Source organism: Lycium barbarum, chromosome 10, assembly GCF_019175385.1.
Source record: "Lycium barbarum isolate Lr01 chromosome 10, ASM1917538v2, whole genome shotgun sequence".
In the NCBI taxonomy this organism is placed as follows: Eukaryota; Viridiplantae; Streptophyta; class Magnoliopsida; order Solanales; family Solanaceae; genus Lycium; species Lycium barbarum.
The window spans coordinates 104,955,191-105,027,279 of record NC_083346.1 but is presented as its reverse complement, the minus strand read 5'-3'; the positions used below and the strand labels follow the sequence as shown (position 1 = coordinate 105,027,279).

Below are 72,089 nucleotides of genomic sequence, written 5' to 3'. Positions count from 1 at the left end.
CGAATATCATAATGCCTTGCTCAAGTCCTTATATCAACATCCATCCATACTAATAAAACAGGAAACATACCTTTGGAATGAACAACTTCAGTTCGAAGCAATTTCCTCGTAGCGACATAATCGACTGCTTATCCATGATCGAAGCTTTTGGTTAGAATCCGGGATGTCGTATCCTATGATTTAGCTCTATGGCACGATCTAAGATAAGAAGAAAGGTCAATGGTTTCTAAATGCCCTGCAGCCTCTTGTTTATAAGTGTAGCGCGCTTCACACCCATAAACAAGACTCTACTGGACACGACTTTGCAGACAACCCCTAGGACGAACTGCTCTGATACCAATTTGTCACACCCCAATCCTGATAGGGCGTGATGGGCACCCGACCCTTACTTAGAGCCAAGAGAACCCGCTGGTTCTCGATATACTCATAAATCTCACAGGACTCTTAAGTCATGAAATGAAATGCATAATGGAAGCTTTTCGAAAACATTCTTTTCGTCTTTCTCGAGCCAAATAAAATCAGTAATCATATGAATCTGTAAAGTAATGCATAATGATACATCAGCTTAAATAGCCGCTTACAAGAATGACATACTATATACGTGACTTTGTCTGCAAAGTCTCTAACATAAATCAATATACCGTAACATAGATACTCTGACTCGGCAACACTCTGGAAAGAAATGGAACTCGCCAATCCAGCTGGAACATCTTCTAGCAATATCCTCTACTCATCTGTATACACCTGCGTGGCATGAAACGCAGCGCCCACAAGAAGGGGCGTCAGTACGAATAATGTACTGAGTATGTAAGGCATGAGTAACAACATAACATAGATATGAAAAATAACAAGGAATGAGAAAGATAACCTGTACATCTGAATGCCTCGTAGGGCGGATGTCATGCATGCTTAAACTTTTTTAAAAAAATATTTCTATACATATACATAGTAACATGCCCAGCCATTAAGGCTCCGTGTCATATATAGAATATCATGCCCGGCCATTAAGGCTCGGTGTTATCATCATTAGCCCGCGTCCGGGCCTCCTGCGTCCGGGACAATATCATAACATGCCCACTGCAGTGGTGTGCACATCTACGTGTCTGCCTGGCCGACTATACCGCGGCGCGGTGTGAGAAAATACATACATAAATATATAAAGCATGCATGAGAGCCAAATAAAAGCTATGAGTACATCGAAGTGACGTAAGGTCGGTAACCTCTGATTATATTATGGAATAATCAACGTCGCTTTGTCTCACCTTGAAGGAAAAATTATTATAAGGTGAGACCAACAACAATGAATAAAATTAAGAAAGGTCAAAAGATAGCTCAATATTCTCATATCGTCATTGAAATCATAAACTTGGAACCTTTGAACATAAAATCGTTCTCATCATAGTCATCATAATAATGTAAAGCTCATGTACATGGAAATCTCTATGAATAAAATCATCTCATAAAAGCATTGATCTGATAACTTGAGACTTTTAGCCATAAAATCATCATCATCATAAAAAACATGCTCATCGCGGTTATCATAAGAGCTCACAGAATCATAAATCTCTGATTTGGAAAATACGGCATTTTGGGAAAAAAAAGAAAACAGCTATGAATTATTAGGAAAGGAATTATGCCTTGGAGTCGTAAACATTTAACTTTTGAAAACGAGAAAGATATGGAAACCTTTATGAAGCCGTAGTATCGGAATCATGTCTTTAGAAAGAAGGGGACTAGCCTTAACATACCCGAAGGATAATTTCTTGACTTCCAACTTACTTCTTTTCTTGCAATTCACTGAAGATTATTTGTAGCCTCGTAATCTACATATACAACCATTCATACTATTATTAGAATCATCATCAGACGCTCGACTCGAAACTTTAATTAAAATTCTTTTAGGTTCTGTCGAAATTCGGGCAGCATCTCCCCTGTTTATATGCCTAGCCCGAAATCATTATATCAACAATACCAACATCATCAATACCATTATCCATACCAATATACTTCCTAAAACATCCCACACGATGTCTTCTAAATTTCTCAACTACCCAACTTGTGATACGACTATTTAATAACTTTATTTCCGTAAAGAAGCTGAAATTAATACCAACGACATCAATAACAACATCCTAAACATCCTACATGATAAATATATATATTTTATCCAAAATTCTCTTCAACCCTCAATCCATAATTCAACAACATCAACACAACAAAATATAACCTTTATTCTTGCAATTACTCCTTAATCCATATTGATAAAGAAAGAAATTCAATGATTCATTCCTTGTATTTACCAAAGTAACAAGATCTTCAATTTTTACTTTTTCCCAAGCTCCTCCAACACCAAAACGGAATTATAATCGCGTTTACGCGTTGCCCGGGCCTCGATTGATATTCCGTAGCTTGAAATTTGCTCAAAATCTTCAATTCTATATGAGATTTAAGATCCCTTTGATGGCTGAACTTTCTGGAAATTTTCAGAGGTTTTTGATGAAGAAAAATGGGGGTTTGCCCCTTTTTATAAGAGCTGAGGCGGGGGCACTGTAGCTACAGTACTGTAGCAGTCCTGTTTCTGAGTCGACAGCTCAGTTTGTAACGTCTATAATTTTCTACTATGATGTCCTATCGACGAGCAGTTTGTTGCATTAGAAACTAGACTTGCCGAACTTCATTTTAGGATTTTGAAACACCTTAAAACTCCAAATATACATGGAGATATACCCCTCTGAAACTTATTTTCTCAAAATTTCGTCGAACTTATTTTCTTCAATTTGCTTGACCTCGAAACCTTCCGAAACTCTTCATACATGATATTTATCATTTATTATACATGATAATGGCCATATTATTGTGTTTCAAAATAGTTTTTCCCAATTACGACTTACGAGATCGTAATTCGTCCTTTACTTAAACAATATACTTAATAGTGCCTCGTTCCTCATACTCCAAAGTTATTTTACGTAGTCGTAACTCGACATAAGTACATTCAAATTTAACCAGTGCTTCTCTTCGAGGTACGGGGTGTAACATAACTGATAACTGAAGTGAACAAAGAAGTAAAGATAAGAATATCTCCTGTTCTAAATGGAGAATCACTTGTTTAACTAAGATCAAAATATGTGGCCTCAAGCCTAATATATGTGCACAAATCTATGGCCTCGGACATAAGTATACATATACATAACTATGGCCTTAGGCCCAAAACACAAGTGTTCAACATGAAACAATTTAGATAAAAGAACTGAGAATCATGCTGAAAAGTACAACACTGATATACTGAGCAATGACTCAGTGAGACATGTATTCATACTAAGATTCTGATATGGAGTACGAATTATTACTGTACTGAACTGAGGCATGGATTCATACTGAGATTCTGATATGAGTACTAACTATTACTGTACTGAACTGAGACATGGATTCATTTTAAAGTAGTAATTTTACATAAGCAGTTTTTGGTCTGTGATTAAGACTCATGGGTTGTCAAACATAAGATTATAATGATTACGTACTGAGTTCACAATATTCAAAATAATAGTCATGAACAACTACGAAACTATATTCTCAAAGGATAGAAGTTCTGAACTTTTCATAAACTAGGGCATAATCTCTATTTCTGATGTAATTCGTAGTAATCATGATGCATGAGGCGTGGGGAATATCAATAACATTCCCACACATAGAGAGTTAGCCTTACATACCTTAATCGCTCCAAAACTTGAAGAAAAGAATCTAAACTTTTGAAAAATAAACTCAAAAGTCTAATCTTGAATTCTTGATAAGGGTTTTCTTGAAAACCCTTTGATTGTACCGTAGAATCTTGTTAGAAATCCAGGTATAAGTGTTAGAATTACTTAGGAATACATAGAAGAGACTTAACTTGATGTGAGAAGATGAGGAGAGGAGAGAAATGTCGTGTTAGGGCTTGGGAAAATTGAAATATGAAATAAAAATTTAGAAAAACGCACTTTAAATGAACCTAGGGTGCATCTGCGTTGGCATCTGTGTCGTAGATAGCCTTATGCGGTCACAGATGCTAACGCATCTTCCAAATAGAAAGTAAAAAACTTTATGATTAAAAATTTGGCCCAATGCACTAGGAAATGTGTTGCAGATGGCCGTCTGCGTCGCATTTCGCATTTTACGTCACAAACACTTGTTTGGCGGACTACTCTATGACTCCTCAGTAAAATGGCCATAACGTTTTATACAGATGTTCATTTGACTCCATAATATACCGTTGGAAAGGTATTTGAAATATATTCAACTTTCATGAAGGAGGTTTTCCCGAATTCCTTATAGATTTTCCCGAATACAAGCTTGACATGAGACCCCGTGCAAACTCACTTGAAAACAGGCTCTATAGGGTAGCTTCCCACTTTACTTTGACCAAGGACTCTTCTTATGACTTTATGTTTCAAAACACTTCCTACATCTCCTATCTTGTTTCCATTATATCACCTTATTATGAGTCAAAACGTTGCTCAAAAGTACGAGATGTTACATTCGTGCTTAAAGTGTATAGGAGAATTGTTAGAGAAATTATTTTCTCTTAACTGGGCAGTTATCATACCATATTTTAGGTTCCATTGGTTGTTGATATTTCTTTATCAATCCTTCTCCATACATGTTCATTTATCTATGTGAGTACCCTTCCTATTGCTTTCATATTAGCCAGGTTCATAACCTCCATAGCCGGTTAGACGTCCCTTACTTCAACATCAATTACTGACTGTCCTCTTACCCTGTCTTCGTAACCCAAAAGTCTGTGGTTGTTTGGTAGATAGTCGAAATTATCCCGGGATTATAATCCCGGGACTAATTTATCCTAGTATAAGTGGGATAAGAAGGTATAAGCTGGGATATCCCAGCACTAATTTTTATACCATGTTTGGTACAAGGTATAAATTTATTCCGGGACTAATTTATACCTTCTACCAAACATGGTATAAAAATTAGTGCTGGGATATCCCAACTTATACCTTCTACCAAACGACCCCTAAAGAGACACTTTCTTTCCTCTATAGTATTCTTCCCATAAACTACAGAGATAAAGTATTTGAATTTTGATCTTCTGTGTTCAAGGTAGCAGAGGATGAATTAATCATGGGCATCTAGTATGTTAACATGTATTTCACTTGCTTTCCACAGGATCAAGGTTCTTCCATTCACTGCATGTATATAGTTGTTTTCCCAATCAAATAATTAATTCAAACGAGAAAATCATATCATCAAAGCTCATCACTTCAATAAAGGCATTGAAGTCAACAGGCCGACTCTAGAGTGATCAGAGGAAGCTTTAGGAAAATGCTCAACTCTAGTGGAAGCAAAAGGACTTTATATAGAAGCGGGCAGTCCCTATTCAAAATGATTCTGTCTAGTCCGGCCCATGACATTGTCATCACATGAAGTGATTATGTAGGGATCTCTTCCCTCAAGTCTTTCCTACATGCTAGGTTTCATTAGAAGGAGTTGGGTCAGCTGAAATACTTTTTGGGAGGAGAAGTAAATAGAAGCAAAAAGGGAATTCATTTGTCTCAGACAAAATATATTCTCGACCTACTTACAGAAATTGGAAAGTTGGCAGCCAAACCTTGTAGTACTCCAATGGTTCTCAATTTGCATCTCATGAATGATGATGGTAATCCTTTTGATTATCCAGAGAGGCACAAAAGATTAGTTGAGAAGTTAACTACCTTATTGTGACTCATCTTAATAATTCTTTTACAATATGTGTTGTTAGTCAGTTCATATCCGCGCATACGATCAAACATTGGGCAGCTTTGGAACAAATTCTATATTACTTGGGAGGAGCTTCTGGACTTCGCATATTGTATAGCAATCACGGCCATACTCATATTGAGTGTTTTACATATGTCAATTGGGCTAGATCCATAATTGATAGAAGATTTACTACAAGTTATTAAGTCTTTGTTGGTGGGAACCTAGTATGATGGAGGAGTAAGAAGTAAGGTGATATATCTCGATCCAGTGCAGAATCCTATGTCACAGTCTACGTGTGAGATTATGTGGATACATATTCTTTTAACTGAAATTAGGTTGAAACATCATATATCAGCAAAACATTAGGCGTCTCTTTCTATTACCTCAAATTGAGTGTATCAAGAAAAAACTAAACATATTGAGGTTGACTGTCATTTTAGTCGTGAGAAGTTTCAGGAAAGCCACATTTCGTTTGGCTACGTGAAAACAAGAGAGCAATTAGCTGATTTATTCATAAAAGCGTTGAATGGAGCTCAAGTTGATTACCTTAATAACTAGCTAGGCATGATTAACATCACAGAATGAATGTTGACACCTTTTAGTGGTAGTGTACGTAGCTTAGCATATGTGTAGGATACAATTGAATGTCTTCCGATTCTTTCTTCATCAAGCTTCATTGTATTTGTATATATACATCTTTTATAATGGAATACTATAAAAGTTATTCTCCATACCTTGTATCTATTATAGGCAAAATGGTGCAATTGGTTGAATGCTGAGTTATTACACGATAGTATAGGGGACCGACTCCCACATAATGCTTTTTTTCTCCTATGTTTATTGCTGCACACATATTCTAAAAATTCTAGATCCATATTTTTTGGAGCTACAGTCACAAGTAATACTTCTAGCACTACCTTACCACTCCATGCTTACCTTCTTAAAGATCTCCTAGTTCCTTTCTATCCACACAACATGTAAGAGCTCAGAAAACACCATTTTAAATACTTGAGCAGAGTGAGATTTTTAATTTATGTTCTGTACGCTCAGTTTCATATATCAATTTCAGCCGGTTATACAGCAGATGGCGGGAGGAGGAGTCACGATTTGAAGTTTATCGGTTTCTACGATGACTTCAAGTCAATTTATAATAATAACTGGGCTCATATCAAATATTTATAAGCATTTAGTAAATAATTTAATACGTATATAGAGTTTGATCAAAAGTTGGGTTTAGTGAACCCACATACAACATGCTAGATCGACCCCAGCATATGGCATCCCCTTCGTGAATCTCAGAATTTTGTTCCACAGTGTTTTTATTTCCTCACATTTCATAACAAAAATGATTTCTTGGATCAAGGTACATTTGATATAATGCACAAAGGATCTACATCCAATCCTCATTTAGAGAGTCTATCAAGTCCATGTTATATTTCTCTGTTTGCTTATTTCATTCAAAAGTGTATTCTACCTTTCTTTTTTTTTCTCAATAACTTTCTTGAAATAAAATTCTTATTAGCGTGAGTTCATTTCTCTGTTGTTTATTTTGTAAAAAAGTGTAACATAACTCTTTCATTTTTGTTGATTAAATTTCTTTCAACAAAATTCTTCTGCAGGGGGTGCTTAGAGGCTGTTCAAGCTTCCAGTGACGAGCTACTAGTTTCGTCCGCAGTAACCTAAAGATTTCTATCTATTTACTATACTGTTCTTCTCTTTCAAACAATATTTATGTATTTCATACATAGATGGTTTTTTTTGACAATTTTACCTTTATCTTTAGTTGCTCTTGAGGTGACATCGGTTCTTGGATTGTGATTTGGACTTTCGTTGTGTTTTTTTAACATTTATCTAAGTTAATGTTCTATTAGAACTTATTAACTCTTATTAGGTTCATATTTTATTCGATTATTGTGCTATGGTTCGCTTGAAGTGAAAATTAGGTGCCATTACAAATTAGAGAAATTGGACCGTGACAAACACCCTCTAAGTAGTAACAGAACCCTACAAACTTTTGGTGTACAATTGAGTTTTTTAATAATTATAGGGGTATATATGTATCATCCCCATGGAGGGACGAATCAACCTTAACGCTACTAGGTCCAAAAAAATAAGGCCTCAAATTTATTCACGCTATATATAATCTAAACTGTTATAAATATTATTTATTATTGTGGATTTCTATCTTTAGGAGAAATATTAGGGTTAGTGACTTTGGGATCAAGTCACTTTTCCCTTATATATATAGTGGTTCTCCTGCATTGTAAATCAATCCCTAACAAGAGAAATAAGAATTTCCCTCTCTTCTCTCTTTCTCTACAATACTCTTCTTGCTTGCTTTATTACTTTATAACACGTTATCAGCACGAGACTCAACCAAAATAAGTTACATTCCAACAATTGAATTGACGAGTTGTTTTTCTTGTTTCGGTACTCTGTAGTTCTCCACGAAAACCTTTTGCTGATAGAAGGTTACAACTTTGAAGTTGTTTATTTATTCACCTTAAAGGTACGTAAATTATGTCGGCCTAAATTATTTGCTATATGCCTCAAAATAGCTTTAGTAGATGCATTATTGCTTGTGTCAGTGAATTGCATAAAGGATACAACTGCTATATGTATCCATTCTTGTTAATCACGGAACGTTAATTAGTTCGCAAGGATTTACATATGCGATACTTAATTAACTTATCTTAATGCTTTTACGTGCAAAATATTTATTTATACATATAATCACCAGAAGGTAATATTTTCATTGATTTGTTGTGATTACAATTGAAGATGTATTAGATAAAAATAATCTGTGTTATATGGATTTGCTCTTGAAGTAGCAACATCTTAAAAGAGGTATGAAATTATCATAATTTGATATGCTCAGAACACGTAGAGATGATTCCGTTCAATTCCTGAAGAATGAGAACTTTTGATAAATGTTACAAATACAAAATCCATTCTCTGAAGTAAATGTGATGATATTTAGTAAAGATTATAAATACGGACGTGCGATTGGTTGTGAAGATATCACGACTCACCTCCAGAAGAGATAGAATAATTGAGAAAAAATATTCTGAATTTCCTTACTCGTAGTAAATCTGAATTTTACTCCCGAAGTAGTCAGACTCTAAAATTTACACTTGGAATAGTAAATCTGAAGTTTACTCCCGAAGTAGTAAGACTTTAAAATTTGCTCCTGAAGTAGTGAACTCTTAAATTTATCCCCGAAGTTGGTAGAACTTCTAACTTTACTCTCGAGTGGTTAAACTTTGCATTACTTCTTAAGAAGTAAAACTTTGAAATTTTCTCCTGAAGCAGAAAGAAGTTGTAAGAGATATGAGAAATAATTTGAAGCAATATCTTCTTGTGGTTGGAAAAAAGAAAAAAAAAAGCTATTGAAAATTCTGTATAAAGCACATCTAAGTGACCAGGTTCATTCCCCGAAGTGAATGAAGAAATACCACAACACCTCCTGAAGAGATAAAATAACAAAGAATATAAATGTTATTTTGTGGTATAAAGTCATTGTTGCACGTATTTGTCGTACGTAGAAATATCTTGATCAATTTTATTTTAAGGCAAAAGATGACAGATCTTGTTGAATGTTTTCTACTGTATGCTTTTAATTTTCCTGAAGGAAATAAGAATTTATATTCCCTCGAGGAAGTACACCAATATGTCATGTAGTGCATATTCTTAATAATATGTCAAAACCAAGTGCACAGCTATTATTTGTTTGTCGAATATTAAGATACGTGTAAACCACGAGTAGTACGTACTGTTGTTTTGGATTGAGCCTAAACCACATAGGCACTAGATACATTAATAAGAACCATAATAATTTCTGTGTTTTCATCCTTTGTTCTGGTATAAGGAGATATGGGTCACTACCCAATTTCATTAAATTAATATATTTATATTAAGTCTTCGATACATCATAAAAGAATTCTCTTTAAAAAGTAATATGTGTATGCAAACCTTTTAAAGTTAGAAAAGTGAGTTATTGTATCCTAGTAGGATTTATTAATTAGTCTTTTTTTTTATCATATTGATGAAAATTTATCAAGATGGATGTAATTCTATTTGATGAAAACAAGGACTTGAAACTTTAAGTATATGACGTGGAAGTGTCCATCACTTTGTTAATTAGACCATTACAAAACTATGGGAGGAAAGGTGTGAAGTATATCTTAAACCATTTCTTTATAAGTTTTATAGTGTCTGTGCATTTTTATTCTATGGCTATCACTATGTGTTTATGGTGTATATCCACAGCCAAAGAATGTTTTGCATATGTGCGTGTAAACTGTCCTATATTCATTAGTCCATTTGATATCACATGTTTGTATTGGTTCTCATCAGAATATAACCATTGGTTTGTTATATTACTTAGTTTTTACTTTGTACTTTCTAATAGTACTAATATTTAATGTGTATTTATTTTACTTTGCGTACGTCATTTCATTTGAAGATATGGATAACTCTCAAAGCAAGTTCAGATTAAAATTTATTATTTCTAAATGTCCACTCGCTTACCGTTTTCTTTCATGACATCGGAAATATCTAATCAAATTCTCTTTCTAGACACCTGCAGTGTCTAAGCAATAGTTGGTAGTACAAAAGTAATAATCAAGGTCCAGAAGAACCTAATTGTTTATATACAAGAATCATGACACCAGTAGTGTCCAAAATATCTGATTATGAAAAATAAATTGAAAGCTCCTGAAGAGTTTATTTATTATTATGGCATTCATCCTATCTCCAAAGTTGTTATGCTCGAAATACAAGTAGTAAACCCGAAGTTTACTAAAGTAAATGGTTATCATATTGAAGATTTAAATGATTGGAGGACTAAATATTTCAAAATGTCATAGTGGAAAAGAAATATGAATATGAAAGGTTACCCGATTTGTACTACAAATATAAGAATGATGAATTGCATGCCACAATAAACCAGAAGTTTATTGGTACAAAAATAATTCATGTCATAGTAAACCAGAAGTTTACTAAAACAAATAGCACATGGCATAGTAAACCTGAAGTTTACTAGTATAGATAATTTTATTAGTTGTCATGAGCGGTTTGGCTATCCCGATTCAAATATGATGTGCAAATTAAGTATTTGACATATATTGAAGAACTAGAAGATTCTTCAAGGAATTATTTTTGTTGCTTGTTCTCATGATAAGTTGATTATACTGGCTAATGTTGGGATTGAATTCCCTAAATTCTGGAAAAATATAAAAAGTGAATATGGGCCCGTTCACTTGTTATGTGATGTCTTAAATCGATGCATCAATAAGACGGTCACATGTGCGTTTATTGTCAACCCGTAGTTTGACATATGCAAAGTTACTCGCTCAAAATAATTGAGTTGAGAGCACAATTTTCAGATTATGTAATCAAGATAATTCATCTTGTTAATGTTGGTTTATATTCAAGATGGTTTGGCGTTGAATGCCTCCGATAAATAGCTAAATCATTGTTTATGAGAACAAAGCTTTATGTGCTGGTCTGAGATATGATATATGGTATACAACACTACTTGTATGCTTCAGACCAATAAATTATATTAAATTCTCCCCTCACAATTGGGTCAGGATTAGGAACCAGATATTACCATCTAACAGTTTTTATGTATGGTATGCGATTAATTAATCTATCATGATGTGCGAAGATGGATTCCCTCAAAGAATATGAGATATATGTTAGTTTTTCTAACATAAGGGGTGAGAGAATAAGCAGCTGAGGAATATGTTATGAACTATCATTAGTGTGATCCTCATTAAAAGGATAATTCAACTCAAATGCTAGAAGCATTTGCTGACCCAAAATTAATTTCTAATTTCAGCTGCAAAATGCTCCTATTATATTCATGTCCCTGAAGGACATAGTCTACAGCATGCATGAAGCGTGGTAGACTAATCGGTTCCAAACGCAATAATCATTGAAAAGAAAGAGGAGCAAATGATTAATGATCATTTTAAGGAGGCAATGTGCTCTTGAAGAGCTTACGACATAACACTTCATGAAACCTCATGAGAGATTTAGGTACCTAACAATAATGGAAGTGAAGAGATCTCAATAAGTTATGTCATATTGAGAACCGATACAAATGATATATCGTCGACGATATCTTTGGTACAATATAGCGCAATATTGTAAAAGATTGTGAGGATCTAAATTCTACGTCTATTAAAGCATGCTAACGTAGAAATTATTATCAGGTGAAATGACACATCTTGGTAAGCATAAAGCTTATTGGACCTGCTGTCCAGACATCAGAAGATGTCACATATTTAAATAGAAATAGATTTTGTCACAGCTTATATGAATTACTTGACAAAATTATATGAAAATTTCTGAAGAATTTTGAATGCCTGAAGCATATACAAGTTGTAGAAATTTGTTCATAATTCTCATATGAATTAAGTGAAGCAAGATGAACGCGATTTTATCACCTTAATGAATATTTATCCTTATGACTTTGTGAAAATCAAAATCTGTCATATTGTTGGTGCAAGTTGATTACTTGAATATTATTGAAACTCTTGAAAAGTTCTCAAAAGCAATTTATTATCTGTTGGAAGAAGTTGAAATGAGAAACTTGCAGAATATTTTGGTCCTGAAGTGCCATATCTTTATGCAATTGATGCATTTATATATTTTGCTATGACTATGAAGGATTATGGTCATACGATGTTGTTTTACATGACAGTCAAATCATATAAAGATAACATCTATTTATAAAGCAAGTCAAGAATGCACTTGGAGTGATTTCAACAATATTATATGCTGATGCAACTCTATGCAAAGACTGAAGATGCAACAACATACCTAGTCCAACTAAAGAGTGGATTCATAAACGGACAAAGCTCATTTCACCAAAGTTGTTCTTCACAAACGAGCTCCAAAAGAATGGTGATACCAAGGTGCAACAAATTGTTCGAGTGATAATATGACTGATGTATTCACCAAGTCTATACCAACTGCAACTCTCGATTGAAGATGTGAAGATTCAAGTTTTTAGATTGAAGTTCTCATCAGGGGGAGTTAATACGTGTTGTACTCTTTTTCCCTTTCAAGGTTTTTGTCCCACTGGGTTTTTCCTTGTAAGGTTTTTAATGAGGCAACCGTATTATTAGAAATGTGTACTCTTTTTCCTTCACTAGATTTTTTCCCACTGGGTTTTTCTAGTAAGGTTTTAACGAGGCACGTTATCTATCAAATAGACATCCAAGGGGGAGTGTTATAAATATTATTTATTATTGTGGATGTCTATCTTTAGGAGAAATATTAGGGTTAGTGACTTTGGGATCAAGTCACTTTTCTCCTATAAATATAGAGGTTCTCCTTCATTGTAAATCAATCCTTAACAAGAGAAATAAGAATTCCCCTCTCTCCTCTCTTTCTCTACAATACTCTTCTTGCTTGCTTTATTACTTTATAACATAAACAATGTTGTTGTTGTTGTTTAATGTTTTTTTTTTAAATAATTTGTACAATCTTATTTTTATCACTTATTACGCATATATTTTCAAAATCTATACTACTTATATTTTTGATGGATATACTTATAGTAAAAATTTGTAGGCAATTAAATTTGCAGTTACTGCCTACTTAATTTGTCCAATTCACATTAAGTTGATTCAATCTTGTTTATAACTCTGATGTTGTATGATTTTCTTCAATTCAAGCCTATGAGTGTCACAACTCAAATTCACGAGTCACGATGGCACCTACATTATCCCACCAAGTAGGCGAACCATCCCCGAAATAGCCATTCATTTAAAAAGTAAAGTAAAGAATTGACTACGTTTACAACATAGGTATATAAGCGCGGAATGTAACTCCGTCAAATACAAACCAAAACCTGGTCTAACTCGTACAGGAGCTTCTACTAGAATTTTACAAGTCTTTAAAGATACAAAAGAAAAAAATATCACAAAATAAAAGGACAAAATAACATAAGAGAGGAAATCCAAGGCTACGAACCCAACTGTAGCTCACCATGGAATCTGGAATATGACAGCTTCGAGATCAGCCATAAGGTATGGAACTGGAGCATGGGTTTGTATCTGCACCAGAAAATAGTGCATCAAGTGTAGATGAGTACAAACTACTAGTACTCGGTAGGTATCATAGGCCGACAACGAAGGAATAATGCATAAAGCATATAAATATTGAAAAAATACACACCAAGTGGAACCACACAACCAACATTTATATACCTCTCTTAACCAAGTCATGTTTCACCAAATACGACGGGAAATCAGATAATCATGTGAAAATGAATTGGATCAAATGAAAAAAAATATGAATGCAATGCATTCACCAAATCTCGTACCTGGTACAAACATGCTATAAGCCATGCCTTATAGTCATAGCACATGGGGGACTCGCAAGGTCGATATACCTCTCAACGCCATCTGGTATGTACCCTCGGACTGGATGAGAACCATATCCATCATATCACATTATCACATCCAGAACCATTTTCCTTCGGGCCTAAACACATCAATCTTACCTTTTTCCCCAGTCTCGACGGACAATCTCATATCTCATAAATGCCTCATCACAATGAGTATATATATATGTATGCATGCATGGATAAGTACAAAATTCATGGTAACAAGCGTCAGTAGAGTCATGATATAGGGAATGAATTTACATACACCACAGATCACATAATATCAACTCAAGGTCAAAGTTGATACCACTTTCATGATATAAACAGAATATGGTATGATGAATGCAAAATGAATCAAATCTCCCATGAATTAATCAAACATATCTATCATATCCCAAATAAGAAATAACTATACCAACCTAAGTGGATTTATCACCACAACCAATGCCATAGGCCTAACATGCTTTAGCCGTCACAACATCCTAACATGCAACAATTTCCTAAATGAATAAACTGGTACCCACCCAAGTGTTCATCCCAACCACTAAGGTGAGATCCTATTACCATGCCCAACACCTCTTCAACATTTATAAATTGTATACGTCCTCCAATCGGAGTCTAAAAGAGTAAACCGTAACCTACCTTGAAGCCGAACAGGAGTCACGAACCCTCAAGCCGGAGCCCTTCCCTTCTGAAGTATATCTGAATGATCAAAGTCTGGTAAATATAGAATCTACATTAAAATATGAATTCATAGATACCAATATTATTATATTATAGTTCCAGACCCAAAAAGTCACCCAAAAAGGCAATTCTGAGACCCTAAGGTCAAACTATAATTTCATTACAAAATCGGGTTAAATATAGTCAAAACAGTAGTAGATGAGTTTAAATGAGTCCAATGATACCCATATTTCTATACTTTGATTCGGAACCCAAAAATGAAGCCAAAAAGTTGACCCCGAGACCCCAAGGGCAAAACTAGAATTTTATTTCAATATTGGTTTACCCGTAGCTTAATTAGTCCAAACCTATAAAATCCATACAAAAAGCCATCATCTTGATCCTCAAGTCCATGATTTACCACTTTTCAACTTTTGGGTTCAAAATCCCAATTTTCCCCAACCAAACACGGATAAAAATGATAACCAACAAAAATAATCATAGGGAAACATCAAAATAAAGGTTAGATACTTTCCCCCTCATTGAGACGAGAACAACGCCGCAAAATTAGCTCAAACGGAGCTCTGGAACTCAAGATATGATGAAAATACCAAATAGGTGAAGTCTAAATGTTTTTTGTCACGACCCATTTTGCTTAGGCAGTACGGGCACTTACCTTCCCACCTCGGTAAACGAACCCTCAACCTAACAACGAATAAATACACTAAGAATGAATTTAAAACAGCGGAATAGAACAAATACGTAAGTCTCACGATGTATCTATATATAAGTAGTAGAAAGTGCGGAAGACAATAAACATCCCCAGGGTCCAGTCTGAAAAATACAAGAGCATCTAAGTGGAATAATACAATCTGGAATACTCATACATAATGTCTATGTCTCTGAAGTAAAAATAAGATATATGATAGAAAAGTCTTCAAGGTCAGCGGACACCATGCTCACCCTGGAAACTCGAGAGAAAGCTGAAGTATTGATCAGCCACGGGTCACATCCGACCTGGTACTCTACATGCATAAAAGAATGTAGCAAGTGCAGGTCAGTACAAACAATAGTACTGGTAGGCATTATCGGCCGACTAAGCATAGTCAACACAATTTAGATAAATAAGAAGATACACAATAAACCAACCAAGCATGAGACAATCGCAACTGAGTATCCATCATCACCTATGTAAAGCATCTAAACTCGAATATGTCAAGTCTGAGTATATCCTATCCAATCCAATCATCAAGCATCTCAATCAAGTCATGATGCAATGCCGTGTAATAATGGTATGAATGTGATTCCATGCCATGAAAATGAGGTGTACACATGTACTCTGGATGGAAATATTGACGTCTTGGTAGCACAACCCAGCGTGACTCGCGAAGTCTAAGTGCCACCCGTCCCGGATCTTTTCCCAACAGACAGACGGGACCCTGGCTAATTTCTCACAGGGGAAGTCTTACCGGCACCACGCTAGGGGAGCCGCGGAGTCCATGCACTAACAACGATTTAGAGATATCATCAGAATCGGCCATGAAACAATGATGCTGGAATAGATCATCGGACATCGGCCATCTCACAGTCACTTAAGTAAAAAAGTCTGTCAAATATCAATTTCATATAATCAACGATTCCGGAATTGAACCTTGGACATCGGCCTTCTCACAATCACTCAAGTAAAAGAATTTATCAAATATCAGTTTTATATAATTAACGATTCTAGAATTGAACCTCGGACATCGGCCTTCTCACAATCACTCAAGTAAAAGAGTTTATCAAATATCAGTTTCATATAATCAATGATTCCGGAATGGATCTTCGTACATCAGCCTTTTTACAATTACTTAAGTAAAAAGTTTATCAAAATATCAGTTTTGCTCGATCAACGATATTGGATCATCACCGGGTATCGGCCATGCATCATGAATATGAGAGAATGCGTGCAATGCATATGTAAATCGATCAAGTTCAATATCACAAGTACCACAATGGGCTACACCAACAACGTATCACGTCATAATACCAACAGTGGGTATGCCAGCATATATCAATAACTCAAGTACCAACAGTGGGTATGCCAACAATATATCCGAGTACAAATACCAACAAAGGTAGGTCAAATATATCCAAATCAAGATGACAAAACAGAATCCGACATCTACCAACTACATGTGGTATCAAGCCAACACAATGGAACAACAAGGCACATATAACAGGGTGGCTAGTCCCAACACACATCAGGGCCCAACCTAAGGCAATATCCATCCCGACTTCATACCCGAAGGTTCACATGCTGTCTCCGACATTATAATCTAAATATGTGATTTACTATACGAAGTCTCGCCAAAGGTAAGCCATAACCTACCTAGATGGCCGAGCCGCAACACCAACAACTCACTCCTTTGCCTTGTCCTTCCACTGAAGCTCAGAATCAAAGTAGTCTAAGCATAATCGAATTCTATATTAGAAATCACGAAGAAAGATACTAATATTGCTATGATTTCAATTAGGTCAATTCTAACCCTAGAATTTGAGGAAATGGGCCCACAAGGGCAAAACAGGAAATTCGGGGGCAAAATACCAAATTAAGTACTAGGTAATCATAACCTAACCACCAGTTGTTGATTTAGCTCAAGGATTAGCCTAATATTTTATTTCAAGCAAAACCCCTAAATTGGGTATAAACCCTAAGTCTTCAATTCCAAAATTCAATGTTAAAAGTGGAAGATCTATGATTAATTAGCCTAGATTAGTCAATATCTAACAAAAACATCACCAATTTATTCATTAATAATCCTAGGAACAATGTTCTCCCAACCCTCTTTCAACTCTTACCACCATGGGTTTATTAAGGGAAAAGGGGGAATCTAACATGATTATGGTTTAAAGGAAGAATAAAGAAATGAGTAGGAATTACCTCCAAGATTTTCCTCCAAATATCGTTAAGAGCAGTTTCTTCAAGCTCAAATATCAAAATAGGGTAAAATGAGGGTCTAGGGCTTTTTAACACTTCACTAATATTATTAACTTCCCGTCACCCGTTGAAGCGGTACTGGGACCGCCCCAGCGACCACCTGGACGCTTCAGCGGTCAAGCCTAAATCGCTCAGACTGCTTCAACGGCAGGGCTACCGCCCCAACAGTGCCGCCGTTGCGGTGCTGGTGCCGCCAAAACGGGAACCAGACACCAGACACTTAGCCCAAGTTCTCCTTTCGATCCAATTTTTCGACTAACTCCCGAGGCCATCTGCTCACATACCAGACACATACTCCCACATAAAAATGCGCTACGAATGCGCCTGTAGCCTCGGAATTCCCAATGGAAGCCTTGTTGACCGAGTAAATCCCCGGTGCCTTAATTTCAATTTCTCATCCCAACTCCCGAAATGCACCCAATTGCATTAGGAACCGAACCAAACACACACACAAGTTCTAAACGACTATCTGGACCACTTGGAATTGATGGAATTCCAAAAAAGGTCTGTTTTCCTAAAAGTCAACTTTAGGTCAACCCTTTTTCACTTTAAGCCTATGTTTTCACCAAAGTTGCACGAATCTAGTCTAGACACCTCGGGAAACGTGTCAACGGTCCCCTCGGGTCAAAAGTGAGCTAATAAATGCTCAAAAACTGGCAAAAACGTTGAAGAGACTATAACGACCAAACGGGTCATTACATTTATACACAGAGGTCTTCGCATTTGCTACCAACTTTTCGCATTTGCAACCAGCTTTCTTCGCATTTGTGACCAAAAGTTCGCATTTGCGAACTCACCAGAAATCAGTAGCTGTCTGTACTAAAACGACCATAAGTCCCTCATACGACGTTAGAATTCGATGATTCAAGTTTCTACGCTTCACAAATTTCAATATGCATCTATCCCAACAATCAAAACTCAATTCCAACATAAAATGTGTGTAATAGTACATCAAAACGTCAGAGGCGTTTGACTTATGCCAACGATTTAAACACCTAAACTTGATCAAACAAAGTCCAAATCCAATTCTGAAGGTTCCTAAGAGTCACAAATGATCATACAGAGCTAACGGAACTAATAAATTTTCAATCCAGGTCTTATTTCTTTCTGTGACCATCTTTACGCCACAAATAGGCATATTAAATACTAAAACCGACTTAATTGTTAAAAACCAATCAAACAAACTTTAAAGTAGTTTCGTCAAATTCTAAAAGTCATAAATAATATTCCAAATCTAATGAAATCATTAGGTCGCCAATCAAAGCACGTTTTCCCAAAATGAAAAATTAATCCAAATAATTAAATGTCGAGATTTCTAGAATGAAACCTTCACCCCAAGTGAACCAAATGATATCTGTTTGACTTCAAATTTTGCAAGCAAGTCAAAATAATTATTTTGGAACACTCGACATGAAAAATAGAACATCGGTTCTCAAAATGACTGACCGGGTCATTACAATGAGACTACTTTAATAAAGAAATTCTTCTTATTCTTATTCTTTCTTAGTCATTGATACGCTCAAATTACACCTATTAATGGTATAACGTGGACGCTGTCAAATATAGTAACCCAAAGAGGTTGGGGTCAAATCCCACAGAGAATATGGTGTGAAAAGTTTACTAAACAAGTATTATACTAATCTTGTGGTCCTGCTGTATTCCAGAAAAAAGGGTTTTATAGTTGTTTTGGTTTGTGGACTAATTTAAAGTGACTGAAAATTTAAAGTTGTAAATATATGGGTAAAAAGCACCAAGGTTATGTTCCCGTCAGATAAAGTGTATGATCATAGTTATCGATCTTGATATACTTCTAATGGACTATTTGTATGGATGCACTTAACCTCTATGTGATTCTGAACTATTTCCCAATAAGAAAAGATTAATTCTTTCTATGCTTTTTTCAAAGATAAGAAAGTATGCATGAAGAATGGTTAATTATGCCAAGTAAATTCTTCTTATTCCTAAGTGAATTTATTAAATAAGTTTTAAAGCCCTGAGTTCTTATTATTTGTTCTTACCTAAACCTAGCTATTTTCCCAAATAAACTAAAGTTTATGACGTTAGCTAATGTTTGCATCCACTAACTATATGATGAAAACGAAGAACAAATAAACCCTAACAATCCATTATGTGTATATCTTTCACGATCTCCAATCACAACACACCCATCCTTAGGTTCACAACCTTAGTAAAGGTGTTTAGCTACTCATGGCAACAAGAAAACAATAAAATATTGAAGATTTCATAATTGAATTTTTGTATTGAACTTACGAATAAAACTTGAAAGTAATGAATGTAATTGTCTGGAAAGTCTTCAAAAGCAATAACAACTCAAAAGTAATTACTACAAGTCTAAAACTCCAGATGTCTGAAAAATAAAACCTAAATAGGTATTTATACAAGTTAAACTCGGAATAATCAATCCCAGTCTAGTTCCAGCTCAGCTTGCACTTCGATGGGTCATCGTTGCACTTCGACGGTCGTCGACATGTTCGACGACCATAATGACGATCTGAGTATTCTTTTTTCACTCTGCAGGAACTCCACCGTTGAAGCACTTCAACGGACCGTCGATCATGTCGACGGTACAAGTCGACGGTCCGATGATGATCTAATGATTTGTTACTTCGCAGGAACTTATCGACGAGGCAATTTAACGGACCGTCAAGCATGTTGCTTACTTTTCAAAACAGATTGCTTACTTTTCTCGTTTTTTTCGCTTTTCGAGCATTCTAACTTCGAAATACCTGCACAACACACAAAACACATCAAACTAACACAAAGTTGCTCGAAAACAAGTAAAACTTAGAGTTAAAAAACATTGGATGTACCACAATTCCCGGCACATCAACACCCCTAACTTAAAGTCTTTGCTTGTCCTTCAGCAAGTCAGCTAACAGAGTCAATCTACAACTGTCTCGATATCACAAAGTAAAGCTGTCTACAGTGGTTGTAGAAATTAACTTCCGGCATATCATGTGTATTATAATGACTCTTCCCTCAATAAAGAAAAAACCAATCAAGGACTCATTGCAACTAATAATGAGGCTTCAATTTATGACATCTAGTTATCAAAGAAACCATAGCGCACGTGAATCAAGACTCGCGGGAAACCAGTCACTTAACCAATTCTAATTCCCTCACAAAGACTTTCCCAACATACATGTACACATAGAATGGGACAAAAGGCAAAGGAGAGGGAAACACTCACACTCATAAAGAAATTCTCTAGCTATGCATGTAAATACCATAAGTTTTCCCTTATTTTCAGTGCTCTCGACTTTGGATAGTTCGGCGGTGACCACACTAGGACTTTTTCGGGTTGTAACATAGGCTTGGCGATGGGTAGGATAGATATTTGGATACTTATAACTCACCCATGTTGAACACTACATCTTATTCGTTTCTTTTACCCTTTCGCCTTTTCTTTTCTTCCCTTCTTTCATTTTTGTTACACCTAAGAAATTTCTAATTTGTTGCCTTGTGGATAGGCTAATGTGAGATTAAGGTGATTATGAAATCCTTACGAGATTAAGAAAGGTATTAGATAGCTTAGAGTGCATACCATAAGATTTTGAAGTTGTACGAATATGTGAAATCTGGTTTGGTTGAAGGAAGTGAAATGTAAGTTGTGTTCGAAAAGGTTTTCGCTATAATAGAGCTAATGTCTATTTAGAATATCTTGAGGGATTGCTATAGGGCCTATTTTATGGTTAATGAAGTATTATGTAAGTGCCAAGAAGGTTCCTCGAGGATTGAAAGTCAAACGAATCAACGAGCGAAAGTTTCGCATAATCGGGAGTTATACGGCCACTTATACGGTCCGTATAACTTTATACGGTCTGTATAAGGAGGGTCCGTCTTACATGGACTTCACAGAAAGGGTCTTTTTCATGGTGGTGTTATACAACCACTTATACGGTCCGTATAACATTATACGGTCCGTATAAGAGGGTCTGTATAACATTATACGGTTCGTATAAGAGGGTCCGTATAACTTGACCTATATCAGGATGGGAATTTCCCATGGTGGTGTTATATGGTCCACTTATACGGACCGTATAAGTGGTCCGTATAAGTCCGTCGGGCTGAATTTTTATGTTTTGTATAAATAGATGGCCTTTATTTATTTATTTCATATTTCATCTTCCACAAGTCGTGAGAGCTCAAAACCCTTCTCCAAGCATATTCCACCCCAATCCAAGAGAAAACAAAGATCAAGAGGCAAGAATCAAAGTGTTCATGTGTTAGAAGGCTTCCTAAGGTTAGTAGACTACAAGAGATTCTAGGGTATTGAAGCTACGGTTTTCACATAAGTTGATAGATGCTTCAAAGCTCACTCCCGTGAGATAAAAGGTTAGTTTTCATGCTTATTTAATTTCATCTTGACTGCTTGGTTGTTGAAGAACTTGGGTTGAAGAAGAAAGTAGAAAATGAGGGCTAAATGAAACTTTTATGATGTTTTTGAGTAGTAAGCTAACTTGAGTCATGATTCTTAGTATAATACGGATATAATCTTGTTATGGATGGTAGTAAGGGTGATGAGGAAGTATTGTATGAAAATGTGCTAAAATGGGTGTGAAGTTGTTGGTATATGTTGAACATAAGGATGAATTTTGAAGTCTTAGTGGAATGTGATTATGTGATTACGATATTGTGGGCGTATTATGGATGTTTGGGAGTTATTTTGTAAAATGGTGGAAGTTGACGAAATAGGGGAAATGCTGCTCAATTTTCATTAGATCATGACTTATTTTAGCTTGAATTTAAGAGTATCATTAAGGCTTAACTATGGTAAAATTCCTTCTAATGTACATTGTACAAGATCCGACGGTGAATGTTAAGTAGTTAAGAAGACAAAGAGGTATGTAAGGCTATCCCTTCTTTCCTTAAGGCATGGTTCCCTTGCTATATATATACACAAATCCTTTCATGAGTTCCATAATGTTTTCCAAATGACTCTACCTCTAAGATTACCGAAGCCTATGATTCCTGATACTTTCACGATACTAGTGCTTCCTTTATATGATAGTTGATTATGTAAGGATAGATGTAACGAAAACGATGATGGAAATGATATAGATGATACTTATGGACTTTTATGTACACGTGTCTAAGTATGTATGACTATTATGTAACACCGAGCTTATATGGCCAGGTATGATATCTATCGCCCGCACACCACTGCTGTTGGGTACGGATAACACTGAGCCTTAGTAGGGCCAGGTATGTATAACCACCGAGCCTCGTCATGGTCGGGTATGTGATTCACCGAACCTTTGTGGTCTGGCATGGTATAAATACGAATACGAATATGCATATGTACGTATATATATGCATGAGTAAGCATTGGAAATGGAAGGCCCCTATGAAAGACAAGTAAGTAAATATGATGATGGCCACTAGAGGTACAAATGGCCCGATTACCTCATGATTCTCCTACCTTATGCTATTTCTTATGCTATTCCTTATGCTGTCTCTTATGCTCCTACTATGATGTTGATTATGCTTTACATACTCAGTACATTATTCGTACTTACGGTCTTTTGTTTGTGGACACTGCTTGATCCATATATTTCTTATTCAAGGACTGCATAGAAGAGCTCCATTTCATCCGGAGCTACAGCTTTTGGGTATTATTCTTTTGTGTATATACATATGGGCATGGCGGGGTCCTGTCCCGCCTATATGATGTTATCTACTCTTCTTAGAGGCTCGTAGACAGTTGTGTATGGGTAGATGTCTCGTAGCCTTATCGGCTCATATTTTGTATATCATTTTGATAGCCTCGTCGGCTTGTGTATATGGATATGGGCATTGTTGTTGATGATGACATAAATGTATTGTTTCCCAATGAGATTAGTACTATTAATGTATGGAAATTATGAGTAGGCCATGTGGTCCACCTAGATGTGAATGTGAACGTACGATAAGAGGTGCCCGCTTAGGTTAGCACTGGTGCCCGTCATGGCCCTCCGTTTGGGTCGTGACAAAAGTGGTATCAGAGTAGTTCTGTCCTAGGGTGTGCCTACGAGCCATGTCCATTTGAGTCTTGTTTATGGGTATGTTGCGCGCCACACTTATAAACAGAGGCTGCAGGCATTTTAGGAATGAATGACCTTCTTTCTTTATAAGATCGTACGATAGAGACATGATATAAGGATTTCTCTCTCCTTAAATGTGTATTATGTATTTCAGAAATACTTGTAAAGAGAAAGGATACGGCAGCCCAAAAGGGCAAGGCAGTGGCAGAAAAGCGGGCCGAAAGAGCACCGCCAACGGATATAGAGGAAGGTGAGTTCCAGAATGCGGCTCAATCTCAATCCTCCAACTCAGTGCCTATTTCTGAGGAGCATGAGGGAGCCTCAGCCCCAGCTCAGGCACCTCCAGCTCTTCCACCAGATGCTTCAGGCCAAGATGTGAAATAGGCCATCATTTACTTACTCAGTTGGTTGCCGCTCAGACGCAGCGGCAAGGTACAAGGCAAGGTGATCGGGCTGTTAGTGCAAGGGCCCATGATTTTATTAGCTTGAACCCTCCGGAATTCTTTGGGTCAAAGCCGGATGAGGACTCTCAGAATTTTATTGATGGTATATTGAGGACACTTCAGTTAATGCATGCTTCAGACATTGAATCGGTGGAGTTAGCGTCCTATAGATTGCGGGATGTCGCGGTTCATTGGTACACGGTTTAGATGGTGTCACCGGGAGTTAATGCACCTCCCCCGATATGGAAAGAATTTTTGGATGCCTTCCTCCGACATTATTTGCCTCCAGAGGTTCGGCGGGCTAGAGCCGATAAGTTTTTGAATCTTAGGCAAGGAAGTATGAGTGCCTTAGAGTATAGTCACCACTTTAATTATTTGGTTAGGTACGATCCGGCTATAGTAGCAGATATGGGTAACCGAGTGCACCGATTTCTCAGAGGCCTAGGGCCAGATTTGATGGATAGGTGTTTGACTGTGTCCCTTCAGGAGAACATGGATATTTCACGCATTCAAGCCCATGCCCAGAATTTGGAGGAAAGCCAACAATAGCAAAGAAGTGAGCATGAGCACGACAGAGGGCATTCAGGTCCTTCTATGACTAGTGCGCCTTTACGGTTTACAGGCTAGAGATTTGATAGATCCACATATTCCGGGCCGAGTCAGAGTTTCAGGGCTTTAGGTTCTCAGTTCTGGGGCGATTCAGGTCAGGTAAGACCACCCATGCCATGATGTTCCCAGTGCGGGAAGTTACATTGGGGCCAGTGTCGACTAGGCTCAGAGGTTTGCTATGTATGCGGTCGGCCAGGCCATATCATATGCGATTGCCCCTCGGTTGGTAGCAGGGGTAGGGCCCAGCCTTCAGGGTTGGCAGCTGGGTCTTTATCATCTATACGCCCTCTGGGGCTAGGTTCACATGTGCCAGTCAGCCATGGTAGAGGCAGAGGGAGAGCCTCAGTTCTAGTGGTCCCCATCACCGTATTTATGTATTGGCGGAGCGACAGGATCTTGAGTCTTCCCCCGATGTCATCACAGGTATGTTAGCGGTATTCTCTCATGATGTATATACTTTAATAGATCCGGGCTCCACATTATCGTATGTTACTCCATATATTGCGGGTCGGTTTGGGGTCAAACCGGAGTCGATCAAACACTTTGAGGTATTTACACCCGTTGGTGAACCGGTAATAGCTAGTCGAGTACATAGAAATTATGTAGTTGTGATTTGTGACCATCGTACTATGGTTTATTTACATGAGTTAAAAATGGTAGGCTTTGATGTTATCATGGGCATGGATTAGTTGGCTTCTTGTTATGTCAATGTTGATTGTAGAATGAAAATGGTTCACTTTCAGTTTTCGGGAGAACCAGTTTTATAATAGAAAGGAAATACCACATCCCCGAAAGGTAGGTTTATTTCTTATCTAAAGGCAAGGAAAATGATCACAAAATGTTGTAGTTACTATCTAGTTCAGGTTCAAGATGTAGAAGCTGAACCGCCAACTCTCTAGTCTGTCCTTGTGATGAATGAGTTCCCGGATGTATTCTCGGAAGAGGTTCTAGGCCTCCCTCCAGAGCGGGAGATTGATTTCGCTATAGATGTGCTATCGGATACAAAACCCATATCTATTCCTCCCTATAGGATGTCTTTCGTAGAGTTGAGAGAGTTGAAGGGGCAATTGAAGGATTTGCTTGAGAAAGGTTTTATTAGGCCTAGTTCTTCCCCATGGGGAGCACTCGTGTTGTTTGTGCGGAATAAAGATGGCTCCTTGCGAATGTGCATTGACTACCGGCAACTGAATAAAGTGACGATCAAGAATGGATATCCCCTTCTAAGGATTGATGACTTATTTGATCAATTACAAGGCGCCAAATGGTTTTCAAAAATAGATTTGAGATCCGGGTATCATCAAGTGAGAGTTAGGGAGAAAGATATTCCTAAGACAACCTTCAAAACTAGATACAGCCATTTTGAGTTCGGGGTAATGTCGTTTGGGCTAACTAATGCACCAGCAGTATTTATGGATTTGATGAACAAAGTGTTTAGGCCCTTCCTAGATTTATTTATGATTGTGTTCATCGACGATATCTTGATATATTCTGGGTCTGAGGCAGAACATGCGGATCATTTGCGTACTGTTCTTAGAGTTCTTCAAACTCGAGAGTTATTTGCCAAATTTTCTAAGTGTGAGTTTTGGTTGAACTCAGTGACCTTTTTGGGGCATATTATTTTAGCCGATGGTATTCGGGTAGATACCCAAAAGATTGAGGCCGTGAAGACTTGGCCAAGACCTATAATACCTACGAAAGTTCATAGTTTTTTGGGCTTAGCAGGTTATTGCAGGAGATTTGTAGAAGGCTTTTCTTCTATTTCTGCACCGCTCATGAAGCTGACCCAGAAGACAGCTAAGTTTCAATGGACAGATGCTTGTGAACGTGATTTCCAAGAGCTAAAGGATAGATTAACTTCTGCCCCAGTCTCGACACTTCCAGAGGGATTGGAAGGTTATGTTGTCTATTGTGATGCTTCAGGCGTTGGGCTAGGCTGTGTGTTGATGCAACATGGTAAGGGGATTGTCTATGCTTCAAGGCAGTTGCAGAAACATGAGAAAAATTATCCGACCCATGATCTAGAATTGGATGCAGTAATTCATGCATTGAAGATCTGTAGACATTATTTGTATGGCATCCACGTGGATATTTATACAGATCATAAGAGCCTTCAGTATATCTTCAAGCAGAAAGAATTGAATTCACAGCAACGGCGGTGGTTGGAATTGTTGAAAGACTATGATGTTGACATCCTGTATCATCCTGAGAAATCAAATATCGTGGCTGATGCTCTTAGCCGTAGATCCATGAGAAGTTTATGCAATGTTCAACCAAAGAAAAGAGAGATAGCTCATGAGCTCCAGCAGTTAGCTAGCCTAGGAGTTCGAGTAGTGGACTCAGGTAGTATGGGAGCTGTCATCCAAAATTCAGCGGTCTCGTCGCTAGTAGTGGAAGTGAAAGAGCGACAATACGAAGATCCCATGCTAATTCATTATAGAAATACACTCCCTCAGAAGGATAAGTCATCATTCGATATTTCTGGAGATGGAGTTCTCCGATGCCGAGACAGGTTATGTGTACCTGATATTGCAGGACTACGCCACCAAATATTGAGAGAAGCCCATTGTTCTCGTTATTCCGTTCACCCCGGAGCGACGAAGATGTATCATGATCTTAAATCTATATATTAATGGAATGGGATGAAGAAAGATATAACAGAATTCGTAGCTCAATGTCCTAACTGTCAGCAAGTGAAAATTGAGCACCAAAAGCTGGGCAGATTGTTGCAAGCTATAGAAATTCCAACTTGGAAATGGGAAGTAATTAACATGGACTTCATTACAAGCTTACCCCATTCTCGACGTAAGTATGATTCTATATGGGTGATTGTGGATAGACTCACGAAGTCAGCTCATTTCTTACCGGTCAGAACTACATATGTAGCAGAAGATTATGCAAAGCTTTATGTTAAAGAGATAGTGCGACTTCACGGTGTTCCAGTATCTATTATCTCCGATAGAAGGACTCAGTTTACAACCAATTTTTGGAATCTTTCCAAGAAGGTTTGGGGACTCAGGTGAGTCTTAGCACGACATTTCACCCGCAGACTGATGGACAAGCTGAACGTATCATTCAGACCCTTGAGGATATGCTGTGGGCATGTGTATTGGTTTTTAGAGGTAATTGGGATAATCATTTACCACTTATTGAATTTTCTTATAACAACAATTATCATTCTAGCATCCAGATGACCCCATATGAGGCCTTATATGGGCGAAAGTGCAGATCCCCAATTGGGTGGTTCGAAGTAGGAGAGACCAAATTGATAGGACCGGACTTGTTCCAACAAGATATAGAGAAAGTCAAGCTTATACAGGATATATTATTAACAGCCCAGAGTCATCAAAAATCCTATGCGGATAATCGTCGAAAGGACTTAGAGTTCCAAGTGAAAGATTGGTTATTTTTTAAGATGTCGCCATTGAAGGGCGTCATGAGATTTGGAAATAAGGGCAAGCTTAGCCCCCAGTACATCGGACCTTATGAGATTATACGCAAGGTAGGCCAGGTGGCTTACGAATTAGATCTACTTTCTGACTTGCAGTCAGTTCACCCAGTTTTCTATGTATCGATGCTCCGTAAGTGCATTGGATATCCTTCTAGAATTGTACCAATAGATGATGTCCAAGTTACCAAACAATTGTCTTATGAAGAAGTCCCCATTGCCATTTTAGATAGGTAAGTACGTAAGCTCAGAACCAAAGAGGTAGTTGTAGTAAAAGTTTTATGGAGAAATAATAATAGAGAGGAAATGACTTCGGAAGCCGAAGAAGACATGAATTTCAGGTGCCCGCATTTATTTTCACCCCCAGAGGAGACTCAGGCAAAGACGTCATTATCCTAAGGTATGTAGTGTTTTCCTTGATGTTTTCCTGGTCGTGTGTGGCCACGGTTATTGATGTTATTGTTGTAGCCCTGTGAGGCGATGTATTTTGGGTTGCTGTTGTAGAATGGTCATGCCATATTATAGGGGAAACACTGGCGAAATTTTTATAGAATCCCCAAGAACCTAACATTCGAGGACGAATCTTCCTAAGGGGGGAAGAATGTTACACCTCGAAAATTTTGGATTTGTCGCCTTGTGGATAGGCTAATGTGAGCTTAAGGTGATTATGAAATCATTACGAGATTAATGAAGGTAATAGATAGCTTAGAGTGCATACCATAAGTTTTTGAAGTTGTACGAATATGTGAAATCTGGTTTGGTTAAAGGAAGTGAAATGTAAGTTGTGTTCGGAAAGGTTTTCGCTATAATAGAGCTAATGTCTATTTAGAATATCTTGAGGGGATGCTATAGGGCCTATTGTATGGTTAATGAAGTATTATGTAAGTGCCAAGAAGGTTCCACGAGGATTGGAAGTCAAACGAATCAACAAGTGAAAGTTTCGCATAATCGAGAGTTGTACGGCCAATTATACGGTCCGTATAACATGGCCTTCACAGAAAGGGTCATTTTCATGGTGGTGTTATACGACCACTTATATGGTCCGTATAACATTATACGGTCCGTATAACTTGACCTCTATCAGGATGGGACTTTCCCATCGTGGTGTTATACGGTCCACTTATACGGATTGTATAATATTATACAGACCGTATAAATGGTCCGTATAAGTCCGCCGGGCTGAATTTTTAGGTTTTGTATAAATAGATGGCCTTTGTTTATTTATTTCATATTTAATCTTCCACAAGTCTTGAGAGCTCAAAACCCTTCTCCAAGCATATTCCACCCTAATCCAAGAGAAAACAAAGATCAAGAGGCAAGAATCAAAGTGTTCATGTGTTAGAAGACTTCCTTGGGTTAGTAGACTATGAGAGATTCTTGGGTATTGAAGCTAGGGTTTTCACATAAGTTGATAGATGCTCCAAAGCTCACTCCCATGAGATAAAAGGTTAGTTTTCATGCTTATTTCATGTCATCTTGACTGCTTGGTTGTTAAAGAATTTGGGTTGAAGAAGAAAGTAGAAAATGAGGGCTAAATGTAACTTTTATGATGTTTTTGAGTAGTAAGCTAACTTGAGTCATGATTTTTATTATAATATAGATATAATCTTGTTATGGAAGGTAGTAAGGGTGATGAGGAAGTATTGTATGAAAATGTGCTAAAATGGGTGTGAAGTTGTTGGTATAAGTTGAACATAAGAATGAATTTTAAAGGCTTAGTGGAATGAGATTATGTGATTATGATATTGTGGGCGTATTATGGATGTTTGGGAGTTGTTTTGTAAAATGGTGGAAGTTGACGAAATAGGGGAAATGCTGCCCAATTTTCATTAGATCATGAATTATTTTAGTTTGAATTTAAGAGTATCATTAAGGCTTAACCATGGTATGAATCCTTCTAATGTACATTGCACAAGATCTGACGGTGAATGTTAAGTAGTTAAGAAGACAAAGAGGTATGTAAGGCTAACCCTTCGTTCCTTAAGGCATGGTTCCCTTGCTATATATATACACATATCCTTTCATGAGTTCCATAATGTTTTCCAAATGACTCTACCTCTAAGATTACCGAAGCCCATGATTCCTGATACTTTCACGATACTAGTGCTTCCTTTATATGATAGTTGATTATGTAAGGATAGATGTAACGAAAACGATAATGGCAATGATGTAGTTGATATTTATGGACTTTTATGTATACGTGTCTAAGTATGTATGACTATTATGTAACACCGAGCTTATATGGCCGGGTATGATATCTATCGCGCGCACACCACTGCTGTTGGGTACGGATAACACTGAGCCTTGGTGGGGCCAGGTATGTATCACCATCGAGCCTCGTCATGGCCGGGTATGTGAATCACCGAACCTTTGTGGTTGGGTATGGTATAAATAGGAATACGAATATGTATATGTACGTATATATATGCATGAGTAAGCATTGGAAATAGAAGGCCCCTATGAAAGACAAGTAAATATGATGATGGCCACAAGAGGTACAAATGGCCCAATTACCTCCTGATTCCCCCATCTTATGCTATTTCTTATGCTCCTACTATGACGTTTATTATGCTTTACATACTCAGTACATTATTCATACTGATGTTATTTTATTTGTGGACGCTGCGTCATGCCCGCAGGTGGCTAGGGAGACAGGCTTGATCTATAGATTTCTTATTCAAGGACTGCATAGAGGAGCTCCATATCATCCGGAGCTACGACTTTTTGGTATTATTCTTTTGTGTACATACATATGGGCATGGCAGGGTCCTGTCCTGCCTATATAATGTTATCTACTCTTCTTAGAGGCTCGTAGACAGTTGTGTTTGGGTAGATGTCTTGCAGCCTTGTCGGTTCATATTTTGTATATCATTTTGATATCTTCGTCGGCTTGTGTATATAGATATGGGCATTGTTGTTGATGATGATATAAATGTGTTGTTGCCCAATGAGATTAGTAGTATTGATGTATGGAAATTATGAGTAGGTCATGTGTCCCACCTAGATGTGAAAGTGAACGTACGATAAGAGGTGCTCGGGAGGGTTAGCATCGGGTGCTCGTCATGGCCCTCCGGTTGGGTCGTGACAAAAGTTGTATCAGAACAGTCCTGTCCTAAGGTGTGTCTACGAGCCATGTCCAGTAGAGTCTTATTTATGAGTATGTTGCACGTCACACTTATAAACAGGAGGTTGCGGGCATTTTAGGAATGAATGGCCTTCTTTCTTCATAAAATCGTGCGATAGAGCCATGATATAAGGATTTCTCTTTCCTTAACCGTGTATTATATATTTCGAAAATGCCTATAAAGAGAAAGGCTACGGTTGCCCAAAAGGCCAAGGCAGTGGTAGAAAAGCGGGCCGAAAGAGCACCGCCAATGGATATAGTGAAAGGTGAGTCCTAGAATGTGGCTCAATCTCAATCCTCCAACTCAGTGCCTATTTCTGAGGAGCATGAGGGAGCCTCAGCCCTAGCTCCGGCACCTCTAGCTCCTCCACCAAATGCTTCAGGCCAAGATGTGAAAGAGGCCATTCATTTACTTACTCAGTTAGTTGCCGCTCAGACGCAGCGGCAAGGTACAGGGCAAGGTGATAGGGCTGTTAGTGCAAGGGCCAGTGATTTTATTAGCTTGAACCCTCCAGAATTCTTCGGGTCAAAGCCGGATGAGGACCCTTTGAATTTTATTGATGGGATGTTGAGGACACTTTGGTTAATCCATGCTTCAGACATTGAATCGGTGGAGTTAGCGTCCTATAGATTGTGAGATGCCACGGTTCATTGATACACGGTTTAGATGGCGTCATGGGGAGTTAATGAACCTCCTCTGGTATGGCAAGGATTTGTGGATACCTTCCTTCAACATTATTTGCCTCCAGAGGTTCGGCGGGCTAGAGCTGATAAGTTCTTGAATCTTAGGCAAGGAAGTATGAGTGACTTAGAGTATACTCTCCGCTTCAATTCTTTGGCTAGGTACGCCCTAGCCATGGTAGCGGATATAGGTGACCGAGTGCACCGATTTATAAGAGGCCTAGGGCCACATTTAATGGATAGGTGTTTGACTGCGTTCCTTCAGGACTACATGGATATTTCACGCATTCAAGCCTATGCCCAGAATTTGGAGGAAAGCCAACAACAGCAAATAAGTGAGCGTGAACGTGACAGAGGTTATAGTAATAGGGCTAGATCTTCGAGTCCGACAAGTGAGTTTATAGGCGGGCAAAGACAACAGTTTTCCCGGCATTCAGGTCCTTCTATAACTATTGCGCCTCTACGGTTTACAGGCCAGAGATTTGATAGATCCACTTATTCCGGGCAAAGTCAGAGTTTCAGGGATTCTCAATTCAGGGGCGATTCAGGTCAGGCAAGACCACTCATGCCACGATGTTCCCAGTGCGGGAAGTTACATTAGGGCCAGTGTCAAATAGGCTCAGAGGTTTGCTATGCATGCGGTCGGCCAGGCCATATCATGCACGGTTGCCCCACAGTTGGTAGCAAGGGTAGGGCCCAGCTTTCGGGGTCAGCAGGTGGGTCTTTATCATCTATACGCCCTATGGGGCCAGCTTCACATGTGCCAGTGAGCCATGGTAGAGGCAGAGGGAGAGCCCCAGTTCTAGTGGTCCCCATCACCGTATTTATGCATTGGCGGGGCGACAGTATCTTGAGTCTTCCCCAGATGTCGTCACAGGTATATTATCAGTATTCTCTCATGATGTATTTGCTTTGATAGATTCGAGCTCCACATTGTCATATGTTACTCCATATATTGCGGGTCGATTTTGGGTGAAACCGGAATCGATCAAGCCCTGTTGAAGTAGAAAGGTTGAGATTAACAGAGTATACTCTGTTAATGGCCTGGGCAGATATATCAACACTCACCCCTCTGATCTCAACCTCTCTAAGCGACTCTAACTCTCGCAATTTCTAGCGCCTCCTCCTGACTTTCCTGATCAAGGCCCCATATGCGGCATATATCTCACGTACCAAGATCGAACAATAATCCCCAGGAAGCTCTTGCATAAACTCTAGCTGATAATGGCAAATGAGCACTCGGGCCCTGGGTAAGATCTCTAGCCCCTAAAAATTGATCTGGTGCTCTTCATTTATGGTGCGGTTCTCATGCTGAGTGTCGTCACCTTTCAATTCAATGCCATACTCATATAGCTGTCTGGCACCCTCAACAGTAAAACGATCCTCAAGCCTCTTACTTCTACATTCCCAAGCCCTAGCCGCCTTAGCATCAGTATCAGTATCAGCCTCATCATCACCACGCTGTGAGCTCTGACGGGTCTGGGATCTAGAAGGTACCCGAGAGGACTGAGAAGCATCCTCAGTAGACTGTGCTCGTGCAGCAGGTGAGGCATCTCTAGATGCAGCCTCTGATCCCTCCTCTTCGGATCCATCACCGGACCCAAATGTAGATGATTCCTCCTCGTCAGACTGGGAGAAACTGGGAGGTGTAAGAGCCGGTACTGTGACCTGCTATTCCACGGGAGAGGAGCAACCCTATTCTTCCTTATGGGCATAAACTCAGGCTCATCATCCTCGTCTCTACTTGTGGGTTGGCTACTGGGCCTCGTTCGACTCGTTGTTCTTTGAGTTTTCCTCGAGGCACCCCTTTGAGTGGTTGTTAACTTGGATGGCATCATACTGGTAATCATTAAAAATCACAATCTAGTCAATCTGTACGAGTGAAATCAAACAAATTGAGAGAAAAAAAAACTCTCAGTTCAGTTCTCTGATGTTTTCTCTCTGCATACCATCGATGCGATTTGACGAACCGTCGAACCGGCGAACCTGTCGCCGGCACCGTCGATCAGCTCGACGGGGCTGTCTCTATGAAAAGACAGTCTGGCGACTTGTCGACGGTGCCGTCGACACGTTTACGGCCCTTCAGTAGCAACCAACAGTTAACAGACATCAAATTTTATTTCGGCTTTGCGTTTTCCACTCCAATCCATCAGAGAACCCATATTCAACTATTTTGTACATTTTCGATTTTGGGGCTTCGGGTTGCTCAGAATTCACTCTTATTTTTTACCGTTTCAACCCTTGGTAATTATTCGGGTTTTGTTTGGTGGGTATAACGATATCAAACTGAGATTTTTAATCGAGATACCTCCAACCCGTTAGAGTTACTCAGACTTCACTCCTCAAGCATCATGTTTCAACATAATTTCTCTTTTTTGGACCATTGGCGGGCATAATGAACCAACAAGTTGATCAAAATGCTCGCCGACTTAATAGGGGCACGATATTCTCATCCCTACGAGTCCCCCTAACAGCAATCATACAAAATTCCCCTCCCCCAACCTATAATTTCACAATTATACAAATTTAAGCATGGATTTCATTCAACAAGTACAAACCCTAAGTCATAATTTCTACCCTCAGCATTTACATCACAGGTATCGCTTATGTATCCCAGTTAAAAACACACCCAACTTATTTCAATACCATCAACTATAGCCTAGGTCCTATAATCCAATTTTTAATTAATTTAGGAACCCTAGGCATCTTCTTTAGCAATTTTCGAACAAATACCAACATTAAAACCAAGAAAAGGCCGAAATTCATGCACATACCTGATATAGAAAGAAACTTTGAAGAAAACTTGACTAAGATTTTGAGATAAAAAACTGAGCCAATTCGTAACCCTAGGGCAGAGGGTTGTGTTTTTCAGTGTTGGTGAGAGTGAAGGGTTGTGGGAGTATTAATGGGTGAATGAATGTGGAGGAATTAATGGGGATTTATGGATTTGAAGAGGTTGAGTGGGAGTATTATATGGCTGTTGCATGGGAAAAACAATTACTCTGCCCGTTATCTCTCTTTAAAAACGCGACTGTTCAGCTCTTTATTTTATTTTTTTGAAGTTTTTGGATGAGAGCTTTAATACGACCCAAAAAAAGCAAAACAATTGCTGACCTGTTGACGAGCACTTCGACGGTCCGTCGACATGCTCGTTGACTTACTTACCTGTAGATTAGCAGTTGCTAATTCTCAGAAATTCAGCTCTGTATACCGTCATTGTACATTGACGGTCCGTCGACATGTCGACGTCCCGTCTTTGTGCTTTGGTGTAACTTTGCTGGTTTTTCGAGTTTCAGTTCTTGAGCACTCAACACCTGTAAAAAAAAACTAAAACCTACATACAAAATTTTAAACTTGGGTTGCCTCCCAAGAAGTGCTTGATTTAATGTCGCAGCACGACAATGTTATCAATTTACTCTTGGTCGGGACTCGCCGAGTCAGCATTCGTTCCAAGGTGCTTCAACTGATATCAGTCAATAATTCTATCTCCCGAAATCATACCATGGTAGTGCGTCACCCTCTGCCCGTTCACCTTAAATGTCTGAGTTCCATGTTCGGACTTCAATTCAATAGCTCCACGGGGTGAGACACTTACCACTTCAAAGAGACCTGACCACCGTGATTTCAATTTTCCTGGCAGGAGTTTCAATCTAGAATTAAACAGTAGGACGAGATCACCCTTGTAGAATTCCCGCTTCAGGATCTTCTTGTTATAGTACTGCTTCATCCTCTCTTTGTATAATGCTGCACTTTCATAGGCCTGATAGCGAAACTCATCCATCTCATTGAGTTGAAACAACTTGAGTTTGGTCGCTTCTTCCCAATTCATGTTCAATTTCTTCAAGGCCCACATGGTCTTATGTTCAAGTTCAATTGGTAGGTGGCATGCTTTCCCGAAAACTAGCTTGAAAGGAGAAGTCCCAATCGGAGTCTTGAAGGTAGTCCCGTAAGCCCATAGAGCATTATTGAGCTTGCGAGCCCAATCTGTTCTGTTTGCATTCACTGTTTTTGCTAAAATACTCTTTATTTCCCGATTGAAGACTTTAACTTGCCCACTTGTCTGAGGATGATAAGGGGTTGCAACCTTATGCTTGACTTCATATTTCTCCACTAATCCCTCAAAGGCTCTATTGCAAAAGTGAGAGCCACCATCACTGATTATTGCCCTTGGAGTACTAAAACGAGTAAATATGTTCTTTTTTAAGAACCCCATGACACTCTTGGCTTCATTATTAGGTAAATCCACTGCTTTTACCCATTTAAAAACATAATCAACAGCCACCAAGATATATTTCATGCCACAAGAGCTTACAAAGGGACCCATAAAATCAATTCCCCAAACATCAAACACTTCGACCTCCATTACAAAGTTCATAGGCATCTCTTGCCTCCTACCAATATTCCCCTACTTTTGGCACTGATCACAAGAACACACCATCAGATTAGCATCATGAAAGATAATAAGTCAATAATAACCACATTCGAGAACCTTTGTAGCAGTCCTCGTACCACTATGATGTCCCTCAACTGGAGAGTCATGGAAAGCCTTCAAAATCTCTAATACCTCACTCTCTGGGACACAACGCCAAATAATGTTATCAGCACAAGTTCTGAATAAGTATGGTTCATCCCAATAGTACTGATGAACATCCCGCAAAAACTTCTTTTTCTGATACGATTTTATCTCGTCGGTAATGATATCAGTCACAAAGTAGTTAGCAAAATCGGCAAACCAAAGTGGCACCTGCATAGACACCACCAACACTTGTCTATCCGGAAACGCATCTTCAATATCAAGTTCTTCTGCTGGTACCCCAGTTTCTTCAAGCCTAGAGAGATGATCTGCGACCTGATTTTCGGATCCCTTTTGATCTTTTAACTCAAAATCAAACTCTTGTAACAAAAGGACCCAATGAATCAGTCGCGGCTTAGCTTCCTTCTTTGCTATCAAATACCTTAACGCAGCATGGTCAGTGTACACCACAACCTTGGACCCCAGTAAATAGGACCGAAACTTCTCCAATGCATATACTATCACCAGCAGCTCTTGCTCTTGCTCAGTCTAGTTGTTCAGCAGCTCTTGCTCTTGCTCAGTCACCTTGTAGTTCATCTGCGCTGCATTAAGTTTCCTAATAGCATAGAAGATCAGGTGTATGATTTTATTGTGCCTCTGGCCAAGCACCACACCAATCGCGAAATCACTAGCATCACAAATCAACTCAAAAGGCAAGGACCAATCAAGAGTAACTATAACAGGACCAGTAGTGAGGCGCTCCTTTAATTCATCAAACGCCTCTCGGAACTTGTCATCAAACACAAATTTATCCTTTTTTTCATGAGTCTTGCACATCGGGTTAGCAATCTTGGATAAATTGTTGATGAAGCGCCTGTAGAATCCAGCATGTCCTAAGAAACTTCGGACACCTTTGACTGAGATGGGTGGAGGAAGTTTTGCAATCACATCTATCTTCGCTTGATCGACCTCAATTCCTTTTTCAGAGATTTTATGACCGAGGACGATTCCTTCCTTCACCATAAAGTGGCACTTCTCCCAATTTAGCACGAGATTTGTCTCCTCACATCTTTTCAGTACTTGACCCAGATGGCCAAGACAATCATCAAATGAATCGCCTACAATAGAGAAATCATCTATAAATACCTCCAAGAATTCCTCTACCATATCATAAAAGATCGACATTATGCACCTCTGAAAAGTGGTTGGTGCATTACACAACCCAAAAGGCATTCGGCTGAACGCAAACGTCCGATAGGGACAAGTAAAAGTCATCTTATCTTGGTATTCTAGGGCAATGTTGATCTGATTATAGCCAGAGTATCCATCTAGGAAGCAATAGTAAGACCTCCCAGCTAGCCTATCCAGCAACTGATCAATGAAAGGCATGGGAAAAGGGACTTTATAAGTGGCAGTATTCAGTTTTCTATAGTCCATGCAAACACACCATCCAGTAATTGTACGAGTGGGAATCAGCTCATTCTTTGCATTAGGCACCACAGTGATACCTTCTTTCTTTGGTACACAATGAACAGGACTTACCCACTTGCTGTCTGCAATCTCCACTGATGTTCAATAATCGGCTTGCTGTCCTTCTAGCTGAATTTTATGCTCACCAATACCAGAAGGAATACCTCGAATGTCTATTATGGTCCAACCAATAGCACGTCTGTACTCGCGTAAAAGCTCCACTAAACGCTCAATCTGTTCCTCGGTCAGTAATGCTGAAATGATCACTGGCAATGTCTTGTTCGGACCAAGGAACTCATACCTCAAGTGTGCTGGGAGCTGCTTAAGCTCAAGCTTTAGTGACTCAACAATCGAAGGCTTAGCTGGTGGAGTAGTTCTATTTGCAAGATCAAGATCAAGCTTTCTTGGGTGGTAAGTGTAGGAACCTAGACCCTCAAGCGCATTTATAGTTTCCACGTAGCCCTCTATATCACAAGCATCAAAGTTCATCAGAACCGCAGCGAGAGCTTCTCCCAGACTTTCTTCTTCTATTTTATGTTCGACAGCATCATCAATCCCATCAAACGAATCAATAACCGAGATACTCTCATAAGAGCTGGACAACTTCATCCCCTTGCTTGCTTGGAAAGTTACTTCTGCATCATTCACTCGGAACTTAATTTTATTCTTTTCAGAGTCCATAAATGCTCTTCCCGTAGTAGGGAACGGTCTTTCCAAGATAAGAGGAATATCTCTATCCACTTCACAATCCATAATCACGAAATCAGCGGGCAATATGAACTTACACACTTGCACCAACACATCATCTATAACCCCAACTGGCTTTTTGATAGATCTGTCTGCCATCTGTATTCGCATAGAAGTCGGTCTAGGAGTCCCCAATCCAGATTATTTGAAAATAGCAAGGGGCATCAAGTTGATACTCGCCTCATTATCACACATAGCACGGGTGAATCCATGAAGCCCAATATTGCACGGAATGGTAAACGCCCTTGGATCTTCCTTCTTCTGAACTGTAGTGGAAGCAATAATTGAACTCATACGACGAGTTAAATTCATTGTCTCATGTAGAACAAACCTTTTCTTTGTAAGTAGGTCTTTCACAAACTTAGCAAATCCGGGCATCTCTTTGACAACATCTAAGATTGGAAAATTCACTGTTAACTGCTTCAACTGATCATAGAACTTTCGACACTTAGCATCATCATTCCTCTTTGCCAACCTCTAAGGAAAGGGAGGCTTTGCTCTGTACATCCGAGTCAAAGGGCGAAGAGCCCTTTTTATCGTGTGTTTTCCTGTATCAGCAGCAACTTCAGGTATATCAGCAACTTTTTCTTCACCACGAACTTCCTCATCAAAAATAGGCACTTCAGAATGCACCTCTTCTTCCTCAATAATAGGATCTAGATCAAACACCTTCTTGTCAGCACCTTGAAGTATTTTACCACTCCTTGTGCTAATAGCAAAAGTACGTTCCACTCCTCAACCATTCTTCGAGTTTATAGTAGTATCACTAGGAAGCCCTCATTTTCTAGTAGGATGTTATTCTCTAGAAAGATCACGCATCTGTTGTTCAAGATTCTGAATAGCTGCTGATTGAGAGACCACCGTCTCTGATAGCCTAGATAATGTCTTTTCAGTGTTTGTCTAACTTTCCACCACTTTCTCAAGCATTAACTCCAACCTTGAACTACCTTGATCATTAGACTGCCCTTTTGGTGGAATGTAAAGGTTGGAACTTCTATTCCCAAAATTATCGTTGTTGTTGTTATATCTCCCTTGGTTCGCTCCACCATAGTTGTTATTGTAGTTCCCTTGGTTGTTGTTGTTGTAGTTCCCTTGATTGTATGACCCCTGCCCTTGTTGGGGTTTCCAGTATCTCTGAATTGGCCCAGGAATATCCCCTTTTGCTATGTAATCTGCATATTGTACATTCTCAATTTGCAGAGGGGGGCCCTCTTGATGTGGACCCTCTGGGACATGGTACATTCCAAGCGGCATGCCTGAGATATCTTCACAAACGTTCACCTTCTGTGCTTCTCTCATCAAGCCTCTTTGTCAGTAAAGAGAGACTAGTGGCTAATTGTGGCAATGTATGTTGTGTTTCCTGGCTATCTTTCACAATAGTTTGAATCAATGGTGTTCCAAGTGATAGCCCATCAGAATTACTTGAATGTCATGCTTGGCTGTGTGTAGTCAATCGATCAAGTATATCAATAATAGTAGAATATCAGTAATAGTAGCATAGGACTTATTCATGAAACACTTGTTGGCAGTATTATTGGCTATTGCTTGGGTCATAGGATCCAAACCTCTGTAAAACTTCTCCTTCAAAATTTGTTCTGGAAAACCATGGTTTGGACTCCTATCCAAATATTCTTTGTACCTCTCCCAAGCTTCAAAAAGTTGTTCCCCATTACGTTATTTGAACTCGTAAATCTGTTCACGAATTTCAGCTCTTTTACTCGGGGGATACCACTTCCTGAGAAACACTTTGACCATCTCATCCCATGTAGCAATAGAGTTTCGGGGTAGCTTTATGAACCATTTTCTCGCTTCTCCGGCTAACGAATATTTGAAGAGTTTCAGCCGAACCTCTTCTTGAGTCACACCCCGCTGGATATGCTGAGAGCACACATCAAGAAAGTTTGTTATATGTTGGTGAGGGTTACCATCGAATGCATTTCAAAGTATCTCTCTTGTTTGAGCATATGATAGAGGGAATTATCAAACTTGATAGTAGTAGCAATCACCCTCGGATGAATGATTGCAGATGCAAACTCTTCATTTGCTTCTAGTTCATTAGCAAAAACATTCTGGACTGGAAGTTCGTTGTTGGCCATGATCACCTGGTTTACAAGGTAGCAAAAAAGGTGTGTTGGAATATGACAAAGACTTTAAGAATAGTAAACACTATTTAGTAATTTCAAAATCGTATTCCCTGGCAATGGCGCCAAAATTTTATACGCTTATATTACACCTATTAAAGGTATAACGCGGACGTTGTCAAATATAGTAACCCAACGAGGTTGGGGTCTGTCACGACCAAACTAGGGGCCATGACGGGTACCCGAAGCTACCCTACCGAGCATCACCCAACATACTTGTCATCAAACCCTTCCTGAATATACATTACTCTCAGCACGAGACTTGTCATAATACAATCATTATCATTTCCAAAATACATCTACCTTTATGCATATAAGCCTGCTAGGCCATCAAAATGATATACGAATATACACTGAAGTAATCATGAGACATCTACTACCCATACATAAGTATCTACGAGCCTCTACAAGAATACTGAGACATAAGAACGGGACGGGACAGGACCCCGCCATACCCAATATATGTACACAAAAGGATATACCCAAATCTGCAACAGTGGAGTGCTCCTGTATATATATATGCTGAATAGGCTCCTAGGAATCCGGTCTGTCTCCTTGTCTACCTGTGCGCATGAACACAACGTCCAAAAAGAAGAAGGACGTCAGTACGAACAATGTACTGAGTATGTAAGGCATGAGTAATACTAACATAATAAAGAAATAATGAAGCATGAGGCAAAGATATAACCTGAACGTCGAGTGCCTCTTAATATGAATATTATGCCTGCTTAACTTTTTAAAGAAAACACATTTCATGCATATCAAATGCACCATCATCGTTAACCCGCGTCCGGATAATATCGCACGCCTAGTGGTATCATGTCGGGCCAATTAGGCACAGTATTATCATAAGCCGCCCGCCTTGACGGTGTCATGTCCAGCCATCTAGGCACAGTGTAATCATAAGTCGGCCTTCGCGGTGTCATGCCCGGCCATCTAGGCACAGTGTAATCTCATCATGAAGCATGCATAAGAGTTCAAGTAAAAGCGGTGACTCTATCGGAGTGACGTAAGGTCGGCAACCTCCAATTATCTTATGAAACAATCATAATCAGCACGCCTCACCGTGAAGGAATTAGCATCATAAGGTGAAACTAGCAACAATGAGCGACATCAAAGAATTCATACCACAAGACCATTATCCTCACAATAACATCATTCCATAAGCTTAAGAATCTCTAGACATAGATTCATCATCATCATTATCATATTCATAACATATCTCTTATCTTTATCTCATGAGTAGTTCTTCACAGTCATAGACTTATAATTTCCTGAATATGAGAAAGTCCTGGAAAGATAAAGGAGGTCATATTATAGGAATCATGCCTTAGAAAAAAATGGGACTAGCCTTACATACTTTTATGTCTCCTTAACACTAAGCGCTCTTCTTCCAAGCTTACGATTCTACATTCAAGAGAGTTCGTACTATAATTAGATAATCGAAAACATACTTAAGCTTAAGCTAATGCGACTAAGAGATAATGAAAATTGGGCAGCAGTTCTTTGTTTTTACAACTTTCTCCATATAAAATAACAACTCCTAAAAAACATTAACAACACCTAAGACATCAAAATCAATTAACTTCTTCAAGTTACACATTATCCGATTTTTAAAATGCCCTTCCAATGTCATCCATAACCATAACTATGGTGTACTACCATAGTCGTTGACATATAATACTTCTTCAACATTCTTAATATCATTCACCACAAGATCAAACTCATAGCACATCAAGAACTATTGTTACATCCCGTACTTTTGTACATTGGACTTGTCGTAAGTTAATCGACATAAGTTCAAGGACAAGGTTAATTATTAAGGTTATAAGTATTTATACGATGCTTAACAAGTGATAAGTAGGTGTCGTGAAGGTTGGAGGTTACACAAATCGAATAGTATAAGTTTCATCAGTATTATACTCGTACTTGAGAGCTATGGTTCGAACCGCTGGCACCGGAGAATTTTGGTCTTATACAAGTATGCAAATAAAGAGATCGGTGAATAAAAGGATGAGGTCCTAAAACGATTTAAGATTTAAAATTGTGGTTACGGTGATTGGAAATAATATTTTATGTGTGCCAAAAGAGGCTACGGAGTAGTACCATATTTTGTGATCATGATAATGAGTATATGAAGTGTGTTGAAAGTAATTATTATTTAAGTGAAATGAGATCAAGGGACTAATTATGTGTGCAATGGATTAAAAAAAAAGACTATAGTGGGATATTTTTAATAATTATTTTGGGATAAGTAGTAGGGGGTTTCCCCACGTGTAATGTGACAAAGCATTAGTAGTGACTAATGTGCATAATGGATTGAGTGGAATTTTGATGATATGTATTAATTGATGTGGAGCCCACGGCTCCTATGATATATCGATTCTTGAAAATAATCCTCAGAATTGGGAATTCTCTTAAGGATAGATATGTGCAGCAAGTTTTCAATATTATTAGGTAACTTCTTAAAGAGGAAAATGGGCAGAAACATTATTCTTGAAAACCAAACAACAACGTGACATTCTGTCCTAGGCATCAATGTGGCTTTCTTCTTAAAGAAGTAAAGTGCGATTCTTCCCGAGAACAATATTAGAGTTTTGGTCACTACTTCGATCTCGTTGTTCCGTTCTATTGTGTTGTTGAATCCTGGCTTTCTTCAAAGTGCAATAAGGTGGAATAAGAGTGGTTCTTGGCATATAAGGTAAGAATATGACTCATCTTCATGTATTCAAGTTTGTATGAGTCCTAGCTAGTTACTTGGTGAAGAAACTGTGAAAGGAAAGGTTTGAATTTATTTTAAGAAATTGGTAGAGCTATTTATGGCTAGAATTGTTGGAACAGACTTTATGATATTGTTGTTGTAGTTTTGATTGATGTTTGACATGTTTATGAAGAAGGAGAAGTTATACGACATAATGGTATATTGTGTATATAGGGTCTGTTTTGATCATGTTCTTGAGTTGTTGATGATGGGGATCCTTAAGAAATGGCTTAATTATATGGTTGTTGGCATTGTTATTGATGATTTGGCCGAGTTGAATTCTCTCGGTTTGTTGAATTTATAAAGGAAATGCTGTCCGAATTTCTATAAATGATGTGCTAGCTTAGGGTTGGATTCCTAAGTACCTATAGCTAATGTTTGGTATCTACTGACGTTGTTGTAAATCTTGGGAAGCCCGAGACTTAAGTTTGTATTAGCTTAAGAAGCGGATAAGGTATGTTAAGGCTATTCCTTTTTCTTTTTTTGGCATGGTCTATATGGAACAAACGGACGACGAACGTATAAACTCCAAAGAAGCTTCTATTCTTAAATACTAGATGGCTAATGTTCTTGATTTCCAGAAGCTATTTAATTATGTCCTGATACGTGCCTATAATTCTTGAAGTCCTATTTTGACATTATAATCCATAGTGACATTCGAGGGTATTATGCTTCCAGGTTATTCAAAGAGTTTCAGAAATAATCTTATGAGTCCCACTTGCATTCATTTGTTTCTATATATATGTAAAGCTATCCCTTCTTTCTTTTTGACATGAAATACATAAAATGAGCGGACGATGAACGTACATAATTCCCATGAATTCTAGTTCTCAGTGGTACTTGACATGATAGTTGTCTTTGATTCTCAAGTGGCGGTTCATTCTAATCATTTTATTAAGTCACAGGTGATGATATAGTTTGCATATGGTTTCTCATGGTATTCTACTTGTGCATGCTGTTAATATATCATTCACCGAGTCCCGGGCCGGGTATGTATTCATGCACAGTTTCATTGTATTATTCACCGAGTCCCTCACTAGAGGGCCGGGTACGGTATATATATGATTACTTCACCGAGTCCCTCACTAGAGGGTCGGGTACAGTATATATTTATATTTCACCGAGTCCCTTACTAAAGGGTCGGGTATGGTATATATTTACATTTTTAGTCATTTCCTTTGGGGCTACTTACATGGTTATTCTCTTCCTTCGGGGCTATTCATATTACAGGTGGTTTCTCATACTTTCACTATGGCTTATATCTCATTCTTTATGATTACTGCTGCCTTACATACTCGGTACATTGTTCGTACTGAAGTCCCTTTGCCTGGGGGCGCTTTGTTCAGTCCACACAGTCCCAGATTGTTTTGCAGGTAAAAGTATTCAGCTAGGATGGTTGGCTATCCGCTGGGATTGGCAAACTCCATTTTCTTCCTGGAGAAGTGCCGAGTCATTATGGTTATCATATGTGTGTATGGGTACGTCGGGTCCCTGTCCCGACTCATATGATTCAGGTGTTTATTCTTAGAGACTTTGCAGACAGTTTCCTGGGGTTAGTATGTTAAGATGTCATGCGTTGAGTAAAGAGACCATGTAGGCCGATATGTCAGCTTGACTAAATCGGTTTTTGATTAATTGAGTATCGTTCGCAAATTTCTATGGTTTGACGGAAAGTACTTTATTATATTTCCGAATGTTTTTGTTTATATGTCCAGTTTCATTATATGTATGCCAGAGGGTTCGCTCAGCTCTAAGTAAGGGTTGGGTGCCCATCATGCCTTGATGAGATCGGGGTGTGACAAAGTGGTATCAAGCAGTTTGTCCTAGGGGTTGTCTGCAAAGTTGTGTCTAGTAGAGTCTTGTTTATGGTGTGTTGCCCGCCACATTTATAAACAGGATGCTACAGGGCATTTAGGATGGTAACTCTTCTTTCATATCTAAGATCGTGCGATAGAGCCAAGCTATAGGAAATGAGATTCCTTATACTAACCCTTGATTTCAACAGAAGGACAGTATCGATAGAAGATAGTGAGTGATGATATTGGAAGTTATAGAGGTAAGTCATTTCGTTGAGGCTACGTTATCAGAATATGTGTTTATATGATAATGGATTGGTTGTCATAGAGGTAAGTCAGTGTAAGTACAACAAAGGAGTTGATTAAATGTATCTCTTGATGATAAGTTCAGTTATAAATTTGTGGACTGAACAAATTGAATGAATCGGTGCAAAGGTAAGCAATGGCACGAAAGATGTATGTTGGCTAAGGCAAGAATATTGAGGCATGTTTGAAATGGAAAGCTGAAGAACGAAAGGGAAAGTAAATAGGAAGGTAAAACAGGGCAAATCGCTAAAGGATCAGGTACATCTCGAGGTGTGATATATGAGGTAAGTTTTGACATCTTTTTACTTTTACTTGAAATTGGGAGCCCTGTGTGGCTGCGATATGTCGTATATATATATATATATATATATATATATATTAGCCCTGTGAGGCATTGTTGGTATTTGTTGCGTGCAGGTTTTGGATAGTAAAACATATAGAGGAAACACTGCCAAAATTTTCCTAGAATTTAAAGGAGATAAAAATATAAGCTTGTAATATGTCCTAACGGAAAAGGATGTTGTGTAAAAAGTAATGGCAGGATAGGATTAAGTTAGTAGTATCATTGACAATTACAAGAGATGAGTTAAATGTTGTTGAATTGATAGTAACGGTAATTATAAGATCGACATTGATATGGTAAAGAGAAATACTAGAGTAAATTAGGGAGACTGGTAGTACTAAAACATGACATAAAAGAGAAAGGATAACTCCAATAGAGTGTGATATTAAAGTATTGATATGATGGATAAGCACAAGTAAAATACGACATGTCTATTAGAAAAATAAAGTAACAGCATGATTGAGACAGGGGTACGAAATACGAAAGGTTATAACGAATGTGAATACATTGGTAAGACAACTTATGTGGTAAGTGTAATAGGGCTGATCAGAAGGAGTAACAGGTTAAGTATGCTTACTTCATGAAGTCTATTATATCTTATAAGCAGGCTTGTGAATGAGATCAAGAAGTGGCACTCTATAAAGTTGATTATGATCAGGATATAATGAGAACGTAGCAAGAACTGTGATACCAAGAAAGTAAAGTATACCGAGGAAACGACTAAAGATGTGACATGCTTTATATGAATAAAGAGTGAATGCAAGTGCGAAACCAGTAAGCGAGCCATGGGGCAGTAGATAAGCAAGCTTATAAGACTTTGTTAGAGGAAAGTCCAGCATAAAGGTTTCGCCATGACAGAAATGATAGCAAGCAAAAGGAAAATGAAAGTCAACTTGAAAAATAAATCAGAGAAAACTGATATGGCAAGGTAGTAACGGTTTATGATTTGTATAATCGAGATCACGAGTGATATCTTTGGTTGGATGTAAAAGACCAAGACTACAGAGAGATGAATAATGAAATAGAATGTTTGTCTGGAAAAAGATCAGCATAATAAGTCAGAGTGAACAGAATAAGTTTTGGAAGCGAAGAATGGATTGTGTAGAAGTAATCTGTTCTAAAGGACAAAGCGGTACTGAGTTAAGAATAGGGTTCCTTGTGCGAGGAATAAAGGATTGATTATAAAACGGGAGGTCATAAGATAAACTGAGGAGGAAAGAATGTAAAGGAATGAGTATGGGTATAGAAAGAAAAGGAAATATACGAGGTACGCGCGCTTAAGAAGTAGTAGTATTTTGAGAAAAGAAAGAGGCATCTCCTACGAATATCCTATACCAAGACAGAACGAATAAAGTATATAAATGAATAAGTTGGGAAGAAAAATATGGCCATGAGTTGTGAGTTTACTGTACGACGATAAAGCGATAAAGCAAGGCTATCATCAGTGAAAAAAACAATATGGTTATGATTGGTTTTGAAATCAATGTCGAGTACAACACAAGAGTAAAAGAGAATGAGGCATAAGGGGTATTAGTTGTGCATGAGACTTAGATCCTTGAAACCAAAGATAGCGGGTTTAAAGGAAAATGCATTTACGGTTGCTATAAGTTGATTACGAGAAAGATAGGAATAACTTGAGATGGGAAGAAAAGGGAAAGATGACGCTTTAAGTGAACTCTAAGTATTGAAGAATGGGATAAGCGACATTACATGGATGGTACGGATAGCTAGAGATACTACTATTTTGAGTAGCCCTATGGGACAGAAGTTGTTAATTGGAGCGGATGTAGACATTGACTCATAACTAACGGTTGAGCTAAGTAAAATACATCCTTGTTTAGATTGCTATGTTGGCTGTATTACTTTGGTTGAAAAACTGCAAGATGAGTATGTTAAGACTTCACACATGAATTACCGTAGCTATAAATTATGGGAAATGGCATGAATATGATTCAGTATAATAAGGGAATTGAGGAAAGGGATACATGAATTCAAGATTGAAAGTGAGGAAACGGATTTTTGAATGGTATAAGTATGACCCTTAAAGGGGGGAAGCGAGGAAGGAAAATACAAGTGCAGAGATTGAAACGATGAATCCTAAGATGTGACAGATATAGACTCTAACACAAAAAGTGAGAGCTATGCAGAAATAAATCTTATAGCTAGTAAATAAATGAACAAGAATCGAGCAGGTATATGAGATTGTACTGAAAATCATTCGTGAATTCCTTGAATAACGTGACATTGGGAGTAAATAGCTCAAGGAATATTGTAAAGGATAGCAATGCTATACTAGAATAGAGGCAAAGGAATTGACTGTAGAGTCATTTTTAATGATATTGCGATTTATATGTGACAAATAGGAAGGGACATAAAGTTTTCTATAGTAGGATATAAGATGTGATGATCAGGGGACAACTAAAGGAAACAAAAGAGTATGACGAGATAAGTTACAACAGATAGACAAAAGAGTTTTGGAATGTATGAGATACGTAAAATAGAACGAACCAAAGGAAGGAAAAATGTATGTATAAGATTAGATGTTCATAAACGAATCACACAAGAACGGTTATGTAACCTGCAAGTATTTACATGTTCAGAATGAAACCAATTGGGTACTTAAGAAGAGGAGTAATACGTAAGTAAGAATAGTGTGTTTGTGATACTCAGGTCCAGTTGGGGGAAAATATATGGTAAATTGAGTCGAAATGCTGAGTTGGAATTATCATTAAGGAAAAATTGGACAATTATTCTGAATATGATATAAGTTTCCTACGATAGCCCTCGGGTGTGTTAGATTACTTACCAATTTGATGGGATCATCAAATAAAGGGGGTTTTACTAGAAGAGTATTACGCCTTGGAACTTTCATTTTTATATCATTGTGGTTATAGAAAATTTCCAACAGATTACCAGAGGATTATGAAATTCTCGAAAACTACGAAGCCTTTAATGAGTCAATGAGGGATACCTACGACAGGACATCTCGGATTTAATTTATCTAGACTCTACAGATGTGAATCAATATCATTATTACGGTCATATGGAAGAAAGGAAGTGGGAGAGATATGCAAACCCTGTGAGACTTAATACCATTATTGAGCAAGAAAAAGGATCGACGAGTCCGAGTATCAGGAAGGATCATATCAGAAAAGTGACTCACTTATATCTTTTGAAAGGATATTCCTGAAGAATCGAGGGAGCATTGCAACCGAGAGTCATTACTAAGAAGAAAACTCGTTTTCAACTATTCAAAGGGAATGTGATAGATAGTTCATGTCGAAGGATTAAAATGATGACTCCAAGAAGGAGGTACGCTGTGGACTATATGACCTAAATAAATAGTGGAAGTAGACCTATAAGAATTAGAAGAGAGGATAAGAGGAACCAATATGTGATGGTAAACCTACCCAAAGGAAAGACAACTCCTATTCTACAGTGTTACTGGAAAGATGACTCCAAAACAAGAAAAACTCGACCTAAGCCTCAAACGTAGATGGATATAGTAAGTTGCAGTCAATTACGGAAGTAACTAAATTATGACCATCTTCTTTGGAAATTCAATATTAACTGGTGTCAAGTGTAGAATGGTATTAAGTTAAGCAAAAAGAGGCACAGCATGATAGATGAGTTCTAGTTTATACAGGACTAGTTTACATTCGAGGACGAATGTTCTAAAGGGGGGAAGGATGTTACATCCCGTACTTTTGTACATTGGACTTGTCGTAAGTTAATCGACATAAGTTCGAGGACAAGGTTAATTTTTGATATTATAAGTATTTATGTGATGCTTAACAAGTGATAAGTAGGTGTCGTGAAGGTTGGAGGTTACACAAATCGAATAGTATAAGTTTCATCAGTATTATACTCGTACTTTCGAGCTATGGTTCGAACCGCTGGCACCGGAGAATTTTGGTCTTATACAAGTATGCAAATAAAGAGATCGGTGAATAAAAGGATGAGGTCCTAAAATGATTTAAGATTTAAAATTGTGGTTACGGTGATTGGAAATAATTCTTATGTGTGCCAAAAGAGGCTACGGAGTAGTACCATATTTTGTGATCGTAATAATGAGTATATGAAGTGTGTTGAAAATAATTATTATTTAAGTGAAATGAGATCAAGGGACTAATTATGCGTGCAATGGATTAAAAAAAAGACTATAGTGGGAAATTTTTAGTAATTATTTTGGGATAAGTAGTAGGGGTTTTCCCCACGTGTCATGTGACAACGCATTAGTAGTGACTAATGGGCATAATGGATTGAGTGGAATTTTGGTGATATGTATTAATTGATGTGGAGCCCACGGCTCCTATGATATATTGATTCTTGAAAATAATCCTCAGAATTGGGAATTCTCTTAAGGATAGATATGTGCAGCAAGTTTTCAATATTATTAGGTAACTTCTTAAAGAGGAAAATGGGCAGAAACATTATTCTTGAAAACCAAACAACAACGTGACATTCTGTCCTAGGCATCAACGTGGCTTTCTTCTTAAAGAAGCAAAGTGTGATTCTTCACGAGAACAATATTAGAGTTTTGGTCACTACTTCGATCTCGTTGTTCCGTTCTATTGTGTTGTTGAATCCGGGCTTTCTTCAAAGTGAAATAAGGTGGAAGAAGAGTGGTTCTTGGCATATAAGGTAAGATTATGATTCATCTTCATGTATTCAAGTTTGTATGAGTCCTAGCTAGTTACTTGGTGAAGAAACTGTGAAAGGAAAGGTTTGAATTTATTTTAAGAAATTGGTAGAGCTATTTATGGCTATAATTATTGGAACATACTTTATAATATTGTTGTTGTAGTTTTGAATGATGTTTTACATGTTTATGAAGAAGGAGAAGTTATACGACATAATGGTATATTGTGTATATAGGGTCTGTTTTCATCATGTTCTTGAGTTGTTGATGATGGGGATCCTTAAGAAATGGCTTAATTATATGGTTGTTGGCGTTGTTGTTGATGATTTGGCTGAGTTGAATTCTTGGGGTTTGTTGAATTTATAAAGGAAATGTTGTCCGAATTTCTATAAATGACGTGCTAGCTTAGGGTTGGATTCCTAAGTACCTATAGCTAATGTTTGGTATCTACTGACGTTGTTGTAGATCTTGGGAAGCCCGAGACTTAAGTTTGTATTAGCTTAAGAAGCTAACAAGGTATGTTAAGGCTATTCCCTTTTCTTTTTTTGGCGTGGTCTATATGGAACAAACAGACGACGAACGTATAAACGCCAAAGAAGCTTCTATTCTTAAATACTAGAATGGCTAATGTTCTTGATTTCCAGAAGCTATTTCATTATGTCCTGATTCATGCCTATAATTCCTGAAGTCCTATTTTCATATTATAATCCATAGTGACATTCGAGGGTATTATACTTCCAGTTTATTCAAAGAGATTCAAAAATAATCTTATGAGTCTCACTAGCATTCATTTGTTTCTATATATATGTAAAGCTATCCTTTCTTTCTTTTTGACATGAATTACATAAAACGAGCGAACGATGAACGTACATAATTCCCATGAATTCTAGTTCTCAGTGATACTTGACATGATAGTTGTCTTTGATTCTCAAGTGGCGGTTTATTCTAATCATTCTATTAAGTCCCAGATGATGATATAGTTTGCATATGGTTGCTCATGATATTTTACTCGTGCATGCTCTTAATATATCATTCACCGAGTCCCGGGCCGGGTATGTATTCGTACACAGTTTCATTGCATTATTCACCGAGTCCCTCACTAGAGGACCGGGTACGGTATATATATGATTACTTCACCGAGTCCCTCACTAGAGGGCCAGGTACGGTATATATTTATAATTCACCGAGTCCCTTACTATAGGGCCGGGTATGGTATATATTACATTTCTAGTCATTGCCTTTGGGGCTACTTACATGGTTATTCTCTGCCTTCGGGGCTATTCATATTACAGGTGGTTTGTCATACTTTCACTATGGCTTATATCCCATTCTTTATGATTACTGCTGCCTTACATTCTCGGTACATTGTTCGTACTGACGTCTCTTTGCCTGGGGGTGCTGTGTTCATGCCACACAGTCCCAGATTGTTTTGCAGGTAAAAGTATTCAGCTAGGATGGTTGGCTATCGGCTAGGATTGGCAAACTCCATTTTCTTCATGGAGCAGTGCCGAGTCATTATGGTTATCATATGTGTGTATGGGTACATCGGGGCCTTGTCCCGACTCATATGATTCGGCTGTTTACTCTTAGAGACTTTGCAGACAGTGTCCTGGGGTTAGTATGTTAAGATGTCATGTGTTGAGTAAAGCGACCATGTAGGCCGATATGTCAGCTTGACATAATCGATTTTTGATTAATTGAGTATCGTTCGCAAATTTCTATGGTTTGACAGAAAGTACTTTATTATATTTCCGAAATTTTTTGTTTATATGTCCAGTTTCATTATGTGAATGCCAGAGGGTTCGCTCAGCTCTAAGTAAGGGTTGGGTGCCCATCATGCTCTGATGAGATCGGGGTGTGACAACTATGATTAATGTCAAGTCGTTATCCAAGAATACCATTAATTCCACCTTCGAGCTTCATATTCTACTCCTTTCCTTTATTCAAGTTATTCTACAACTAAATACTCTTATTAACATGGATTAAATGTGAAACTCACCTTTGATCACATAGGAATGGTCCTTGGATGAAAATACTCCATTTGAGAAAAGCCCCAACATCAATTCCAAAGGGCTTCTTCGCTTCTAGCAACCCTAGAGAGCTTCCCTGCACTTAATTTCCTTGGATTAATGATGTTTGATCTTTGATTTGCCTTTGATTTATGTTAGTCGGGTGTATAGAATATTCTAGAGCTCTCAAGAAGTGTGGAGGAAACGAGAGAAATAAAAAATAAGAACTTGGGTCTAATATATATATATATATATATATATATATATACACTTGCAAATATCTGACCCGACATGATTTTATACGGACATTTATACGGTCCGTATAATTTTGTATTGTCCGTATAAGTGACCTTATATGTCCATCAGAGACTGGTCCATTCTGAAACTGTTATACGGACCATTATCCGGACAGTATAAAATTATATGGACCGTATAAATGGTCGTATAGCTCACTTTTCTCCCGAACTTTTTCTCGTCGATTCGTTTGATCTCCAATCCTTATGGAACCTTCTTAGCACTTGTTTAACACTTCATTAAAAATCTAAACATCCTTATAACTCATTCACAAGACCTTACTAAATAATATTTAAGTTGATACTTATGAAACCTTTTCCCCAAACGCGACTTATACCTCACTTTCCTTCGATGAACTTTCTTCCTCCGATTCATACAACTTCAAAATCTTATCACATACTCTTTAAAACTACCAAATGCCCTCCTTAATGTCATAAGAACTCCATGTTCACCTGAAGCTGACGTTAGTCTACGTACGACACAACGACATGAAATTCCGGGGTGTAACATGGTCGAATTCCACAGAGAATATGGTGTGAAAAGTTTACTAAACAAGTATTATACTAATCTTGCAGATGTCTGAAAAATAAAACCTAAACACTTATTTATACAAGTTAAACTCGGAATAATCAATTCCAGTCCTGTTCCAGCTTGGCTTGCACTTCGACAGGTCGTCGTTGCACTTCGACAGTCATTGACATGTTCGATGACCATAATGACGATCTGAGTATTCTTTTTTCACTCTGTACGAACTCCATCGTCGAAGCACTTCGATGGACCATCGATCATGTCGATGGTGCAAGTTGAGGATCTGATGATGATTTCATGATTTATCACTTCGCAGGAACTTATCGACGAGGCAATTCGACGAACCGTCTAGCATGTTGACGGTCCGTCCTTATGCTTATCAGAACAAATTGCTTACTTTCCTCATTTTTCGCTTTTTGAGCATTCTAACTTCGAAATACCTGCACAACACATAAAACACATCAAACTAATACAAACTTGCTCGAAAACAAGTAAAACTTAGAGTTAAAAAGCATTGGATGTGCCATAATTCCCGGCACATCAGTAATAGTTCCTATATTTGTTTTGCTTATCAATGACCAAACCACTCTGTATTAGTCCTTACATCACCCACCTTGTCTCTTAAAGGGAAAGTCAGAGATTGGGAACTACTGGAAATCTTTGCCTTCTGCTCCATAATAAAAACACTGGTCATAAAGGGACATCATGACTATCCTTTTAGGTAATACCGAGATGCCTTCTATCAGAGGATGTGGCATCACACATTAAAAATGCTATTGAAGTTTCTTAAAAGAAAGTCAGATCATCACATCAAAGAAATATTACGTTTATCACACTTATTCTGAAGCAGGAAGTTAGTGTTTCCTTCGATCTTTGCCGGTCTCTAGTTGACTTCAAAGAATTCTCTCTCATGGATTTGGCTTGGGCCCTAATACATATTCATGCGGCGTCTGCAATTACTAATGAGTCCAACTTCATATTCCCGAGTTGCAAAGAACATACGAGTTGGGAGATCCTGAACTAAGGCATGATTCTATTTTCCTTTGATGATAAAGAAAGGTATAGTAGCTTATTCCATTTGAAAGCTTTTTTATTTACGATATTTGAATGTATTTTTTATATTTCAAGCTCAAGCTAATTAGATTTGAAAAGATATTGTCTAACTTTGAATGTGTTTTAAAGCATAATAATCACTAGTGATATTAATGATTTTAGTTTATTTCAGAATTAAAAGTGATAGGACAAACTGTACAAGTAGAATAATAATCTAATTGACATACTCAATCAGGTGAAGTTTGATTATATTTTAAAATGCGTCTACTGAATATTAAATTATATTAATAGTTTGTAGCAATTCCTCAATTGAAAAAAGTTTAAAAATTAATATCGATAAGAATTTATCTAACAAGAACGATGTCACACGAAAGATTACACGAACAGAAAAAAGAAAATCGGTTATCAAGATATATTAACTACGTACCACATTTGAAGAAGCTATAATATAACATTGAATAATATATATATATATATATATATATATATATATATATATATATTAAAGTTTGACTTTAGGCCACCTATTCATTAGGAAAACCCCTCTCCCTATGGACAAAAGGTAATAATGTAGTCAGTTTATGTACATGTATATAAAATTTTAGCAAACGAATAAGTAAAATTTCGATGACAACACACTTCATAAGTTGAAGAGTATTCCGATGGCTTGCATGTTTGTAGAGAACTACATGCACCAGTGCAGCACGATCATCCTGAGGAAACGCCAAACATCCGCTTTTTCACGCAATGACATTATTATTTTGATCTCATCCTTCTAACTGTTCTTGATATCCACATTTATGTCATTAAGATTAACAAGACACTCTGCTCATTCACAATCAGGTCTAGTTCAAGGGAAAACAGAGACTGGTAGATTAAAACCATCGACTATGTAAAGAGTAAAAATCCTTTTCACCTGACCAGCTTGCTATTGTGAACTATACAAGGGTTGCTGGTAGAATACCACCAGCACCACTGCATTCTATTTGACCAGTATTACAAACTCCGCTAAAACAAGTAAAGTATTTGCCTTATTGAGAGCAATCATATCTTGCCAATATTCTTCCTGACCATGCATTTGGTATATTCAAAGTTTGTGATGCTTTTGATATTAATTTAAATTCCATAAGAATTGACACTGCTTGACTAGTTTGTGTAGCTGGCAAAATTTTGTGAGGACACTTATTCTTTATTATTAATTTAGTTGCATAATACCCTAGAGAATATCAATTTTCATTAGTAATCATAAATAGTTATATAACATCATATAAACTGTAGAACACATGAAAAATGTGATATTCATTCAGTTGTTTTCTCTCCATTGATAAAAGCCAGAGAGAAAAAATTGACTTAAATCATTCAACCGGCCCTGATATCACTATTTTGAGTAATGGATTAAATGGTTCATGATAAGTTATGCCATTTTGTGTTTTGAAGATTTAACAAACATTCGAGGAGCTAGAGAGGTACCAGGTACTCAGTCAGATCCCTTAAGTGTCGTACAGTCAACGCGCTACAGGTATAAAGTTGCGGTACTGTTACTGTATAGACTGGCAGAACGGTAGCAGCACAGTTGCAGTTTGACTATGATGAAACGTTTACTCCTATTGCAAGAATGGAAGCAATCAGGATTCTTATTGCCTTTTCATCTCATATGGAATTCAAATTGTTCTAGATGGATGTCAAAAGTGTCTTCCTTAATGGGTACCTGAAGGAGGAAGTCTTTGTCAAGCAACCTCCTGGTTTTGAAAATTATGAACATCCTGAGTATGTGTTCAAGCTTGACAAGGCTGTATATGGTTTAAAGCAAGCTCCTTGGGCATGGTATGAGAGATTATCAAATTTATTCTTGAAAAAGGCTTTACAAGAGGAAAAAATAACAACACCTTTTACTAAAGAAAAGAGGAAGAGATTTGTTGATTGTGCAAGTCTATGTTGATGATATCATTTTTTGTGCCACCAATTATTCCCTTTGTGAAGAATTTTCCAAGCTCATAGGAAGTGAATTTGAGTTGAGTATGATGGGTGAGCTGAATTTCTTCCTGGGGCTGCAAGTAAAGCAAAGCCTAAAAGACTCTATGACCAGTCAACAAAAATACATCAAGGAGTTGCTTAAAAGATTTGAGATGGAGAATGCTAAACCCATTGAGACATCTATAGCCATTGCTACTCAGTTAGACAGGGTTGAACCAGGTTCTCTTGTGAATAAAACCATGTATAGGGGTAATATTGCGTCGCTACTGTACTTAACTGCCAGCAGGCCTGACATTTCCTTTAGTTTTGGGTTGTGAGAAAGGTTCCAATCAAGTCCAAAGGAATCTCATTTGAAAGCTACAAAAAGAATTTTGAGGTATCTCAAGGGGGGCCAGGACCTGGTTCTCTTCTATCCTTCAGGAGATAATTTTGACTTAGTTGGATATGTTGATGCTAGATACTTGGTGGATAGAAATATCACATTTGGAATGACATATTTTTTAGGGTCATGTTTGATCTCATGGGGTATAAACAAACAGAATTATGTGGCTCTTTCTACTGCTGAAGGTGAGTATGAGGTTGTTGCCTCTTGTTGTGCTCAATTGTTATGGATCAGACAATAGCTTGAGGATTTTGGTGTGCTTACTGTTTGTGTGCCCTTGTTGTGTGATAATCCCAGTGCACTTAATATGGCAAAGAATCCAATGCAACACAAAAGGACTAAGCACATTGATGTGAGACACCATTTCCCAAAGGATAATGTTGAAAAGTGCTTGATTTGTATGAAGTTTTGCAAGACAGAGGACCAGGTAGCAGACATCTTCACTAAGGCATTCAGTAGAGAGCATTTTGAAGAAATCGTTTAAATTTGGGCTTAAATAAGCTCAACTAGTTGCCTCTCCCTAAAAATCCCCTATATTTTGGCTATGTTAAGAGGAAAGGCACAATGCTAATAAGTGTTTTTTGGTGGCATCTAACTCACTACTATACTGTTACAGGTATACACGCATGGCTTTTCCAGGACAACGTAAGTATTGGTGACATTGCATTTCTGAGAGTTGTTACCTACATTTTAATGTCAAGGAACATGGTTCCTGTGACTCAGGTTAGTAGTCTCTTCAGTACTTATATGTTTTTAAATTATCTAAAAGGTGCCATGTCATTAAATTCCTCCCACCTCCAATTAAAATTTAGAGCCCAAACGATACATCTTTCTTGAACTGATCCGGCGTATACGAAAAGATTTTTTAGAATTGGCTCCTTGTATCCCTATTTAAACCAAAGCTTCTGTCTCTCTCCTCACTTAAAACTCACTTCGCCTTCTCCCACTTTGTGTAACGTTCTTAACCCTTTTTCTTCTCCACTCCTGTGTCGATTTGTCCCACAATTAACCATGTCTCAAAATAATTCCACCTCTTCTACCATACCAGAAATTAACCCCACCAAAGCTGATAGTTTTTTATCCCTTAGGACTCGCAAGGGTCAAACCCTAAAGAAATTCGTCTCTTCCTTCACAACACCTGCTCTAAATGAAAAACTCAACTCAAAAGAAGGTTGTCAAACTCTTTCTGTCTCAAAATTGTTCAATAATACTAAGGATCATGATGATAAAGATGATGGAGTTTAAGTTTCAAGCCAAACTGTGGCTACTGAGGATATGGGTATCAAGGATCAATGCGGGGTTGCAGAAACATCGAGTCCTGTTGTCATGCATGAGTCTACCAATATTGGTACTGACAAAGGACAAGATAATGTCATTGATAAAGGAGATTCGGAGTAAAACCCTCCAAAATTAGGTAGTTCCATCCCTCTTGATACTGATAAAAGAGTAGCAGATCTGTTGTGGATCTTGATGAGAATTTGTCTGAAAAGGGACCGGGTATATCTAATATCTTGGAGAGTGAAGCGGATATTGTGACTGGTTTTGTTGATGTGTTACATGCTAAGAAGGGTAATGCAGGGATTCAGGGGGAAAGGGGTAGTGTGTTAGAAATAGGGAAATTGAAAGAGCGACCTTGTCCCTCAAAGGAAAATTTTGATGTTGTTAACCCGAAAACTATGGCTTCTATTATTGTACCTTTGCGAGAAGCCTCTTTTGAGAAAAAACATGGTTCCCCTAGTCCTTCTCAAGAGGTTGACTCTGATGATGATCTCATTATAAGAAATGTTTTTAAAAGAACTTCTGGTGGTCTTGGAAAATAGAGTATTGTCAATATAAGAAAGCACATTGCTTATATGCCACCTACTACCATGCAAAAGAGCAAGCCTCAACATGAGTCTGGTCTAAACACCAATAAAGAGCAAAGTGTTGGAAAGAAAAAAAGAAGGTTAGTGAAGAGTAGGTTTAAAGATGAAGAGAAGGATGTGGTGACAGTGGCTGATGAGGAAGAAGATTTGGAACAATCTTCACTTGTAAGGAAAAATTCCAAGAAGAAAAGAGAAGCAAATGGAAAGACTGTTGCAAAGGATGATACTACAGTTGATGACTAGAGCAGGTTGAAAAGGATAGGAGTATGTCTCAAACTCCTAAAAAAAGAAAAAGTTGTGTGAGTGAAGAACCAGTTTCCTCCAAGAAAAACCAAAAGGTTAAGGATGTGGAATTGGAAAGGCAAAAACTTGAGGGATCTAAAGGCGCTACCGGGCAGAGTATTTGACTCTGACATTGCTGACAAGCATGGGATGAAGGATCTATTAGATATTATTGAATTTCAAAAGTGGGATCACTATGTCTCTTCTGCCCCTAGTGTCTTTGAGAAGGAAGTGGCAGAATTCTATGCCAACTTAATGTACACTGATGACTCCACCGTGGTCGTATCAGCAAATAAAGCGGAGTTTGAGATGGATAAAGCAACACTGGGTGATATTCTTGGTGTTCCCACTAAAGGAGTAAAAACTATTGAAGGGGAGGCCTTAGAATAATTCAAAAGTTTCATTGTCAAAAAGGAGGTGACTGCGATTGGTGCAAGGATCGATAGGAAGCAGCTTAAGCCTGAGTATCAGCTCTTGTTTGAGCTTGTCAACAAAGTGTTGCTTCCAAGGGTTGAAAAGAGATGTATTTCTTCTGTTGCGGAGCTGGTCCTTCTTGAAGCTCTAGCAAATTTTCAATCTATCAGTCCGCCAGCTGTAATGATTGGGCACGTTATTAATGTCAGAGAAAGCAAGCATGGTCTTCCATATGGGTTTTTCTTGACTAGGGTCTTTGAGCACTTTAGAGTCAAGACTGGAAAGGAAAATATGGGTACTAAAAAGAAGATGATCACCATTAGCTACCTTAGAGGAATGTGAGTGTCCGCTAAAAAAGGGTGGCGTTAGTAGTAATTCCACTATTTCCAGCCTGATCGAGGCTCAGGAGAAGACAACTGAAGAAATTGAAAGGATTCGCGCTGAAAACACTCTTATAAATGCTAAGTTGGTTGCAAAGGAATAGGAACCTGCTCCCAGTGGTAAGTTGGCGATTGCTAATGCTATGTTAAGGGTTGACAATGAAAAATTGAGAAAGAAGTTTGATGTGCTTCGTGACCAAATGGTCCAGGATTAGAGGGCTGCCAGTGAGAGAGTTGATAGAGTCCTCAAGGCTTTCGCCACTTAGATCCTTCCCATCTTGTCCTCAATTCCTATGACCCTTCAGGCTATTTCCTTCCATTCTAAGCCCCATTTTTTTACTCCTATGTTTTGATGACATTTGTCCCTTGTGGCAGTTTAATTATCATGTTTGGTACTATTTAGACTACTATGTTTTGGATATGCTAAAAATTTTACTTTGTTTTATGGGCAATTATTCTGTTTGTGCAATGATTACCCTGTTTTTCCTCATACTGTGTTGCCTGAGTGGCCATGAGTTACTGTCACTGAACTTCTTTGTGCACGTGTCGTCTTTTAATTCTTTTCAATGATGCCAAAAAGGGCAATTTCAAGAGGTAAGGGGTAAATTGATATGCTGAAAGTACAAGGGTTAAAAATGATATGTTGATACTAACATGTTGCTTAAGAAGTCTGATTCACAGGGGGAATATGTGGGAAATCTTGTTCTCAAGGGGAATATCAACTATGGGTTTGTCATCATCAGACCGGGAGAAATTGATAAGTTATGCGATTTTGTGTTTTGATGATTTGACAAACATATGAGGAAGTAAAGAGGGATCAGGTACTCAATCAGGTCCCCTAAGTATCGTACAGTCAACGCGCTACAGCTATAAAGTTGCGGTACTGTTACTGTACCGACTGGCAGAACTACATCAACATAGCTGCAGTATGCTAAAGGCCAAACCTGCAGCTAAAGGCCAATCCCAAAAGATCAAATGTCCATATCCATGGTCACATGCTTCTCACATGCTCCCCAATATCTATACAACATGTTACAATGCTTAACCTAACACTTCAAATCTGAAAAATCACACTGAGTGTAGCCGCTACTGCTCTCTAGGTGCTCTCAAGAACAAAGCATTACTAAATCCAAGGACCAGATCCCAACAACTGAAGAATTCTTAAGTCCTATATTTGTTAATTCTTTGTCATTTTGTTCTTCATTTGTAATCCTACTATACTTTCGAGAAGTGTTATTGTAGGAAGGTTTCAACCTTTGTTTATTTTGGTTTCTTGGCTAGAGTTAGTCAAGGTGTGTTTCGGTGCTTGGCTAGAGTTAGTCAAGGTTTGTTTGGATGCTTGGCTAGATTTAGTCAAGTGTTGTAGCTTATAATAGAGTTGTTGTAAGGGGAGGGGTCTCATATATTATATCAATGGTATCAGAGCGGGTTCTTTCCAAAAGATTAACACCTAGCAAAGATCTTCATCATGGCTGCTCCACCAAACCTCGAGGAAGGACAGTCAACTACAAGACCCCAAGGTTTAATGGAAAGTATTATGGGTGGTGGAGGACTAGTATGCATTATTATATCATAGCTGAGGACTTAGAGCTTTGGGATATCATTTGCGATGGTCCTTTTATCCCTATGAAGACTTATTCAGAAAATTGAAAGTAAATTCCAAAAACAAGAAAAGAATACTCTGAAACGGGCTAAGCATGCATGATATCATTTACTCACTAAACCCAGGTAAATCTAAACAAAAAACTCTCTCTACACATAGAACCTTAATAGACTAAACCCTAATATTTTCAACCATTTTGGCCGGTGGCATGGCCACTCTGGCATCTAGACAACCTCCATTAAAAGGTGTCTAGCATGAAACATCATCCACAACACCTACAACCAACCCTATACCTAAACAAACCTATGTAAATAACCTTGCACTAAATAATACAACACAACAGTTCCCTCTCATGCCCATGAAGGCTGTGACGTATCCACATGGAGAACCTATGGTAATGTGGGATGAAGAAGAAATTCAAAAAATGATCATACGTGAAAAACTACAATATTCAGTCGTTGGGAAATTTTCATACGGGTTTCCTAATATCAAAGAACTAAAGGCCCTTATACCAAAGCAATGTGAGTTGAAAAGAGAATGCATTATTGGTTTATTGAGCAACAGATATGTTCTTATTAGAGCTTTGTTAATGGAGGATTATGTAACACTATTGTCTAAGGCTGCCTTTTATATTACATTTAAGAACTGGTCGTATCCTATGCATACTCTTAAATGGGATCCATGGTTTGATCCTAAAGAAGAAACATCCATAGCAATTGCATGGATATCTTTACCACATTTTCCTCCAAACTACTTTGTGAAGGAGGCCGTTTTTTCATTAGTATCAGCAGTAGGAAGCCTCTACAGGTGGGTATGGCCACAGTTAATAGAACTAGTCCAAGCTGTGCTAGAGTAAAGGTCGAGGTGGATTTGTTGAGTAAGTTTCCACAAAGGATTGATGTTGGCATGAAGAATAAGAATGGAGAGGTTATTGATAAATGGATAAAAACTAATTATGATCATATTCCTAAGTATTGCAAAAATTGCAAGATTCCAGGCCATAATGAACAAGATTGCTATGTGATTCATCCGGAGTTATAACCTAAGAAAGATGAGGAAGATGATGGTAAGAACCAAAAGGGTAAGAAGGAGAAGCAAGCACAAGATGGGGATTCTGGTGGAGAGGAATTAGTCAATCCGGCTGATTCTAGGCAGAATAATAAAACTGATAACTTGGATCATAGAAAGAAGAGAGATAGAAAAGGAAAAATAGTTGAGGATCAGATCAAATTTCCAGACAAAAAGATTAAAGGAGATGAGGATGCAGGTTTCATAGAGAAAAGGAAAAAATAGAAGAACAAATAGCATTACCAAAGAGGGAGGAATGAGCATGATTGGAAGAAAAAAGACAATCAACATCAGCAATCAAATCAATATGTAGCTTTGCAGAGTTTGGAAGAGGATGTAATAGATTTAACTGATAAGGAGAGAGTAGAAAACTCACAAGTAGCAACACAAGTTGGAAAAGCCAATGCTGAGAATCAAGTGGAGAAAGTATCTACAAAGCACTACATTCTAGATAACTTTGGAAAGCAGCTTAATGAGAAAAAGGAGATTGTTCAGCAGAATTCAGATACAAAGCGAGATGATATCAGTAGCAAACAAACTGAAGGAATAGCAATATCAAAGTGCAGCAGCAACAACGGGGAAAACAATGACACTCCCAAGGAGACTGATGCTAGTAGTAATGGTGAAAAGATTAATAGAGTTGGAGGTACTAGTAGTGATAACAATAATAATGATAAGGGATGTGTGAAAGCAGAAGTACTTGGTATCAATAATAGAGTAAGGGAGGAGAATATTGACATGGTTGATATAGTGTTGGTTACAACAGATGTTAGAATGGAAGAAGGTACTAGGCCACCAGATGAGAAAATTCAAGATTCACAAGAGAGGGTGGTGGAAAATATGAATAAAAAATCAGATCAAGGAATAGCAGAGTCACAGATAGTTCAAGATACACAGAAGGCAGATGATTTGAGCCAGAATATTGATGACATATCTACTAAAGTTGATTTATCTCCAAGGAGTATACAGAAATTGAAGATAGCAACAAGTAAACAAAAGCCTGCAAGGACTAACAGTGTCCCACCAGGAGTTACAACAAGGAGGGGGGAAAATGAATCCAATTATCAATGATAGATAAAGCCATTTTCTGGAATATAAGATCCATCAATACTCAACAATCTTGTGAGAGGTTGATTGATTTAAAGAGGAGACATCATTATTATTTCATTGGTTTAATGGAACCATTTCAAAATCCTATGGAGATAGAAGACTATAGAAGGAAGATAGGATATCCTAATTGCATGGTAAACTGTTTAGGAAAGATTTGGATTTTTTGGATAGATGAATGGCAAGGAATAATCATTTCAGACCCAAGTCAAGAAATCACTATACAGCTCACTCATACTTCTGTTGCTCAGACTTTGTTGATTACTGTGGTTTATGCTAAACGTGACAGAAGAGAGAGGGAAGAATTATAGGACTCCATGGTAGATATGGACAATCAGTTTAATGTTCCATAGATTGTAGGTGGTGATTTTAATGTAGTAATATCTAAGGAAGAGAAACAATGTGGATTGCCTGAACAAGGTGGACTGCCTGTATCAACTAATGAAATATTAGACTTTACAAGTTGTATTCAAACTTGTAGTCTAATAGATATGGGATATTCCGGAAGTAAATTCACATGGTGGAATGGAAAGACAAATAAAGATTGTATATTCAAGAGGTTGGATAGAATATTAGTAAATCAAGAACTCCTGGATGTCATGCCATCCACTTCTGTATCACATCTGATTAGGCATGGATCAGATCATGCTCCATTACATCTGGAGTGTAATAGCAATGTCATACCAATCAGGGAACCTTTTAAGTTTCTCAACTTCTGGACTAAACATCAATCATTCATGGAGGTGGTGAAGTTGCATTGGAAAGCTGATTTTAGTAGAAATCCATTTCATGTTTCCTTCATAAGTTGAAGAAACTAAAGAAGGCATTGATGCAATGGAGCAGAAATACATATGGTAATATCTATCAACAGATATCTACCATAAAGGATACCATAAAGATGTAGGAATAGCAGTTTGAAACAAATCCTACAAGGGTGAACAAAAGTACTCTACAACATGCACAGGCTGAACTCACTAGATACCTGTATTTGGAAGAAGAATATTGGAAACAAAAAGCAAGAATGAAGTGGTTTAATGAAGGAGATAGAAACACAAAGTTCTTCCATTCATATATAAGAGGAAGAAGAAGTAAATTGGCCCTTAAGAGGAATCAGGACCAGAATGGAGTATGGGTAGAAACATCAGCTGAATTGGGAGATGAGGCAGTCAGATTTTTTGAAGCACAGCTCAGAAATGAACAAACAAAAGTTGACTATACCCTATTGAAGAATATTCCAAAGTTGATCACAGGAGAGCAACAAAAGAAGATGGAGGAATTAACAACAGAAGAGGAGGTCAAGGAAGCTGTATGTTATCTTAATAGTGAGAGTGTTAGTGGTCTTGATGGCTTCACAGGACTCTTTTATCAAAAATGTTAGAACACTACTAAGGAGGATGTGATCATGATGGTAAAAGCTTTTTCCTGTGGATATGAGATCCCAAAGTTCATCACTCACACTAATTTAGTACTATTACCTAAAAATGAGGTGATTAATACTTATAGTGATATGAGGATAATCAGTCTTAGTTCTTTTGCCAATAAGGTGTTGTCTAAAGTTCTTCATAACAGAATATCTGAATTTCTTCCTAGGATAATATCTTCCAATCAAACTGGCTTTGTGCAAGGAAGGAGTATTGTTGAGATTGTCTTACTGGCACAAGAAATCATCAGAGATATCAATATGAGAGCACGCAATACTAATGTGGTGATCAAGCTTGACATGGCAAAGTCATATGACAGGCTATCTTAGATCTTCTTAACCAGAATTTTGAGACAATTTGGCTTTGGAGAAATAATCATTGACATGGTGTTGAGATTGATTTCAAACAACTGATATTCAGTACTTATCAATGGTCAAAGTCATTGTTTTTCCAGGTCAAGTAGAGGAGTGAAACAAGGAGATCCACTGTCACCTACACTGTTTATTATAGCTGCTGAAGTGTTATCTAGAAGTTTGAACAAATTGCATGAGAAACCAAACTTTACAAAGTTATGGTATGCCTAAGTGGAGTCCTCAAATAAATCATTTGTCCTATGCTCATGATACAATATTATTTTGCTCTGGAGATAGATATTCTATAAAGAAAATGATGAAACCATTGAGAAAATATGATAAAGCATCTGGACAAATGGTGAACAATGAGAAAAGCAGTTATTATACTCATCATAAGGTGTCTGCAGGAACCAATAATAGAATCAAAAGGTATACAGGTATGAGAAAAGGAATCTTTCCTTTTACATACTTGGGATGCCCTGTGTTCTATGGAAGGAGAAAACTGATATACTATGAAGATATACTCAAAAAGCTGATGAAGAGGATATTTTCTCAGTAGAATAGGATGCTATTTTGGTGGAAGATATATTTTGAGAATTCATGTCCTTCTGTGTCTACCAAAAGCTGAAGGAAGTATAGGTTTTAGATCCTTATTTAACATGTCAGATGCCTTAATTGCTAAATTATGGTGGAATTTCATATGTCGAAGGAGTCTATGGAGTAGTTATATGTTGAAAAAATACTGTAAAAAGGGGCATCCATATTGGCCTATGATAGATGAGGTCCTCATACATGGAAGAAAATGGTGAGGCCATGGGAAGTTGTTGAACTACAGATTCTTTGGCATGTGAATAGTGGCACTTCTAGTTTCTGGTATGAGAACTGGATTGGACTTGGTGCATTATATTATATCATACCTGAAGCAGCTAAGGAGGAAGAAATAGAAGTAAATCATTTTGTGCATGAAGGAGAATTGAATTTTGATTTGCTTCAAAATACTCTGAATTAAGAACTGGCTAAGCACATTAGAGACACAATAAGAATTCCTAAAGAGGGAAAAGATGATGATCCATGTTGGATGTTAGATCCTAGTGGTCAGTTTACAATTAAATCTGTAAGGGATTTCGTTAGGAAAAGGGAGAACAAGGTAGACAATTATTGCAATTTATGGGAGAAAGGGATTCCTATCAAGATCAGCTTCTTTATGTAGAAAGTGTGGAGGGCGAGGATATCTACATATGACATTTTAAAGAGAATGTATATCAACATGCCTTCTAGATGCTGGTGTTGTGAGGATCACAAAGAGGAAACAATGACTTATTTATTTCTAACATCTTCCATAGTTGTAAAGCGTTGGAGATATTTTTCTTCATGTGCACGTATTACAATAAATGGATTCATGTGCACGTATTACAACAAATGGAAGCAGCCTGCAGCAGCAAATTATTGCATGGTAGACAGCACATATTAAGCCAAAGCTGAGATCAAAGCCATGCAAGCATTTATTATGTGCGAACTATGGAAAAGGAGAAATTCAATCAAACATGGAGGAATTGTCACATTGCACAGGATTATTCAACAAGTTCAACAAAACCTACACCATTTACGGAAGCTAACATTTCCATGGATGCAGTTATCATATTAATGGGATTTAATGTATCAGCAACTTAGCACATATAGACCAAGAATCTATTATGCTAAGGTGTTGTGGAGAATGCCACCATCAGGAAGGCTAAAATGCAATACAGATGGAGCAAGTAGAGGTAATCCTGGCAAAAGTTCATATGGTTTTTGTATAAGAGATAACAAAGGAGACCTAGTGTATGCTCAAGCTAAGGACATTGGAATCAGCACAAACACAGAATCAGAAGCTGAGGCAATCAAACAAGCTTTCAAATACTGCAAGGAAAATAATCTACTGCACATACAAGTAGAAACAGACTCTCTAGTGCTTCTCAAAATCCTACAAGATGCATGGATCATACCATGGGATTTAAAGGACACTGTGCAGGACATTAAATAAGATCTGAGACTCATTCAAGGTCAAATCATGCACACTTTCAGGGAAGGCAACAAACTGGCAGATTTCCTTGCAAATCAGGCTTTGGACAATGAAGATTTGGAACTGCATAGTTTTGTTGATGTGCCTAGAGCAAGAAAAAAGATCATCAACATGGACAAGTCTCAAATCCCTCAACTGAGGATCAAAATAAGGAAGATAAATCAAATATGCAGCTGATGATCATGCTACTTCTGCAACTAATTTGAAGTTTACTGGAGGACACTACATCAGATACTCAAGAATTAAGTAATAGGAAGAATAGCTTAGTTGTTTTTAGAGCTGTTTTGCAGTATACACAGTGCAATTTTCTCATTATAGCTAGTTCAAATTATAGACATCATTTTGAAAGGATTCTATTTTACTTTGTTGTTTTTATTAATAAAGAAAAACTCTAACAGGCACAAACAGCTTATTAGAGTAAATTTGCTTAAAACAATTACTCTGAAACTGACAAGAAAAATAAGATCTGGATTTGTGGTATTGGGCTAGATGAATACAATGGTGTTTCATCTTTTGGATCTGCTAAGGATATATGGGAAACTCTTCTAACAGCCCATGAAGGAACTACCCAAGTAAAGCAGTCCAAAATAGATCTGCTTACAACTGTGTATGAGCTTTTAAAAATGAAAATACATGAGTCCATTCACGATATGCGCACTCGCTTCACCTCCATAATCAATAAGCTTCACTCTCTTGGAGAAATCATTCCAACTAACAGGCTAGTCCGAAAAATACTTTGTGTTCTACCATGTTCTTAGGAAAGCAAAGTGAATGCCATCACTGAAGTCAAGGACCTGCATACACTAACTATTGACTAGGTTATTAGTAACCTTAAGATGTATGAGATGAAGAGAAAAAAGGATCTTGAAAGAAGAGAGCCAAAGAAAAAAAAAATTGGTTCTCAAAACTGCTAAAAGTGACACAAGTAGTGATGAATCTGAGATGGCGTACCTCACTCGAAGATTTTATAAGATGATACGACGAAATAGTGGGGTCCCAAAGTAAAGAAGCTCCAGCAGGAACTTCAAAGGAAATGATTGTTGTCACAAATGTGGGAAGCCTGGACACTTCATTAAATAATGTCCTCTTCACAAGAAGGATTATTACAAAAATACTGATAAGGCGGGTAAGAGGAACCAGGTCCCTGACAAGTAGTTCTACAAAAAGGTTGCTGCTGACAACTTAGTAAAATAGGCTCTGGCTGCTTGGGGAGATTCCTCTAGTGAGTCAGAAGGTGAAGATGATGAAGGAGGCACATCCATGCTGGCTATTGATAGTGAACATTCAGAATATGAGTCAATCTTTGCAGTTATGGCCAAATCTGACGAGAATGATGACAATGAGAATGATAAGGCAAATTTTTTTACGTTCAGAAAAATATGAAAAGTTACTCTAAAAAAATTGATATATTTAGGAAATGTATTGATTGATGGCTATCATTGCCTTATTAATGAAAAAAATGCTCTAACTGAAGAAATTGATGAATTAGAACAACTAAGGGATGATTTGGTGGTCACTGTTGTAGATCTAAATGAGCAAGTTGAGGAAGTAACTAGAGAAAATTCTCTGTTACAAAGCCAAATGAAAAAATGGATGAAGGATCAATCTAAAAGGAAATAAGTGGCCAATGAGTTTTACCTTGAGCTTGAAAATGAGCTAAAGAAAACCAAAATAAGTCTCAATGCTAAGCTCAAGGAGAATAAGCAACTCTAAGAGGATCTGAAAAGGGTGAAAATTTATCTTGACAAGTCACTTCATTGGACCTGGTCCTCTGATGTGGTTGCTGCTATGTACAAGAGTAATAGTGGAAGGCAAGGCATTGGTTTTCAAAAGGCCAAAGGCCTCTACAATCCCCATAGCAAGTATGTTACTGTGACTGATAATTGGTTGTGCACTCATTGTTGTCAAACTGGCCATTACAAGGATACATGTAAAGCCAAATTTCAGTCCTTGCAGAAAAACAAGAATTTTGCTGAAAAGAATTCTAAAGTTCAAGGACCTGGTCCCCGAATAAAGAAGAATGTGCTTCCTGCATGAGAAAAAAGAAACTTAATTCACCCGTTCTATCAGTATAAGGGACCCAAGTTGGTTTGGGTTCCTAAATCTAAGAAGTGACTCTGTTTGCAGGCTGGATTGAGAAGAGGCAGTCAAAAATGGTACATGGATAGTGGCTGCTCGAAGCATATGACTGAAAGAATGTATGATTTTCTATCACTCAAGGTCTTTCAAGGTGGGAGTGTGTCTTTTGGAAATGGCAAGAAAGGACATATTCTTGGTAGTGACAAAATTGGCAAGACACTCTCTCATTCAATTGAAAATGTTTATTATGTAAATAGCTTTAAGTACAGTATGTTATGTGTGTCCCGAATAGGTGATAAAGGGATACACAGTGATGAAGCTAAAGATGGGGAATTTTCAAAAATTCCTAATAAGGTCATAAAAATCTCAAATGGAAAAACTGAAATGATGAGCCAAGTCGAGCAGAGCAATGAAGAAGATGTAGCAGAACATCCAAAAGTCACAGATGAACCTAGTTCCTCCATTAACCCACTTGAAGCTGAACATAAGGTAGTTGATATTGTTTCAGGCATTCCTGAGGATGAACAAAGAAGCAAAAGTCATGCCTCTGTAAATGTCAATAACGGATCAAAAATGGAGGAACCTGGTCCTTCGAATCCTGAAGTCCAAGTATCCAACTGGAAGCACAAAAGGTCTCATCCACTCCATAATGTGATTACTCTCTTAGACTCTAGTATCCAAACAAGGTCTAGGGCGAGAAACATGTTTGTCTTCTCAGCCTTTCTATCTCAAATTGAACCTAATAATATCAAGGAGACCTTGAGAGATGTTGATTGAATAGAAGAGGTCCATAAATTTGAGAGAAACAAAGTGTGGCACCTAGTCCCCAGGCCTTCAGACAGAATAATTATTGGGACTAGGTAGGTGTTTCGCAATAATCTTGATGACTTTGGAAGCACTACAATTAACAAGGCAAGGCTGGTGGTTCAAGGCTACAATCAAGAAGAAGGCATTGACTATGATGAAACCTTTGCTCCTGTTGCAAGAATAGAATCAATCAGGATTCTTATTGCCTTTGCATCTCATATGGAATTCAAATTGTTCTAGATGGATGTCAAAAGTGCCTTCCTTAAAGGGTACCTGAAGGAGGAAGTCTTTGTCAATTAACCTCCTGGTTTTGAAAATCATGAACATCCTGAGTATATGTTCAATCTTGACAAGGTTCTATATGGTTCAAAGCGAGCTCCTCTGGCATGATATGAGAGATTGTCAAAGTTTATTCTTGAAAAAGACATTACAAGAGGAAAAATTGCCAACACCTTATCCTGAAGAAAAGAAGAAGAAAACTGTTGATTGTGCAAGTCTATGTTGATGATATCATTTTTTTGTGCCACCAATAATTCCCTTGTGAAGAATTTTCCAAGCTCATGGGAAGTGAGTTTGAGTTAAGTATGATGGATGAGCTGAATTTCTTCCTGGGGCTACAAGTAAAGCAAAGCCCAAAATATGCCATGATCATTCAACAAAAATATATTAACGAGTTTCTTAAAAGATTTGAGACGGAGAATGCTAAACCCATTGATACACCTATAGCCACTGCTACTCGGTTACACAGGGATGAACCTGGTTTTCCTGTGAATGAAACCATGTATAAGGGTATTATTGAGTCGCTATTGTACTTAATAGTCAACAAACCTGACATTTCCTTCAGTGTTGGATTATGTGCAAGGTTACAATTAAGTCCAAATCATTTGAAAGCAGCAACAAGAATCTTGAGGTATCTCAAGGCGACCCAGGACCTAGTTCTCTTCTATCCTTCAGAAGATAATTTTGACTTTGTTGGATATGTTGATGCTAGATACTTGGTGGATAGGAACATCAAATTTGGAATGACACATTTTCTGGGTCATGTTTGATCTCATGGGATACAAAGAAACAGAATTTTGTGGCTCTTTCTACTGCTGAAGCTGATTATGTGGTTGCTGCCTCTTGTTGTGCTCAATTATTAGGGATCAAACAACAGCCTAAGTATTTTGGTATGCTTACTGATTGTATCCCCTTGTTGTGTGATAATACCTATGCACTTAATATGGTAAAGAATCCAGTGCAACACAAAAGGACCAAGCACATTGATGTGAGACACCATTTCCTAAAGGATAATGTTGGAAAGGGCTTGATCTGTATGAAGTTTTGCAAGACAGAGGACAAGGTAGCAGACATCTTCACCAAGGCACTAAGCAGAGAGCATTTTGAAGAAATCATTTAAAGTTGGGCTTGATTAAGCTCAACTAGTTGCCTCTCTTTAAAAATCCCCTATATATTGGCTATGTTAAGAGGAAAGGCACAATGCTAATAAGTGGTTTTTGGTGGCATCTAACTCACTACTATATTGTTACAGGTATACACGCATGGCTTTTTCAGGACAACATAAGT

General features: G+C 37.8%; 1 protein-coding gene and 1 pseudogene across 1 annotated transcript; one reads left to right on the top strand and one right to left on the bottom strand.

The window, feature by feature from the left end:
• Positions 1–39,330: 39,330 nt before the first annotated feature.
• LOC132613238 (uncharacterized) lies at positions 39,331–56,048 on the bottom strand (annotated as a pseudogene).
• Positions 56,049–63,761: 7,713 nt separating this feature from the next.
• On the top strand, positions 63,762–67,598 carry LOC132613237 (uncharacterized). Its single transcript, XM_060327273.1, has 8 exons — positions 63,762–64,070; positions 64,155–64,592; positions 64,766–65,107; positions 65,180–65,529; positions 65,677–65,790; positions 65,873–66,012; positions 66,586–66,722; positions 67,239–67,598. Exons 1-8 carry the CDS (start codon positions 63,762–63,764, stop codon positions 67,596–67,598), a joined length of 2,190 nt encoding a protein of 729 aa, XP_060183256.1.
• The last annotated feature ends 4,491 nt before the right edge of the window (positions 67,599–72,089 follow it).

Coding starts and splice junctions, on each gene's coding strand:
- LOC132613237 (XM_060327273.1), top strand. CDS start 63,762: ATGATAGATAAAGCCATTTTCTGGAATATAAGATCCATCAATACTCAA. Junction 64,071..64,154: donor AGACTTTGTTGATTACTGTG/GTTTATGCTAAA, acceptor AATGTTCCATAG/ATTGTAGGTGGTGATTTTAA. Junction 65,108..65,179: donor AAGAGGAGGTCAAGGAAGCT/GTATGTTATCTT, acceptor CAAAAATGTTAG/AACACTACTAAGGAGGATGT.